Source organism: Pinus tabuliformis, chromosome 7 (genome assembly GCF_031772625.1).
Source record: "Pinus tabuliformis cultivar Carrire ecotype Pingquan chromosome 7, CPIR1, whole genome shotgun sequence".
Taxonomy (NCBI): Eukaryota; Viridiplantae; Streptophyta; class Pinopsida; order Pinales; family Pinaceae; genus Pinus; species Pinus tabuliformis.
In genome coordinates this window covers 1,655,718,879-1,655,790,967 of record NC_142293.1, presented here as the reverse complement: position 1 = coordinate 1,655,790,967, position 72,089 = coordinate 1,655,718,879, and the positions used below count along the sequence as shown (strand labels likewise).

General features: G+C 36.8%; 4 protein-coding genes across 4 annotated transcripts; 3 read left to right on the top strand and 1 right to left on the bottom strand.

Moving 5' to 3' along the window:
* Window positions 1-10,676: 10,676 nt before the first annotated feature.
* Window positions 10,677-13,677, top strand: LOC149254812 (thiol protease aleurain-like). Its single transcript, XM_089457122.1, has 8 exons — window positions 10,677-11,062; window positions 11,196-11,317; window positions 11,517-11,629; window positions 12,206-12,279; window positions 12,402-12,666; window positions 12,798-12,929; window positions 13,113-13,251; window positions 13,373-13,677. The coding sequence occupies exons 1-8, from the start codon at window positions 10,866-10,868 to the stop codon at window positions 13,423-13,425; spliced, it is 1,095 nt and encodes a 364-aa protein (XP_089313248.1). The 5' UTR covers window positions 10,677-10,865; the 3' UTR covers window positions 13,426-13,677.
* A 15,964-nt stretch (window positions 13,678-29,641) lies between these two features.
* Window positions 29,642-30,070, top strand: LOC149254811 (putative disease resistance protein At5g43730). The gene has a single exon (XM_089454841.1). It carries the CDS (start codon window positions 29,642-29,644, stop codon window positions 30,068-30,070), a length of 429 nt encoding a protein of 142 aa, XP_089310967.1.
* Window positions 30,071-32,067: 1,997 nt separating this feature from the next.
* LOC149254810 (putative disease resistance protein At1g61300) lies at window positions 32,068-33,405 on the top strand. The gene has a single exon (XM_089454840.1). It carries the CDS (start codon window positions 32,068-32,070, stop codon window positions 33,403-33,405), a length of 1,338 nt encoding a protein of 445 aa, XP_089310966.1.
* Window positions 33,406-44,948: 11,543 nt separating this feature from the next.
* On the bottom strand, window positions 44,949-45,680 carry LOC149254809 (ABSCISIC ACID-INSENSITIVE 5-like protein 3). Its single transcript, XM_089457121.1, has one exon. The coding sequence runs from the start codon at window positions 45,678-45,680 to the stop codon at window positions 44,964-44,966; it is 717 nt and encodes a 238-aa protein (XP_089313247.1). The 3' UTR covers window positions 44,949-44,963.
* Window positions 45,681-72,089: the final 26,409 nt, after the last annotated feature.

The following is a 72,089-nucleotide window of genomic DNA, read 5'->3' as shown; positions in this document are numbered from 1 at the left end:
TGGACATTATATACCTTCCACATACTAGGTTGTGTAATGCACCCCTCTCTCTCTCTCTCTCTCTCTCTCTCTCTCTCTCTCTCTCTCTCTCTCTCTCTCTCAGTGTGTTACATAACCTAGAGGTGTTATGCATGGAAATTATAGAAATTCCACATATTAGGTTGTGTAATGCACCTTAAGAGAGAGAGAGGGAGAGAGAGAGAAGCATTAAACAACCTAGTATGTGGAAGGTCTATAATGCCCATGCCTAACACTCATGCAACACATCGTATAAATCAACCAAATATAATATTTAAAAATATATGTATTTGAAAAAAACAAACATATATGTGTGTGTGTGTGTGTGTGTGTGTGTGTGTGTGTGTGTGTGTGTGTGTGTGTGTAGATAGATAGATATATAGATATATAGATATATCCCATAGGGTTAGTTGACTCAGTGGAACATTACACTCTTGTCCTTTATTGTTATCACTCTCACTTGACACATTATGCTTGTGTTTATGAATCCCTTTAGCTATCTTGAGATGATCTTGGATTTTTTATACATTACTACTTCTCTAATTCCAAATTCCCAAGCCAACTTTAGGAGGGTAATAATTGCTAGTAATTTTTCTTTTTTATTTGTAGTCCATTTGAGTTCCAATCTAAAAGTGATTTCTTCCTTTTCGGGAAGGAGGATCCATCACTTTCTATTATTTCTACTTGGATTAGCTTGAGAATATCCATCAAGGCTCCCCCAAGCATGAGATGGGTCATAGTCTGTGTGCAAAGGGATTCTTAGAGGCTTTGGTAGTTTGAGAGCCAAGAGTTTCTCCTTCTTTGCTTTTAGCATGTAGAACATTTTGCAGGGACTTGCAATCATGTCCTAGAATATGCATTCATTTCAATCGAACTAATTTGAGCACACTACCTCCATCATCAATCTTGGTTTGCATTGGACGAGCTAATAAATCCATTGGTGGAGTGTCTAATTAATGTTTTCCTCTACCCATGGTTGAGGTTGTAGATTGAGCCTAGAAGAGAAAACCCATACTTCTTTAGAGAAATGGAACTACACTAAAAGATGAGAGATGGTTTCTTCATGTTTTTCACATAGTGGACATTTGCTTGGGCCTTGAAAACCTTTCCTTTTCAAAGTATCCCAAGTAGGGACTACTCCTTTAATAGGCATCTATTGAAACAAACATAGTTTAGGAGGGGCTATAACTTTTGATAGTTTGTTTCACCACCATTGGTAGGTGTCATTGTGACATGGAGGATGTTGTACTTTGTATCCAATATTCAAACTATAGTTACCCATTGATAGATTCTCTCCCAAAATAGAGTGTCATCTTCCCTTCTTAAATATATACTTCCTCTAATGTGTTGTCTTGTGGTGTTTGTCCACTATCATTGTTCAATTACCCATTTATCCAAGGTCATAGACAATATGCAAGATCTATGGGTTAGATCCCAAGGTAGTTGGAGTTTGATTGAGTGTTTTGAGCTATTGATTTTTGAGTGCATCCAGTAATTGAGGTAGAATATGATATCCCAAACTTTATTCTCCCCATCTATCTAATCCCATGTTCACCCTTGTGCCATCTCCTATTCGGTAGCAAAGGTGATCAAAAATTAGATGCACAACATGTGTGATAATATTTGTTGTCATAAAGAAAGTGCCTTGCTCAACAACAAGGGGTTCTCCCTGATGTTAGCTCTCAATTAGAATTCACACTATTTGGAGTAGGGAACCCATCTAGAATTTAATCGAACAACTATTACTTTTGTCTATGGAATTGGATGTGAAATGAAAAATGAAATATGGTAATATCTTATATGTAAAATGCGACCTTATCTAAACTACAATAGCTAGGAGCAAATTTTAACAAGTAGAAACAAGATATTTATGTATTACTATGAATATTAATATATAACTATTTAAGAAATGTATAAATACATAAATATGAAGAGACAAAAAAATAAATAAGTTGGTTAGAACATTACTATTCACAATCTCATATCTACCAACTCAAAGCAGACATATCAAATGAGAAAAGAAAATAAGAACCAAACAATTCATTGTAAAAGAGTCAACAATACAATAGTACAATATTGCAATGGTATGAGTGACGACTTAAACACTAGAAAAAGTTCCTAGTGTTTATAGTACAATACCAATGCTCCTCTTCAAAATCAACCTCAAGGACTTCTTCTCATTGTAATTCTCAAAAGGTTTACAATTTACAATAAGCCAAAAGCCCTCTTCTACAGTAAATTCATGGGCTTACTCTAGTATATAATTGCTTCTTGTGTCTCGTCATCCTTTAAGCAATTATAAGTTTTAAACTTCCTTTTTTATTATTTCCTAAATACTATATCAAAATTACACTTTATATGGCCCACAAGCCATATAGCAAACAATGACAGGGTGTTTGTTAAGGAACTCTGTGGTGTAAAGGTCACTAGTTCGAAACTCTGTGGGAAAAAATCCAACCATGTTAAGGGTGCGATATTTTGGTGATTTTGATAGCTTACATGCCCCTGGGTCACGACTACTCAAGCCATAGCTTAGGCCTTCCAGTCATATCATGACTCAAATAATCTAACAAAAAGAATAAAGAATTACACTTGATATGGTCATAATCGATCGTGTATGTTATTTTGAATAAATGCAGTCCATACTTCACATTGAGATGAAATTTGTAGTATATGTTTAAAGATTAATTTCCAAAACAAAAATTCATAAGCTATCGATTCCTTAGGCATGCCCCCCTATCTCTCTTTTCAAGGTACTTAAGAAAGAATTAATTAAATTTATTTCCTTGGAAGTACCAAGAACACCTTCATTTAAGATTTATTTAATGATCTTAGGTGTCATTCCAATTATGCCTCCTTTGTTCTTTATGCTATCTTCCAATTTTCTCAAAATGTTTGCCATGGGTCTATGTACACTTATTTCTCCTAGTGGTGGAAAATGTCATCTCTCAACATTTGTTTGTGTAGCAAGATACAAGTGTTTGCAATTACTCATTGGGATCATGTTGTCCTTTTCTAATGTTGTGCTTTCTATTTGGAAATTCGACATGGATGCATCTTTTAAATAGTTTTCCTTCTTTATCATCCTTCTTAAGTCATCTAGAGAATATTTTTCCTCGGCATGCCATTTCTTCAACTCATCCACGATGAAATGCACTCCATAAAACATTACCTTCTTTTCTTTGAGATTCCATAAGTATGTAAGGAATTGAGTGGCCATATCTCAAATTTTTTTAATATTATTGTACGCTTTGTTTTGTATAATGCTAGTTTCCTACTATAGTTCAAAGGTATAAGCCTTAAAATCTGCTAAGTTGGCCATGTCACACTTGTGATGTGTTACAACTTTCTCCAATGTTTCTATCTTTAGCTTGTGTTTTCCTATTTCCTTGACCATTTTCCTAATGTTGAACTTTAAAGTTTGAGAGAATGTGACACTTGCATATGTGGTAGCAACTAGATTAGTTCTAATGTCACAAATGCAAGTTTGAGAACTCCTAGTAGCTTTAGTTCCTTATGATATTGTTGACTACTCTCCCCTTTATTTTATTAAAAAAATAATGAATCAAGAAAGCAAATTTATCTAACATGGAAGGGGTAAATTTCCCAATCCAAGTTCTCCCAGAGGGAAATGCCCTCCCATAATGACATATCTTGGTGTGTGTATATCAAGTCTCTAAAATCCCAACATCCATAGGTCCTAAATTCTTGGCCTACTCCGCTCTTTGCTTCCCCCATTCCTCCTTTTTCTTCTTTCTGAAGCCTTAGTGCTTCAATTTCTCTTTCAATCATTTCTTTATTTGATTTAGTTACTGTTGCTACTTCTCTTACTTCTACCTCCTTTACTTATCCTTCCTATCTCTCCCTTTCAACTTGTTCTATCTTTGCTCATTCACTCTCTACCTATTATTTTCTCTTATCTTTATTTTTCCAGTTGCTACTCCCCATCCTAAAATGCCACTTCATCTAAATATGAGGTTTGTCTATAGGATTATTCTTCTTACCAAACCTCATTTTAGTAAGTCCATCTATGTTTTTAGGCATGAAAATGTTGGGGGGTCATGTCCATTGAACATTTCCTCTCTAAAATAGAAGGTGATTAGGATTTCAACCATCGTAGCCATTTTTTTTACCTATCTATTCAATAAATTACTATGTAGAATGGGAATGGGGGCCATAAAGCTTTTTTTATCATAGTGAGAGATGCTCCAACTCCATGTATAAAGGTTTGATAAACCGCTTTGTGTGAGGCTAGTGTGTTAGGTATTAACTTGGGGAGTAGATTCAAAGCTTTGGTAGCTCTGAAATCTTTGGTGTATGTAACTATTACTACTCTATTGAGTAAGTTTTTGAAGATCCTATAAAAATTATTGTAGTTGGCACATACATGGTAGAGGCCCAATATCACCTCGTCTTACATCCCCACTCTTTAAGCCTTAACTCCTAACAAAAGGCTATGGGAGGCTTCTTGTGTGATACTCCAACTAACCCACTGCAAGACCAATTTCTTATAATGGGCTCTAATGGTTGAAGGGAAGAGTTTTATATTGTTGTTTTTAACGTAAAAGTCTACAATATCAATTTAATTAAACCAACATACAAGTACACGAAAACTTGGTGAAATTTAGAAAATAATTTGTCCAAATCGATGTACTTGAAATATAATAACCAAAAAATTAAGTTATTCCATAATTTGATGCACGGTTAGAAGAGTTGTTGAATATTATGCTTGTTATCCCGTTTAACAAGGTTATAAATATGAAAGTAACTTTCTAACAACAGGTAAAGATACTCAAAATTGTGTTAGATATGGAGCAAACTAGTAAAATAAAATAAAAATAAAGAGAAAAAATTGTTTTATATTTTTAAAATAGATGGGGGTTAATGAATATTTTACCTTGCCTTCTTACCTAATTAGTTTGTAAAGTTGCGATCACAACCTTTCGTTTATCAATCGTTCTCTTTTGGTGATGCTTATTTTTTCCTCTCAAGGAGAAAAGTCAGATTTTGCACTGCATACACTGCAAAAGAGATGGATCACATGATGCATCCACATGCAAGTTGCCTTGGGATAGAATTGAGCATGAAAGAAACCAACCCAAAGGTAAAACTAATGACAAAGAGAAAGGTATAGCACTTGAATCCGCTCACTATGTTGTGGCACACTATAATATTGGAGTAAATGAAGACTTATTTAATGCTTCACTTGCTTCTTGGAAAAATGATTGGTTGCTTGATTCAGGAGCAACTTGCCACATGACTTTTAGAAGAGACTTTTTTGAAGAATTTACTGACAATGTTGATGGAGAGGTATACTTTGCAGACAAATCAAAACTCAAGCCATTAGGGCTTGGTACAATCAGGCTTAAATTGCCTGGTCTTCCAGACTTTCTTCTGCATCATGTTTTATATCTCCCATAGCTAAGGAGAAACTTGTTGTCCTTGGTCCACATCCACCAGCAAGGACACTCCATTCATATGTTTGATGGCAAGCTTGAGGTGAGAAAAGCATCAGAACACTCACTTGTCATGACAGGGATAGAAGAAGAAAGGTTTCTCAAGCTGTAGGGTACCTCTGCTCGTGCACAAAATTTCTCATACAATTCTCATTATGAAGAAGGTACATTTTCATCTAGTTTATTATGGCAAGCTAGATTTGGACACTTGAACTATGACAACCTCCGTTTGTTGAAGAAAAATGGTGTTACTGTTTTGCCTACAATTCCTAGGAAACTTAAGCAATGTGATGCTTGCATTCTAGGAAAGCATAGCAAACAGTCTTTTGATGATTCACATTCCAGAGCACATAGAAAACTTGAACTCATTCATTCAGATTTATGTGGTCCAATGCATGTTCCTTCTGCAAATGGAAATAAATATATGGTGATATTTATTGATGACTACACCAGAATGTGTTGTGTTTATTTATTGAAGAACAAATCTGATGCTTTTCAAACATTCAAGAACTTTCATACATGGATTGAAAATGATGCACAATCTCATATTGGCTCTATTCGCACTGATAATGGAAAAGAATACACTTCAAATGAATTTGAAAACTATCTTTGCCAACATGGGATCAAACATCAAACAACTATGCCTTATAATCCCCAACAGAACGGAGTAGCTAAAAGAATGAATAGAACAATCTTAAATATGGTGCGCTCCATGATGTTTTTCAAAAATGTAAAAATGATGTTTTGGGTTGATGCAATTCTATGTGTTGTATATGTAAATAATAGATGTCCATCTAATGCTATTAGAAACAAGACTCCTTATGAAATGTGGTATGGGCACATTCCTTTGGTAAAGCATCTCAGGGTCTTTGGTTCCACATGTTATGCCTTGATACCAAAGGTACATAGAAACAAACTTGTTGCAAGAAGTCGTAAGTGTATCTTCTTGGGGTATTCAAACACCTCCAAAGCATACCGTCTCAATGATGAAGTCAATAAAAATTTTGTTGTATCTAGAGATGTAATCTTTCTTGAATCATCCAAAACTGACAATGTTGTTGAGTGGTAACTTGATTGCTTGGATAGATTCACAAATGCAAAATCATTTCAAGAATTTGATAATCAGATTCCACATCTTAAAGGGGGGATTCCTATACTAGATCAACTTGTGGAATATTCTTCTGAAGCACTCTCTCCCGCGCATGAAACTCCAACAACGGATGATACTTTGAGTGATGTGATTGACATAATTGGGAGACTCAATCTTGATTCAGTCCCAACTCAATCAATGGAGCAGCCTGGACCATCTCAGAAAGGTCCCCAAAAGTGGTTGACAAAGACACTTGAAAGTGTTCATCCTGATGAGGTTGGAAAGACAGGAACTAGAAATTCAACTTGGAAAAATGGAGGTGATATAAATGACTCTGATTCACCTGTTGATATGGATGTTTCTTATGATTTTGAATTGAATTTGTCTATAGATTTTGAACCAAATCCCTTCAAAGAGCTGCTTCTCATGATGAATGGAAAGAAGCATTGCAAAAGGATTATGATGCCTTGATAAAGAATGGCACTTGGAAGCTGGTTGATCCTCCATTGGGAACCAAACCAATTGGCTGCAAGTGGGTCTACAAGAACAAGTATAGAGCTTTTTTAATTAATGGAAAAACTTGTGAGCAATTTTTGAAACCGACGTTTCGGACTAGCTAGGTGAGTCCATCATCAGGGTAATGAGATCTGCCATCAAAGCGAAGAGCACAAAGCGAAGCTTGTGGCAAAATGTTTTGCACAAAAAGCAAGGGGTCGATTATGAGGAGACTTTTTCCCTCATAGCAAAATGGGTTACCATCCAGACACTCTTTGTCCTAGTAGCTCAGAACAGTTGGAAAGTCCATCAAATGGATGTAAAAACTGCTTTTTTGAATGAAGATCTAAAAGAGAATGTTTTTATGTCCCAGCCTGAAGGATTTGATATAAAATGACATGAACATAAAGTATGCAAACTTGTGAAATCCTTGTATGGCCTCAAATAAGCACCGCGAGCCTGGTATGAAAAGCTAATTGAGCATCTTCTGAAACTCAATTTCAAACATTATGATCTTGATGATGCAACTTTGTTTGTCAAGAAGGTTGGCAAAACAATTGTATATCTTGTGGTATATGTAGATGATCTTTTGATGACAGGGAACAATGAGAGCTACATTGCATCCATAAAGAAGGAATTGAAGAAAGATTTTGAAATGACTGATCTGGGCTATGTTCATTACTATCTTGGTATTGAAGTAACTCAACATCTGAAGTCCATATTCCTTTCTCAAAAGAAGTACATTGGAGATCTGTTGAATAGGTTTGGCATGACTGAATGCAATCCTCTGACTACTCCAATGGAACAAAACTTAAAGCTCACATCCATTGAAGAAAAAGAATTTAAGGATGCAACAAAGTATAGACAACTTGTAGGAAATCTCAACTACCTAACTACTACCAGACCAAACATTTTGTTTGTTGTTGGAATCCTCTCTAAGTTCATGCAAAAGCATTGTGAGGAACATTGGTCTGCTGCAAAAAGAGTTCTAAAGTACTTGAAGGGAACTCAACACTTTGGAATCAAGTATACACAGGTGGGCGACTTCAACTTGATTGGATACTCTGATTCAGACTTCGATGGAGACAAAGAAACTGGGTATCTACTTCAAGTTATGCTATGAGTCTTGGATCGGGAGTTGTCTCCTAGAGATCACACAATCAATCAGTTCCAACGGATTCCACAACAGAGGCATAATATGTGGCAGCAGATGAGGCAACAAAAGAATTTGTGTGGCTTAGGAAAATTCTGGAAGATTTGCAAGTAAAACAAGTACAATTGACTCCACTCATGATTGACAATACTTCGGAAATAAAGTTGGCCAAGAACTCAAAGTTCCATGATCGAACGAAGCACATCAATACAAATATCATCTCATTCGACATCATGTTGAGGCCAAAGCAATCCATCTTCGCCATTGTTCCACTAATGAGCAGATTGCAGACATCTTCACCAAAGTGCTTGGAAGAGAAAAGCTTGAAAAATTCAGAACAATGCTTGGACTCACCAACATCCCTTCAGATTAAGGGGGGAATGTTGACACCTAATCATAGGGATTGGGTGAACAACTGTAATTAGTGTAAATAAATAATAGAGAAAATGGAGAGTCATCGGGAGATGAAATGAACAGTCACTCCCTCTTGTATATAATCATGAATAACCTGAATGAATAATATGATTACATTTGAGGAGTTACCCCCTGGTCTGACAGAGGCCAACATCATACCTTTCTTTTTATGTCCCTAGATCATATAATTTGTAGGAAATTTTTCTGATGGTTTCCTTAACACCTTTTAGGACTCAAGAAAGCATTATCTAATACAATGGAATTGCTTCCAAAAGTGCTTTTACCAAACCCAGATATCCTCCCCTAGACAACAATCTATTGCACCACATGTTTATTCTCTTCTCCACTTCACTATCAATCACTATGATTCACATTTTTTTTATGTTGGTTTTGATTCAAACATAAACCTATCTGTCTTAGATCCTATTCTAGATCACACACTGTAAAGAGAAATAGTTGGGAGGTATGGTTCTTTTCTTACTCAAATATTCCTCATGAGGTCATTAGAGGTTTTTCCCTGTTAATTACCATTAAAATAAAGTTGACCTTATTGTCACAATTTTACCTTTTAAAAAGGGTCATTGAATCATATTACACACTTGGGAACCTTCATTTAATGTGATAAATGTATCAACAACATGCATATCGAAAGTTTTCAAATTTACATTTATTAAGCTTTTTGAAAATTTTCATTGATGCAAGTTTTGGAGCTTTATGATGTATCATATGGTAGAATTCTTTCAATTCAATGATGTGTCTAAAGCCATAACATGTAATATAAATTCTTTTCTTTACAATGTATTGCAAATTAGAAACTTTACAAAGTTACAACATGTAGCATTTGCAAAAACTATAAAAACTGTGAAAAGTTATAAAGATAAAAATTTCTAAATTCTAAAATATTGAAACTTCACAAAATCACATGTTAAATCATTTTCATCACATGTAACCAATTTTTTCACAATACCCAACATCACACAGAAATGAGATTTCTAAAAAAAACATTTTCTTGAAACTATATTACATATCACAATGTAACCAAATTTAACCAAATTTTCAAACTATGATAAGACATTTTTAGATTGAAAATTTGATGAGATTTTGAAAAAGTTTTTCCTTATAAAAAAAACTTTTTTTTTGAAACTATATTACATATCACAATGTAACCAGATTTTCAAACTATAAGTTTTTTTTTGAAACTATATTACATATCACAATGTAACCAGATTTTCAAACTATAATAAAACAAATTTGTTCAATGAAAATAAGACAAATTTGCTCAATGAAAGTTAGATTAAAAACTTGATGAGATTTTGAAAAAGCTAGATTTATTCCGAATAAAGACTCTTATTTAATATTTTAAAATTCAAAGGCAAAAGAGTCTTTAATGACAACGGGAAAAAAGTATTGAAGGAATGGAAAAATCATCGTGTGCTCAACACCTCGCAGAAATTGGAACCTCACCAGGGAGGTTCGTTTGGATTCTAAAACTTATAAAGGCATTGTTTTCACAATTTCTGGTTTAAAATGAACTTCAAGCCTGTTTTTGATGTAAATTAAGTGATAATTATGATGGGCAAATTGTTTATCAATTTGTAAGTTAAATATAGTGAACAAAATTTCCTTTCCTATCAAATATTATGTGATAAAATGATTAAAACGAGAAAAATTTCTCACCTGTAATTCTTCTGTGATAAAATGATCTAAACAGACATTAGAGTTGCAGAAACCATCCAATGGTTTCCCCATCAAATTTGACATATACTCCAGATTTGAAATAACCTACCATTTTTCTCCCAAATGTTTTGTTTTTGTATTTAAAAGAGATTATCGAATCCATGAAAGGTAGGTGTCGTAACTACCGCAGCAAAGTTACGTTTCCGCACACACTAATCGTATAATACAAGCAATATTGAACCAATCCTTTACGAAATCGCTTACTTTTGCTTGTTCCCAAAGCTTCCGTGCATCCTGCGATGCCTGACATGAAAAGACTTCTGTTGGCATCGGCATACCTTTACATCCCGCCATTATATAAACAGAACGTATGGATTCCCCAATTAAACATAGCCACATCGTTCATTCTTCCCCACAGTTCTTGCATTTGTTCTGTTCAGAGATCCCAATAATACAGAACCCAGAGGTTCGATACTTCCCAACCAAACGTACCCACATCATTCATTCTTCGCCATAGTTCTTGCATTTGTTCTGTTCAGAGATTCCAAGAAACTCGCTCGCAATGGCTCGAATCCTCGCCATTGTTCTGAGCTCTTTGTTGGCATTGGCATTGGCCCTTACTGTATCAGCAGCAGGGTTCTGCGCAGAAACAGAGTATCTTAATATGGTCACTGATAAAGTTCAGGACCTGGAGCCCCATATCTTTAAGCTCTTTGGAACCCATCCCAGGTCTCTAGAGTTTGCGGAGTTCGCGCGCAGGTCTCTGCTGTTATTGATTTAAATGCTCTTCATGGCTAAACTGGATCTCTCTTGTGTTTTAGTGATAATCATGCATGTGGGTATTTAAGCGGGAAATTGGAAATTATAATGTTTTTCTTTCAATCCTGTGCAGGCATGACAAGAAGTACGATACAGTCCACCAGCTTGTGCACAGATACAATACTTTTGTGAACAACGTGGAATTGATTGAGTCAAGAAACAGCAAGAAGCTTCCTTACACTTTGGGAACAAATAGTAAATCAAATTACCTCCCCTCCCTCCCTCTATTTTTGAATTGTTTTTGGCTGAATTTCAAAATCTTGATGATGGTCTGAAAATTGGTGGCAATTAATCAGATATGTGCTTTGTTTGTTGGGTCCGGCCAGGATTATCCTGCCCATACTAAACTAAAATGAAGATGGAACTGATAAGTATGTTGAACAATGTTGTGCAGAGTTTGCTGACATGACATGGGAGGAATTCCAGGGAAAACATTTGGGTGCTTCACAAGATTGCTCGGCTACCAAGAGCAAACACAAGTTAACGTATGCACAGGCTCCAGAGAAGGTAATACAGTAATCCTCTTAATGATATAAATGTTGAATAAACTCATTGCAGGGATTGGAAGTCTTCAAACCCTCTTTAATATCTGTTTTGCTGACTTTGTTTGGATATGCAAAGAAGCCTGCAATTTTCTTTTAGTAAGGGCTTCTGTATCTGATATCGTCTACAGTGTAGTAGAACGATCTATTGCTGTCCATGGGCTGTGTCTATCAGGCAACCTAGTCCAGTCCTCTCAAAAATAATTTCAGCTTAGGGCAAACTATGGGTATAATATATAGGAAATTTGTACATGGATGAACATAAATATTTTGTCAAAATTGTGCTAGAATTTCCATTATTTTCCAGAAAAATTCACCTCCATGGACTACTCTCAAAATATTTGCACCTTATATAATGCTTTTGTGCTGAGATATGCCTTGCAACCATGACTCAGATCAATCTCCCATCTTCCTAGGAATTGTACTGTGCAGAATCCTAAAATTCTTTATGGGCGTTTTTGAATGGAATTATAATGTGCAAAATCCTAAATTCTTTATGGGCTTGTTTGAATGTTTTTGTTTTATTGATATATGTTAACAGAAAGACTGGAGAGAAGAAGGCATAGTGAGCCCTGTTAAAAATCAAGGCCATTGTGGATCCTGCTGGACATTCAGGTAAATACTCAAATTCCATTTTAATTTTCTTAGACTTAATGATTGAGAAACAGCCAAATTTGATAATAAGCATTGGTAAATGGTTGACCAAAATATGTTGATAATTCGATTGTATACTGCAGCACTACTGGAGCACTAGAGGCTGCCTATACTCAGGCTACAGGAAAGACTGTTATCTTATCTGAACAGCAGTTGATTGACTGTGCTGGAGGATTTAACAACTTTGGCTGCAATGGTGGTCTGCCATCTCAAGCATTTGAGTACATTAAGTACAATGGAGGGCTTGACACTGAGGAAGCTTATCCTTACACAGCTCAAGATGGTGTTTGTAAATATGATGCAAACAAGATTGGTGTAAAGGTTACTGACAGTGTCAACATAAGTTTGGTAATTCCTGTTTCCCTCATCATTGCTCATAATGTAGTTTTGCTTTACATTTTCCTGGAAATTGCCTATTTTGTTGATATATGTAACTATTCAGAAATAGATGAATTTTATGCTGGACTAATGATGTACAGGGGGCAGAAGATGAACTCAAGGCTGCAGTGGGTCTGGTTCGCCCAGTCAGTATCGCATTCGAAGTTATTCAGGACTTTCGATTTTACAAGGATGGGGTTTTCACTAGTGAAACTTGTGGTCAAGGTCCAACGGTATGGGAGATCCATCACTGGTTATAACTATTAGCATAGAATTTAAATATTTATACATTGAAAAAATTTTATAAACCTACAAATTTTGGATTTGCTTTTGGTTAAAAACTTTCTTTTGAGCCTCACAAGGTTTTCATGAAATTTTTGTGAATGTACTAATGTGGGTATGAATTTAATTTGCAGGATGTCAACCACGCTGTTTTGGCCGTTGGGTATGGTGTTAGTGAGGAGGGTACTCCATATTGGATCATCAAGAATTCTTGGGGAGATAGCTGGGGTGAAGGAGGATACTTCAAGATGGAGTTGGGGAAAAATATGTGTGGTAAGTTATTTTATATATATTTTTTATATAACATATTTTTTTAATAAACAAAAAATTGCATGTTAGAGAATTTGCACATTGAAAAGAAATATGATGCAAATTTTGAATTGTACCTTTGCAGGTATTGCAACTTGTGCTTCTTACCCTATAGTTGAGGGGAGCACTGAAGAGTAAATATTTATGGCCAAAGTTTGAGAGTATTATCTATGGAAGAAAATATCTACATTTAAAGCTATGAAGATAGCTTTAAAAATGTGGAATAGATGCAATAATTTTATATAGAAGTTAAAGTGTTTATGGCTATTACTGCATTTGTAAATTTTATATCAAAATTGTTTAATTATTGAGAATTATTTAATTAAATTGAATATTGTACTCATTTATAATTTATTTTATTAAATAATTATGATTTATTTTTTATTTTTATTTGTATGGATTATTTGATTTTTTCCATCTTTAGTCTCATTTATTAAATTTTTTTAAAATTATTGTAATATAATTTTTTAATTTATTTAGATATTAATCATGTCTAATATTATATTATGTGTTGTTTCTATGGGGCTTTATTTATTATACTACTTTGAAATATATTGTAATTATTCTTTTTAAAATAAAGAGAGTTTTACTGCAACTACTGTTCAAATATCACTGAATTTTGTATAATAGTTTTGATTATTATGATTCATAACAAATGATTTTGAATGTTAATGTGTAATGACTTTTTTTCCATATGATTTTGAATATCAATGTGTAATGATGTTGTTCCAAATGAAACTCATTATTTGAAACAATAATCCTTCGTCAATGAATTTTGTATAATAGTTTTGATTATTATGTCTCGTAACAAATGATTTTGAATATCAATGTGTAATGACCTTGTTCCAAATGCAACTCATTATTTGCCACAACAATCTTTAGCCATCACTATTAAATAAATGAAGTTTAAAAATAATGTTGATTTTTTTGGGAAATGATTCCTCTTCGTTCTATGGAAAACAATTTAAAATAAATAAATAAATAAAAATAAATATATTTAGAACTTGTTACCATCCTCTTATTCTTATACTTTTCTATTTAATTATTAATGCGCTGTTTATAATATTTTATGATATGAACTTAAATGCCTAAAGTTACATGTTCTGTTGGTTATGCTCAATCATCAATATGTGATGTGTGTGTTTATAATACTTTATAAAGTTACCCCAAACCTCCCAAAGTTGGGAACAAGTATATGACTCAAATGTATGGTGCAAATTTAATTGATTATCCCTAATGATCATATGCTATATGAAGAAAGACTCGAAAAGTAAATCTGAATATAGCATATGCTTTTTCAATTTGATAAATTTATAGTTGTTGAATAAAAGTATGTTATTTTATTATACAATTTGACGAGCTTAATGGTTAAGAGCATGTATTTTCTATTAAAAGGATCATAGGTTCAAAATAAAAATAAAAATAAAAATAAAATGAAATATGTAATCGAAGTAGGTTACTTGCCTCGCAAACAAAAAAGTCTTATACGCCAACTTTAAAATTAGATAATAATAATTTTTATTATCTCATTAATAATTTTTTTTCATAATTAATTATTAATAATAATTGATATCAATAATGTAAATAACAAATATTATATTAATAAATTTTTAATATGAAAATTCCCAAATTATATTGAGAAAAATTAACCGAAATTTAATTAAAGTATATAACATTATCCCATTAAATCCTATCCACTCAGCTTGGAATAATGAACCTTTTCATGATCATTGCTTTTCTTGCCTCGGTTAACTAAATTAAAATAATTTTATGGAATTTTAAGTAGTAAGGAATATAACCATGTTTATAATTTTGTGGAATTTTTAGTAAAAAAATATAATCATGTTTATAATTTTATGGAATTTTTAGTAAAGAACATAACAATGTCTAGATAAAAAAAAATATAAATTATTATTTTTTATAGGTATTTTAAATAAATAGAATGCTAAAATTTAATGCGTTATTTATAATTTTCAATATAATTTTTTTCATAAAAATTCATAAATATATAGACAAAATTATGTATATGTGTAAATATAGGTATATGATATAAGGGGTGAGTTTGATTAGTTGTCATTAATGTTATTTTGTGTTTGGTTAGTTTTGTGTTAGTAAGTGTTTAATTTGAATTTCCTTGCATGTAATTGCACTAATTTATTTTTGATGAGTTTATTTGAGATTCTATCCACAAATGTGGGGAAGCACCTATGGTTCCTGAATGCACTAAACTATGTCAATGAGTTTATTAGAAATGTTATTCATGAATGCAGAGTAAGATCCATTGGGTTTGTTACAAAATAATAATACTAAAGTGAAACTAAAGAAAAATATGACACGTAAAACTAAAGAAAATAATATGTTTCCCATGAGGAATTGGAATTCCTATCTTAAATTTTTTAATGAGTCTCATATTGTTTCCTTGTGGAAAACATTCCAAACATGTCTATAGGGGATGAAGTTTTACGTGTGGAGGATATTAAGTTTGGGGTTAAGAAACTCACAAAGAGAAATCTAAGGACATTGAAGGTTACCAAGCTAAAATCTAAAAAAATGGATGGTTAAGCCTCATACTCCATGCAAAAAGGCTCTTCTATGGCTTTAGTAGTCAAGTACGGCTCTCATAAACCTTGAACTCAAAGTCTCATTATACCTATTTTTAAAAATAGGGATAAAGGCAATCCCCTCCAAATGTAGAACTATTATGATTAGCCCCATTTTAGCCAAGTTGTATGGAAGTAATTTGGAAAAGAAGAACAACATATGCCTAGAAAGTCATTAAAAGGAGTTAACGATCAAGTTGGGTTCAAAGGCTATCATTCAACTATAGACCATTTTGTTACACTTAGGATCATTGTGGAACATTGTACCAATAATAAAACCAAATGATTTTGTTGTTTTGCTAATTTTAGATTTTTTTTTTTTTTTTTTGAAAATGTACTAAGACTGACCTTGGAATAAACTAAAATATCTAAAGGTTCCTTTCAAGTTGAGAGTAGTGGCAATAAGGTTGTATGAGAAAGTTATTACCATGTATAGGAACATTTTTTTGTTGCAAGAAATTAATTGTAATATAGGAGTCAAGAAAGATTGCCCCTAACACCGACCCTTTTTGGTATATACATTGACAAGCTAGAATATTCTTTGGAAGATGCAAGTTGTGTTTCTTTGACTCTCGTCGGTGTAGTCATCACCCTTCTTTTTCTTTATGTTGATGGTGTTGTTCTTATGGCACGAAGTCCCTATAGTCTTGGTAAGAATCTACGATCCTTGAGGAATTCTAATCTGGTATAGGTATGATTGTGAACACTAACAAAACAATTTTTATGATAGTTAAATCCCAAAAGATCACCTATGACGGTTTCATATATCAATAACTTGGAGGAAATAAGTTCATACAAAAATCCGGGAAATTATATTCATCACAAAGTTCCACTGAAATTATATCATTGAGAAAGTATAAATAATGGGTGGAAAGCTTATTATGGTCTTGAAACCAAATGAAAATCAATTGACCTTTGGTTATGGGATTAAAAAAAATTGTATTGGAGATTCATCACTTGGGTTATCCTATATGGATGTGAATTTGAGAGATATGGTATTTTTAGAGAATCTTGAAAATAGAATAGATTCAAAAGAATTTTATAGCAAATAATATCAAGATTACAAGAAATATACCTTATCCTATTCTACTTATAGAAGCAATCATTTCCCCCATTGAAAGCACGGTTATGATTAGGTACTCAATGTACAAGAACAACATAAACAATATGGATGACAAGAAGCTCCCCAATATTGACTCAAAAGCAAATCAAAATCATCAACAACTCAAGTAGGGATGGCATAAAGATGCCAAGTCTTGGCTAAATCATTGGGGAATGCAAGAAGAATTAAGCTTGTATAATACCGATAATATTAAAAGTATTATTGCATCTAAATTTAAGGAGAATTTGTGGCGTGATAAAGAATTAGAGAAAAAAAATTATTATACTACAAAAAGGTAACCAATACTATTCTAGAAGATCAAAAGTATCCCTCAATTTTGACTAGCATAAAGAAGAAAACCAACTTTGCTAAAATAAGAACAAAATCTCAAGAGATGCACTGTGAGATTGAGCGTTGAGAATTCCAGAACACCATGTGGTGAAAGAATATGTCATCTTTATGATACTAAGAGGGTTGAAGATGAAAATAACTCTTTGAAAGTGTGTTGTGTATACCCAAATTAGATCACAATTTCAAAATATTTGCCACAATATTAACCTCTCTAAACTTCTAAGTCATGACAACTTTAGTTATCTTGAAGCACTTCTCTTAATTCTTTTGAAAAAAAAACAAAATTCTAAGAAATTTGACTAAGCTCTTCCCTTTCTAAGGGTCCCATAGACCAATAACGGTCTGAGTAGACATTAAACATATCGTCGTCATCATTATCATCATGTATTATGATGAAATGTATAATTTGAGATGACCCACCAACCATTTCCCCTTATTTTAAGGATATACCTTGAATAAATTGGTCGATTGTAGTTTTGACAACATAACTCAGTGGAACATCAAACAAGGCTTGTAATATCTACATAAACTAGCAATTGCCCCAAAAGGTGCAAAGATAGGCCAATAGGTTTTTTAAATTGGAAAAATGGTATGAGGAATGTGTTTGTAGATATGTATGCCATATGTATTGGCAAATTTAAATTTTATATAAATATTGTAAAAGATGATATATTAGTTTTATGGATCTTTATTTTATATATATATATATATATATATAGATATATATGTAGCTCAAACTAAAAACACTAATTTGATATACCTCTAACAAAATACTAAAAATAGAGAATAATGACTATTGAAAACCACCATTTAAATTCAATTAAAATGATTGGATTATAAAATCTATAGTCTAAATTATATTATTATTTAATACTATTTTTTTTCTCTAAAAATTAATTAAAATCCATTTACAGTGTATTAAGAATGATAAGTGGTGTTATTTTAATTTCATATATAATCCAAATTAAAATGCAGAATAATGAAATTTTGTAATGAAGATTAAGCCTTTGATGAACAAAAGCCATAAGAAGACTTTTCAAAAGACAATTCTGTGTACATTTCCTCTAATGAAAACACAAATATTATCTTAAATCCTAGAGAAGATCCAAGAAGACCAATAAGACCCTTGGTTTCATTGTAGCTCCATCTACTACCATTAGCATCGTAGGAACCCAGAGTTTTATTGTTCTCTATTGTAAATTCAAGGTAGAGCTAGGAACCCAGAGTTTTATTGTTCTCTATTGTAGATTCAAGGTAGAGCTAGGTTGCAGGATGGTAGGTTATTTGATGCAAAAGGTCTAATGAGTGCATGACTCAACTCCCACAAGACACACCTCCCACATCAAATAAAATAGCTAGAAGTGGTTGAGACTACAAATGACTATCATCAGAGGCTTGGAAAAGGAAGAATCGAGAAGGTTGTTGGAATTCAGAGGCAAAGCAATATTAATTAAACACACAGTAGAATAAATCAAGCACATAAACACGGTTTTTAACGTGGTTCACCCAACCAATCTGGGCTACGTCCACCAAACATAGGCATCAGGAATTTATTATTCAAATTGGAGATTACATAGTGAAATCCTCACAAAACTCTGACCCTCTCAGCAAACCATCCGAATGGTTGCCTGTTATATAGCATAGAAAATCTAACAGCCTCATTAACTCCCTCACATCAAATATAGGAGGCATTAACTCCCTCCCAACAACCTGGAGTTAATCTAGGACCTGAATTCTATTGTTGTCATCAGCTGAGATTTTTCCTATTTTGCTACAAACAGAAAATCTCAACAATCTCCACCTTGACAACAATTCGCCTGATGCCCTGTTATTATTATTTTATCTTTTCTGCAAGCCAAGAGAAGCCAAACACTAGCGTAGCTTCTCTAACAAAACTGGTTTCGTGAACATGTCTGCACAGTTCTCCTTTGTATGCACCTTTTCCAGAGAAACTCCCCTTTCAGTGATAACCTGTCTTACAAAATGGTACTTAATTGGAATATGCTTTGATTTACTATGATAGGCAGGATTCTTAGCCAAATGTATTGCACTTTGACTGTCACAAAGTAACCTGATGTTGTCCTGTAACCTACCAAACTCACCAAGCAAACCTTTCAACCAAACCGCCTCTTTGCAAGCATGAGAAGCAGCAATGTATTCTGCTTCAGTAGTGGACAAAGCAACAATGTTCTGTAGCTTTGACATCCAGCTGATAGCTCCACCTGCAAGAGTAAAGACGTACCCTGAAGTTGACCTTCTCTTATCCAAATCACCTGCAAAATCGGAATCAACATATCCGCAAACAAATTCACTACTCTTATTGTAAGAAATACAATAACTACTTGTGCCTCTCAAGTACCGAAGCACCCATTTTACTGCTGACCAGTGCTCTTTACCCGGATTTGCCATGTACCTGTTGACAACCCCAACTGCATGAGAAATATCTGGTCGCGTACACACCATCGCATACATCAAACATCCTACTACATTGGCATACGGAATTCGAGACATATAATCCTTTTCTTCATCTGTATTAGGACATAAACTCGAAGAAAGCTTAAAATGGGAAGCTAAAGGGATTGAAACAGGCTTCACATTATTCATACCAAACCTCAAAAGTATTTTCTCAACATACTTCTGTTGTGATAGCCACAGCTTACCATTGCCCCTGTCTCTGAAAATCTCCATGCCCAAAATCTGTCTTGCCGCTCCTAGATCTTTTATATCAAACGTCCTTGCCATCTGAGTCTTCAACCTGTTGATTTCTTCAATGCTTTTGCTTGCTAAAAGCATATCATCAACATATAATACTAAGATAATGAACATGCCATTATTTAACTGCTTAAAATAAACACAATGATCATATTCATTTCTTACATATTTCTGACTCAACATGAAAGAATCAAACTTCTTATACCACTGCCGAGGCGATTGCTTCAGGCCATATAATGACTTCTTGAGCCTGCAGACAAATTTCTCATTGCGACGCTGAACAAACCCTTCCGGTTGTTCCATATAAATTTCCTCATCTAAATCACCATGTAGAAATGCAGTCTTAACATCTAATTGCTGCAACTCTAAATCAAGCAAAGCCACTAATGCTAACACAAGTCTAATTGAAACAATTTTAACCACTGGTGAAAATATCCCATGAAATTCTATGCCAGCTTTATGAGAAAACCCTTTTGCAACCAGCCTCGCTTTGTACCTGTCTTCCGTATCATTCACACCCCGTTTCACCTTGAACACCCACTTGCATCCCACAGTTTTCCTGCCTTTAGGAAGTTCAACCAGATCCCACGTGCCATTCTTACCTAAGGCCATCATTTCTTCCTTCATGGCTGCTTTCCATTTGTCACTATTTGAACCTTCTATAGCTTCCTGATAACACAAAGGTTCATCATCATTAGCGATCAAAGCAACTGAAGTAACATGATCATCATACCTTCTTGGAGGACGTTTGATCCTTGTAGACCTCCTTAAGAATGTTTCTGGTGCTTCCACAATTGGCTGTCTATCATCTGTAGGAACTTCTTCATGATCGCCATCTGAGACCTGTTCATGACCTCCATCTGAACCCTGTTCAAAATCTGATTCTGAAACCTGTTCATGACTAGAATCTGAACTGTGGTCGTTATGACTATCATTAGAAATGCTGTCAAACTGAATATGCTGGAAATCAGATACATCATCCTGTTTCAATCTACTATTTACATCTAACTGTACAAGAGAGGATTCATCAAACTTTACATCTCTGTTGATGATGATTTTGCGGGTAATAGGATCCCACAATCTAAATCCCTTTGTTCCATCACCATACCCAACAAAGATATACCTTTTAGACTTTGGATCTAATTTAGTTCGCTGATGTTTAGGCACTAGAGCATATGCATCACAACCAAACACTCTGAGTTTAGAATAGTCACAAGGGTGTCCTTTCCATACCTCTTGCGAAACCTTGCAGCCTATCGCCGTTGATGGAGATCGGTTTATCACATAACAAGCTGTTGCCACTGCTTCTGTCCACAACTCCTTTTGCAACCCGGCGTTACTCAGCATACACCTTGCTCTCTCTAGAAGAGTCTTGTTCATGCGTTCAGCAACTCCATTCTGCTGAGGAGTATAAACCGTGGTCTTATGTCTTTCGATCCCTGCATCCTTGCAATAGCTGTCAAACTCCTTGGAAGTAAACTCACCACCATTGTCAGTTCTTAAACACTTTATTGTTCTACCAGTGTTGTTTTCTACCAATGCTCTAAACTGCTTGAAAACTGTAAAAACATCAGACTTCCTTTTCAACATGTAGACCCACACTTTTCTAGAAAAGTCATCAATAAACGATACAAAATATGACGAGCCACCATATGACGCTGTAGGGGTTGGACCCCAAACATCTGAATGGATATAATCAAGTATGCCTTTACTAGTATGTTTGCCTGTTTTAAACTTTTGTTTACTTTGTTTATCAAACAAGCAATGTTTACAGAAATCCAATTTTCCAGATCTTAGATTAGGAAGTAACTTTCGGTCAGCCAAAATTTTCAATCCTCTTTCACTCATATGCCCCAATCTTTGATGCCATAAGTGAATGGAACTACTGTCATGTTCAGACATAGACACATGATCTGACCCAGTTCTACCTTCTAACTGAAATAGATTTCCTACTTTCTTAGCTTTCATAACTAGTAAGATGCCTTTGTAAATTTTCATTACTCCACCTTGAATTACAGTTTTATATCCATTTGAATCAAGTGCTCCTAATGAAATCAAATTTTTCCTTAAATCTGGTACATGCCTCACATCAGTTAATATTTTTGTTTTCCCATCAAACATTTGCAGTTGTATGCTCCCAATTCCCACAATATCACATGTTACATCATTACCCATGTACACAACACCATCATCAATTGATTTATATGTTTTAAACCAATCTTTATGAATACACATGTGATTCGATGCCCCAGAATCTAACAACCAATGTTGATCATGTTTAGAAACATTAACAGACAATACCTCATCACTCATACCTGAACCAGATACTGAACCTGTATCTGTGGTGTTGGCTTCCTTCTTTTCTGTCGAAGAGCCTTCTTTAGCAGCCTGCTTTCGCTTCCAACAATCCTTTTTCAGATGTCCAGCCTTGCCACAATGCCAGCACTTCATCTTTGGCTTCTTTCCTTTGGACTTTGAGCGAGAGTCGCTATGCCTTCCCCCGGAGTGTCTCTCTCGTGAGCGACCTCTGGCCATCATTACCTCTGATGTAGAGGTGTCTGCATTCGACCTCTTCCTTGTCTCCTCAGCCAACAAAGCTCCAACAACATCGTCAAACTCAAGAATTTCTGATGTACTAAAGCTTATGGAAGTAACAAAGTGATCCCAGGATTCAGGCAAAGAACATAATAGAGTTATTGCCTTATCCTCTGAATCAAATTTCACATCTAGACTGTCTAATTGCACCAATAAGGTATTAAAAACATTCAGGTGATCAGCGATTGAGGTACCTTCTTTCATCCGCAAACCGTAAAGCTGCCGTTTCAGGAGAATCCAATTTGTCAAAGATTTCGTCACATAGAGCTTCTCAAGCTTCGACCACAAACCTGCGGTGGTTTTCTCTGACACAATGTTGAACAGAACATCGTCCGCCAGACATAACCGAATTGCTCTCAGAGCTCTATCGTCCATCTCATCCCATTCATCCTCCGTCATGGAAGGAGGTCTTTTGTTTTTCCCCAACAGTGCTTTCGCCACACCTTGTTGAACCAGCAGATCGTGCATCTTTACCTTCCAGATCTCAAAATTATTCTTGCCATTAAATTTCTCAATTTCAAACCTGGCACTTTGAGTTTTCGCCATTTGTATCAAAAAACACAATAATTTCCAAAACTAACCAGCAACTAAAAAACAACTGCCTATGCTTTTAAATAATACAAAAAACAATATTAAAGCCCCCCTTACACTTTTAAAGCCTTGTAATTTTTGAAAAAACCATGTTACATAACCCTTATAACTCCTCTTTTTGTTTAATGGCATAAAAAATAATTACGTACTCCACCAGATGCGTTCACCATATGTGAGACATGTACCACCATATAAAATAATTGTTCATATAAAAAGCTTGAGCATATCTGTTACGACATACAAATTACGCATGAAACGTGGACGTGGGATACCGAATCTGACATTCGTTCATTCGAAGGATAGTTGATTGAGTAGAGATATAAGGGAACAGAACAGAGCGATAAGTTTACATATCGTAACAGAGCAGAAGGGCCATCGAACTGGGTTATAACTAAACTTCGAAAAATCTTGTTTCCACGCAGTTTGTAAATACATAAATCCACGCTGTTTTTTCACATATATCCGTGTTGTTGGTATAATATATATTAATGCAGGTTTTCTTAATGTGAATCTGCACCGTTTGATAACAATTTCACGCCGGTTTTAAACTATATATATAACCACGCATTCAAATATATATCAACGCTGTTTTTCAATATATGAATGCAGGTGTTATACCATATATCCACGTAGGTTCAAGATGTACCTCTGTCAACGCAGTTTACCAACGTACCAGGCAGCGCCCGCAGACGATTCGCGCAGCAGTAAACTCCACGCAATCTCCAGCACGCACCAACGCTCCACCTCCAGCACGCATTTTAACTTGCCTCCAACTGCTCTGATACCAATTGTTGGAATTCAGAGGCACATCAATATTAATTAAACACACAACATAATAAATCAAGCACATAAACACAGTTTTTAACGTGGTTCACCCAACCAATTTGGGCTACGTCCCCAACAACCTGGTGTTAATCTAGGACCTGAATTCTATTGTTGTCATCAGCTGATATTTTTCCTATTTTGCTACAAACAGAAAATCTCAACAAAGGTGATTATGAATCAAGAAGGGGACAAACTTTTGGTTTCACACTGAGTATTTCGTAGGTACAAGAACTTCCAAAAGAAACAACGAAGATGATTTTAATTAAGAAGAGGTTAAATCATTTGTTTTACTTTCAATTCTATATGACCATAACATGTTTGTAAAAGGAAAAATAGAGAGGAAGTTTGGAAAAAGGAAACAAAGAGAGGTGATTTGGAATTGGTAAGAACCTACACTATTGATTTCACGTTCATTCTTACCCAACAATCTTACTTGGGAAGAAGGCAAGAAGAACATATAAAGGAGGATAAATTTAATCATTTTATATAATATATTAATTTAAATAAAAAATTATTTAAATATGAAGATTCATCAATGATAAAATTGAAATTTCTCTTGACAACATTACAGGTGGGAATCCAAAAGAGTTAAACAATTTCTGACTCTGCTCCTCTTTATATAATTCTCATAAGCCTGACCTTGATCTATCGGAATAGATTTTATAATTCTCATGAGCTCGACTTTAAACTATAAATAAAAATAAATTCAAACATAAAGAATCATCAAAGATAAAATTGAAATATAAAGATTCATCATAGATGAAATTGAAATTTCCCTTCCACAACATTACAGGTGAAAATGCAAAAGAATTAAACAATTTTTTACTCCACTCTTCTTTCTATATAGTTCTCATGAGACCGACTTTAATATATGGGAATAGATTATATAATTATTATGAGCTTGGATTTAAACTATAAATTAAAAAAAAATTCAAACATGAAGATTCATCAAAGATTAAATTGAAATTTCTCTTCACAACATGACAGGTGGGAATCCAAAAGAATCCAACATTTTCAGATTCCGCTTCTACAATTTCTAACCCTATATAATCCTCGTGAGGCCGACCTTAATCTACTAGAATAGATTTTATAATTCTCATGAACCCAAGAATCTGATACTCTACGAGGTATTGTTTGGTGAAGAGCAATCGCTTAAAGTTGTAGCGAGTTCATTGCCTTTAAATCCTATGCAGAGAGAAGATCCAAGAAGACCAATAAGACCCTTGGTCTTGTTGTAGCTCCAACTACTACCATTAGCACTACATGAACCTATAGTTATATTGTTTCCTGTTGTAGATTTAAGACAGAGCTCAGTTGCAGGATGGTAGGTTATTTGATACAAAGGGTCCGATGAGAAGTAAGGATCTAGAATACACAATATAAATTACAAGAGTGAGAATTTTATGTTGTAAAGAAATGAATTTAATTAGATGGCAAATTTTGGTAATATTTTGTAATTTATGGATTTTTCACCTAGGGTGTCTGAGATTTCAAAATATATTAAAATCTGCACTCAAAATAAAGATGAAAGATGATAGCTACATTTCAAAATATTCCTAAAAATCGAGTTTTTCACAGTTTTATCTTTGTAATGCAAATGCAATTAACATGAACAAATATATTAACCATGGGAAGCACATTATTCTAGGAAAGCCAATCAATGTCCTTATATTACCTTAAATTGGTTGTTGTATCGTCTTAAGCTGAGCAATAAAGGCTAGGTTCCTAAGCCCATTCTAGTTCTCGTTCAACACACTGTAAGTCTCAAGCCATAACTCCACCTATAGTGCTACATGTTACAATGCAAAGTATTTCTAAAGCCATGGTTACACAAATCATACAAATAATTTCCCTCTCATTGTTTCGCTTAAAACATGGCATCCTTCTAATTTGCGAATACAATTTCAAATCAAAGCCATCCATGACCACAGAAATATAAATGCCTAATAAAATCACTACATTCCTAGGTTTAGAGGGTGACATAGAGTGAATCTAATACCATTTTTGAGCGCCTCTGTCTGGTGCAACACATAGGGTCCAATTAATAGAGCAAATTAAGGTCACAAAAATCTCTAATATGAGGAAGAGTGTCAGTCTTTGAAGATCACCTGTGAAGAACAACATTGGGCATACATTGGTGTTATTGGCATTAGATTTGACATGGGCCTTGGTTAGAAATTGATGGGGATGAATCCGATCACGTGGAAGATAATTCAATAGTGTTCTTTTCGCGAGCACGAAGCTAGGGAAGTCGTCCGCTTTGAACCAGAAAGTTAGTACAATTTAAATGAATACGACTATCAACCTTGGAAGCAAGCTTATATTCTTCGATTGCATCACATTCTCTGCTCCCATTCTTGTAGTTTCCAGGGCAGATGAAGCGTAGGTACTCATGCCTTTCCTAATTATGGTCCCTCTGAACTCTTTAGGGTCGGGCTTGAAAAGTGCGATCAACTGATTTGTCCACTTATCATCATTGGTTGAACGCAATGGAATGCAGATGCAAGTATACACTTCATGGATGGATTTAAGATCAAGTATTTCACAGATTGCAGCAGGAGATTCTACCTACGTGCCACCCTCTCTCAATCTCTCTCTTCCATGTTTGTTAATCTCCTCCACATGCAACAGGCCCTCGTTGCAGCCATGGAAGCCATGGGAGTAGGTATGGGGAATGAGACAGTTTTTTCATTGTTCTAGGTATTCAACGAGAAAGAATTATTTCCATTTCTTCCACTGTCTCGAACACAATGCAACGACAATGATTCCCTTCGCAGGGATCTACACATAATTCTTCTATAGATTATAAAGGGTGGCATTAGAGAAAGGTGGAGTTCACCTTAGAAAAAAGGGAGTTGTACTTCCTGAAACTCTACATCGTATAACTAGGTGTCTGCTTTGACAACATTAGGGCATGACATGTTCATGGTTCTTCGCTCTGAGTGGTTTGTCCTTCCACCCCTATAACTATGTTCTTCAATTTCTCATTTACTTGGCCCACCAGATCAAAAGCAGGACGAGACATTATCCAAATCTTCCCTCCTAAAATAACTCTCACAAAAGCTGCTAAGTTTCCAATGCATGTGATTTCGATGTCTGGGAAATTAGCAAAAATTGTAAAAGCTTCATCCAACTGTCCAAACGCACCCAAAGGGCCCAATCGAATTCTCCCTCAATAGAAAAGGCGAGGAAACAATTGATATATCTATTATCATTTTCATTTTTTACTCTTTGATCAATCCCAAACTCATTGATAAACAAAGCCGCTGCCGAAGTCCCATTAACTTAATCCACCAAGAAGTTGACGTGGTTTTCCACCAAAGCCGTGATGCGGCCGCAGAACTCATTGGGTAGGCCCCCCTTCCACTTGACTCCAAAAGAATACCAATGCAGTTCATAGACTATCTTGTTAGTGAAGGGTAACATGGACACTAGATTCGACCTGAAGAAACTCAGATCGATGTCATAGCTACAAGGACGTTGGGATTGGCGATTTTGGATGTTCGTTGTCGTCGACAAGTCTTTGTCGTGCAATTGTATACCATAAACTCCATGAAGAATTGGTTGGGGCGGTTGGCTTTCGCACCCCAGCCACGTTCGATCCGTATGGGAGCTGCAATGCGTAGCAACATTTGTTTCGAGAATGACGCGTATTTGTTTCGATGTGACGTATTCTGGTCGCTTCGGCGATATTTGATGTATTATGATTCTTCAGCGGGGATTCTCTCCCCCACTGAAAAATCATGTTCATTGCCATAAACTCCATGAAGAATTCAAACAGACTCCCCTGGAACTCTCCTGGAACTCTGACGTAAAAATGGTGTACACAAATGTCAAATGAAGAGTAGAAAAGTGATGTAAAAATATGTGCACAGATGTCAAACAGACATGAGAAGTGTATACAAAATCTAGAGATGCACTGATTCAAAAAAAAAAAATTATCAATATAACAATTAACCCCAAAGACTTCATCACATAATCTCTTATTTGTAATTCATAACTCTTAATTAATCATATTAATTAACTATGATATACACACTTACATATATAAATAAAAAACTTTAATCTTAATTTAAAGTATCTAAATAAAAAATAAAAAATATTTTTTTATTTATTATTTTATTATATAAATTTATAATAATATGTTTTATTAATAATAATAATAATAATTCAAATTTAATAAACTAGCATTTGCACCACATGTTGCAAAGAAAACGCCGTAAGGCAATGATGAGAAACAATAGCATAGAAGAAAGAAGTCAAAAGTTTATGCAATTTTGTTTCTTTATTGATGTTTTTTTTATCATATGTTATGTTTCAGGGAGATTCCAAAGGGGATATCTTCAAAGTGAAGGATTTATGAAATTTTTTGAATTTTTTTTGCCCGGATTCCGACCACTTTTGGCGGTCCAGGCAATTCCTCCGCCTCGATAAACGACTCTGGAAATATCACGGGCAGCTCTGCTAGCTCGTGCTCATTCGGAAACAACCTTTGATTCTGGCAGTCACTTAAAGCGCCTTTTGACTATTTCACTTACTCTACAAATCTAGTCAACAGCTTTAAAACTTTTGACTATTTAATTGACTTTCGAAATTTAATCAACCCTGGCATGTTGGATCTACATAAACTCAAGGGTTTGAGGCAATTGGAGATCATTGAATGTCCTAGAGTAAGTTTGTTTCCAACAGAATTTGGTCACAAAGGAGCATTTCCTCTTCTGGAAACATTTTCTCTTTCTTGGCTACCTACATTAAAGGAGTTGCCTGTAATAGAGAAAGGTGCAATGGCTTCACTTAAAATATTTAATATAATGGCACGTACAACATTAAATATATTACCAGAGAGTTATATGGATCTGAAGACACTTCAGAAAGTAAGAATTTTTGGTTGTCCAATAAGAAATATAGGAACTAGAGAGAACACTAATGTAGAAGTGATGGCAATGTCTATGGTAGACATGGAAGAAATTACAAAGAGATATTCCCAATTGTGAGATAAAAGGGAAAGTTGGTTGTATGGTGAATTTTGGTGCAATGAGCTCTTCTTCTTCAAGTACTTCCCATGGCCCTGTTGTTCCAACAGGCTCTGCAAAGATGAAATTGATCGAAGAGCCCCTTATAGTGGGACAGGATAAATGATTTTCGATTCTCGAAAAGCTGGTGTTGTTGACAAGGGTGGATCCGGAAAAACTCTTCTTTTGAAGACGCTTTTCAATAGCCAAAAGGTATGCAGTAATTCTAAGGATGGTTTATTACTTTGGCTCACTGTTTCCCAAAGTCCCTCTTTTACAAGTCTTAGAAATGCACTCCGTACCCAAATAGCCACACAAAAAATGTAAATTTGGGCGAAAATATGAACGAAGAAGAGGTAAAGCGATGGTTGAATCAGACAGTGCACCAGAGCACCGGGTTTATTCTGTTCTTAGATGATGTATGGGGATGAAATGCTGCAGAATTGTTAGAGGAATTAGGTGTACTGTGCCCTGTAAGGAACCACTCCACCTCCAAAGTCATTGTCAGTTCCAGGGTTCGCGCTGCACTCTTAAAAATAGGTGTCGCAAATAAATACACAATAACAATGGAGGACTTGTCGGAAGATGAGAGTTGGAAGTTGTTTGCTTGTCACACTTTTCCATATAATAATGGAAATCTGCTAGCAAACATAGAAGAGGGAAAAGCCAAGCTTGTGTGTAAAAGGTGCAGAGGGCTTCCCCTCGCTATCAAAGTGGTTGGCAGGGCAATGGCCGGGAGTACTCATCCACAACAGTGGGAATGGGCTGTCCAAAGGCTGCCAAACGTGGACAGTGTGTACAATTGTGTTAGGTTGAGTTATGATGCACTCGGCTATGAGGATGCTGACCTGCAATTGTGCTATTTATATGGAAATCTGCCAGCAAACATAGAAGAGGGAAAAGCCAAGCTTGTGTGTAAAAGGTGCAGAGGGCTTCCCCTCGCTATCAAAGTGGTTGGCAGGGCAATGGCCGGGAGTACTCATCCACAACAGTGAGAATGGCTGTCCAAAGGCTCCCAAACGTGGACAGTGTGTACAATTGTGTTAGGTTGAGTTATGATGCACTCGGCTATGAGGATGCTGACCTGCAATTGTGCTTTTTATGTGTAGCTACAAACATCTTGGAAGACGCAGTCGTTCATGTCCAGTTGGCGATTCAGGTATGGATAGGGGAAGGCTTACTTGCCAAGAAGACGTTGGAACATGAGCATCGACCCGCTTATGATCCATTCGAGCTGGGAAGATATTATCTCAACATTTTACCAGATCGTTGTTTGATCGAGCCAATGATGAGAGACTTTGATGGGCAAGTACTCTGTTTCAGGGTGCATGACTCCCTGCGTGATATGGCAATCCGAATCGCAGAGGAGGAAGAAAATTTCTACTGCCGTGTGGGTAATGGTTTGACAGCTGTGAATGAAAATGAGTGTTTGGGCCGCATTCGGCTTTTGTTGAGCGAGAACAGATTGACTTCTTTCCCGTAATCACATCGTCTACACAAATATGCTCATTGCTTCTCAGTGGAAATCCATATTTAACAAAGATCCCAACAAGGGTGATCAGGAGTATGATCTCCCTTAAGGCGTTCTCTTTAAGTGGGACGTCATTGAAATCATTGCCAAAGAGTATTGGGTGTTTGGAGCAGCTAATATATTTGGGTTTAAGACACATGCCCATCAATACGTTACCTGCATCTTTTACCAGTCTTGTAAATCTGGAGAACCTTGATCTTTCCTATTCTGCCATCCAAGAATTACCGTCCGCCATCCATATGCTGTGATCTTTAAGGAAATTAATCTTGGAGGGATGTAGAGATCTGCAATTTCTACCTCCCTGTATCTCAGGGCTTACCTCTTTGGAGCATTTGGAAACTTATGGTTGCAAGGCTTTTTTGGAAGAAAGATAAGGATACCAGATGGAAAAAAAACAGCTTCTATCAACAATTGGCAAGTTTAACACAACTTAAAACATTACAACTACAAAATAATGAGGAAATTATTAGTGATGGCACACTGGGAAAGATGACTCAAATGAACTCCCTCACATTGTCACTCATAAAGCTGGAAATTCTACCCAACGATATAAGAAACATGTCAAAATTGAGAAGACTAGTATTATTAGAATACTTTCACTTGGTTAAAATGGATTATAATTTTTATGACTTTCAATATTTGGGCTATCTTAAATTTGCTGGTTGTCATTTCTTGGAAGAACTTCCACATCTACATAAACTCAAGGGCTTGAGGCAATTGGAGATCATTGAATGTCCTAGAATAAGTTTGTTTCCAACAAAATTTGGTCGCAAAGGAGCATTTCCTCTTCTGGAAACATTTTCTCTTGCTTGGCTACCTACATTAAAGGAGTTGCCTGTAATAGAGAAATGTGCAATGGCTTCACTTAAAATATTTACTATAATGGCATGTACAACATTAAATATATTACCAGAGAGTTATATGGATCTGAAGACACTTCAGAAAGTAAGAATTTTTGGTTGTCCAATAAGAAATATAGGAACTAGAGAGAACACTAATGTAGAAGTGATGGCAATGTCTATGGTAGACATGGCAGAAATTACAAAGAGATATTCCCAATTGTGGGATAAAAGGGAAAGTTGGTTGTATGGTGAATTTTGGTGCAATGAGCTCTTCTTCTTCAAGTACTTCCCATGGCCCTGTTGTTCCAACAGGCTTTGCAAAGATGAAATTCTTCTTCAAGTACTTCCCATGGCCCTGTTGTTCCAACAGGCTCTGCAAAGATGAAATTGATCGAAGAGCCCCTTATAGTGGGACAGGATAAAGCATTTTCGATTCTCGAAAAGTTCCGGAAAAACTCTTCTTTTGAAGACGCTCTTCAATAGCCAAAAGGTACGCAGTAATTCTAAGGATGGTTTATTACTTTGGCTCACTCTTTCCCAAAGTCCCTCTTTTAAAAGTCTTAGAAATGCACTCCGTACCCAAATAGCCACACAAAAAAAGGTAAATTTGGGCGAAAATATGAACGAAGAAGAGGTAAAGAAATGGTTGAATCAGACAGTGCACCAGAGCACCGGTCTTATTCTGTTCTTAGATGATGTATGGGGATGGAATGCTGCAGAATTGTTAGAGGAATTAGGTGTACTGTGCCCTGTAAGGAACCACCCCACCTCCAAAGTCATTGTCAGTTCCAGGGATCGCGTTGCACTCTTAAAAACAGGTGTCGCAAATAAATACACAATAACAATGGAGGATTTGTCGGAAGATGAGAGTTGGATGTTGTTTGCTTGTCACACTTTTTCATATAATAATGGAAATCTGCCAGCAAACATAGAAGAGGGAAAAGCCAAGCTTGTGTGTAAAAGGTGCAGAGGGCTTCCCCTCGCTATCAAAGTGGTTGGCAGGGCAATGGCCGGAAGTACTCATCCACAACAGTGGGAATGGGTTGTCCAAAGGCTGCCAAACGTGGACATTGTATACAATTGTGTTAGGTTGAGTTATGATGCACTCGGCTATGAGAATGTTGACCTGCAATTGTGCTTTTTATATGGAAATCTGCCAGCAAACATAGAAGAGGGAAAAGCCAAGCTTGTGTGTAAAAGGTGCAGAGGGCTTCCCCTCGCTATCAAAGTGGTTGGCAGGGCAATGGCCAGGAGTACTCATCCACAACAGTGGGAATGGGCTGTCCAAAGGCTGCCAAACGTGGACAGTGTGTACAATTGTGTTAGGTTGAGTTATGATGCACTCGGCTATGAGGATGCTAACCTGCAATTGTGCTTTTTATGTGTAGCTGCAAACATCTTGGAAGACGCAGTCGTTCATGTCCAGTTGGCGATTCAGGTATGGATAGGGGAAGGCTTACTTGCCAAGAAGACGTTGGAACATGAGCATCGACCCGCTTATGATCCATTCAAGCTGGGAAGGTATTATCTCAACATTTTAGCAGATCGTTGTTTGATCAAGCCAATGATGAGAGACTTTGATGGGCAAGTACTCTGTTTCAGGGTGCATGACTCCCTGCGTGATATGGCAATCCGAATCGCAGAGGAGGAAGAAAATTTCTACTGCCGTGTGGGTAAGGGTTTGACAGCTATGAATGAAAATGAGTGTTTGGGCCGCATTCGGCTTAATCACATCGTCTACACAAATATGCTCATTGCTTCTCAGTGGAAATCCATATTTAACAAAGATCCCAACAAGGGTGTCAGGAGTATGATATCCCTTAAGGCGTTCTCTTTAAGTGGAACGTCATTGAAATCATTGCCAAAGAGTTTTGGGTGTTTGGAGCAGCTAATATATTTGGGTTTAAGACACATACCAATCAATAGGTTTTACCTGCATCTTTTACCAGTCTTGTAAATCTGGAGATCCTTGATCTTTCCTATTCTGCCATCCAAGAATTACCGTCCGCCATCCATATGCTGAGATCTTTAAGGAAATTAAGCTTGGAGGGATGTAGAGATCTGCAATTTCTACCTCCCAGTATCTCAGGGCTTACCTCTTTGGAGCATTTGGAAACTTACGGTTGCAAGGTTCTTTGGAAGAAAGATAAGGATACCAGATGGAAAAAAAACAGCTTCTATCAACAATTTGGCAAGTTTAACACAACTTAAAACATTACAACTACAAAATAATGGGGAAATTATTAGTGAGGGCACACTGGGAAAGATGACTCAAATGAACTCCCTCACATTGAAGCTGGAAATTCTACCCAACGATATAAGAAACATGTCAAAATTGAGAAGACTGGTATTATTAGAATACTTTCACTTGGTTAAAATGGATTATAATTTTTATGACTTTCAATATTTGGGCTATCTTAAATTTGTTGGTTGTCATTTCTTGGAAGAACTTCCACATCTACATAAACTCAAGGGTTTGAGGCAATTGGAGATCATTGAATGTCCTAGAGTAAGTAAGTTTCCAACAGAATTTGGTCACAAAGGAGCATTTCCTCTTCTGGAAACATTTTCTCTTGCTTGGCTACCTACATTAAAGGAGTTGCCTGTAATAGAGAAAGGTGCAATGGCTTCACTTAAAATATTTACTATAATGGCATGTACAACATTAAATATATTATCAGAGAGTTATATGGATCTGAAGACACTTCAGAAAGTAAGAATTTTTGGTTGTCCAATAAGAAATATAGGAACTAGAGAGAACACTAATGTAGAAGTGATGGCAATGTCTATGGTAGACATGGAAGAAATTACAAAGAGGTATTTCCAACTGTGGGATAAAAGGGAAAGTTGGTTGTATGGTGAATTTTGGTGCAATGAGCTCTTCTTATTCAGAAAGCTTAATACCATTATATGATTTATGATTTATTTTTTGGCCATTATCTTTATTTATTATCAAATTTTAGACAAAAATGTTTGACATTATAGAAATGAGCTTGATAAATAGTTCATAATTCTTTAGATTTTTATGACAATTTCAATTTTATTTTATTTTTTAATCTCGAACTTTAAAAAAAACAATTTCAATTTCTTAATCTCTAACTTAAAAAAAAACAAGAAGACGGAAATGCACTTGTACATGGCTATGAAAAAGGATGAGAAATAACGGAGAAAAAGAGTGAATCTAGGGAAAGAAAAAAAACAGAGGGGTCCATCTCAACAGCTTTTAAAATGACACTCCCTTGCAAGAAATAAATGTTTATTTGCAATGTCATAATGTATTAATCTTGTTATAGAAAAATATTCAATTGAATGACCAACCTCAAGGCCTTGGCCCAGTGAAATGGTATTCACGTCTCCATAGAGTAGAGCAGCTTCACATAGTTTTATCTCTTTGTGCAACTCTTTCAGATGCCCCCACTTCGGTTGCCTTATATTGCCTGTAAGGATTACATAGTACCACGATTATATAGAGGTATATAATTTATTTGTTTTTAGTTTGGAGAATGATTTTTATAGATTATTTTTAGCTAAGATACAAGGCTGTGTGGGGCACATCTACAGTAAAAGTCACTCAGAATTTACACTCAGCATCATCTAACTTAATAGGAGACCAATCACTTTACTACTTGGGCTAGACCACAATCTGGTAGGCACATAGTACAACAAATTAAGCAAATATGGAACAGAGTACCAAAATTTCCAAATATGGACTCACAATGGTTCCTAGCTTTTCTCATTGTGAAAGGATAATTGAACCAGACTAAATTTTTAGTGCTATACAATCATGGTGCATATAATCCCCTTCCTTACCCCCGCCCCAAAAAAACAACACTCACACAGTTTCAGTGCAGACATCCAAGCCTTTTTAAGTGAAAGCTTATGCAAGAATCTCTCATCAAATTTACAATACTTTGGATGACTATTTGAATTTGAAATCTGCTATACTTCAGATTGTAGCAGAGGCTTCTCATAGAAAACTATACCGTCCACGCCCAATTGGATGCATCAACGAAAAACACATTCACTAATGTCCTCATAGATGAAATCACACATTCCTGTGGACGTTGCTGAGAAAGGAAACACATACATCAGAATTCTTTGTAGAATATACTGTTGCCTGCATATTCAACATAAGTTTGATGCCTACAGTCAGTGATTAGTTTCCATCTCAACAACTTTTAAAATGACACTCCCTTGCAAAAAATAAACGTTTATTTGCAATGTAATAATATAATAAATATTTAGATTTCAGTCACTTTCCTGAATATAATTGATTGGCAACTTGTGATAAGGAATCACCAACTTACTAATAACTACATGTGAATTATGTCATTGGAACTTACTTTTGAATGTAGGGAGATGCTAGTCATTACTTGAAGAAGAAGTAGTGTCCATGTGATGAAAAATATGTTCAGGACGCATGATGCTTTTGGAGCATACCAAATGTACATCAGTATGATTCCAGCCAGGGAAGTAGCATAGGCCATCGTTGACATTGTAATCACTAGGATCCGACTCTGTGAAATTAAATTTTCTTTGTTCATCAGTTTTATGCCATATACGAAAACTGGGCGATAAAATAAATGTCATGATAAGGAGAAAATGGATCTCAATTAAAGAACAAAAAACTCTTAGATTAATAGCTTTTAAACAGAGGAGGTGGAAATTTGAATATGTTTTTGGATGCATTATAATCGATGTTTCCATGAGTTATAAAATTCAGATTTAGTACATTGGCATGTCAATTCAATATATAGAGTTGTGTTTAGCTGTGGAACAGATAAGGCAAGTTCTGTATTTTTAAGTTGGGATTTCAAGTAACAAAGTAAACGCCCATCTTCTGCATTACTCAAATTTTCTTCACTTTCTTCACTTACTAAGGATGCTTCTCGTATTCGTCGATATGGTCATGAGGCAAATATGTGTGTATATTTGTAGATAGACAGGGATTTATTTTTCTAATCCTACTTAAATGTTCTTGATTCTGTTATCTCCTGATTTTTGACAAGATCCAAGAAAGCAAACTCTAAACCAAATCTACATATTGGAACTAAATGATAAATGGCCATATGAATCTCAATTTAGGTATTAATAGCCATATGTCTTATCTGCATCTCGATTATTTCTATGTTTTTGAATTTCCTTATAGGTTATTTTACCCATTAACATAATTAATACCAGTTCGTCATCCAGTAATTTTCCTTTTCTTTCCACTCTGTAAAAGGAATTTTTTGTCCAATCTAGGGATGGCTTTAGTTGGATGAAACTGATGGTAAAAAAATCTCCCAAACAAATTTTGGATTCAAACTTCAATTTTTTAACATATCCATCTTCCTTGAAGTTAAAAGAAAAAAAACCGCGAACATGAGGGGAAAGAGTTGTACCATCGTTCAACATTTTTCTCCAATACCCAATATAATAATTCCCCAGGTGATGAAATTGATCACACTGAAAAGTTGTATGATGAGAAATATCCTACGAAAAAAAAGAGAAATTTTGGCCCTGGTTAGTATTCCTTAACATGCAATTAATTTTAGCCTATAAGATAGAAAACATAATATCCATTTAGTGATTGATCAAACTATATCACCCAAATGTAACCAATGTAATCCTGAATTTACCATGGACAAATAGCATAGCATATACATATTCTCTTTTGGAAGACAAAGGTTATCTACTCGTAGTATTTAGGTTAAAATTGCAAAAGACATTTTGATGACGTAGGTGATTGCTGTACGGGGGATTTGCTAGATATCATTGAACTAGTGAAAACATTGCGTGAAAATATCACCAACCCCCACCCTTGGATTTGTCATCAACAGTTTTCTACAAATCAGCAAATGTAAAATTGATTCTCCAGAAGTTAATTTATCCAAGCAGATTGTTTGTGTACTTAAAAGGCACATTGTATCCAAAAAAAAAACGTGAAATGTAAAATTGATTCTCCAGAAGTTAATTTATCCAAGCAGATTGTTTGCGTACTTAAAAGGCACATTGTATCCAAAAAACGTGAAAGAAGAGAAGCATACCCGACACCAAATCTAGCAACTTCACCTGCATCAATAGTTACAAAGACGTTAGTTTATGATACGCATTTTATGAAGTCCATGTTTGGGCAATTTTGATGTCTAATTGCAATTTGCCACAAAGTCATGAAACCTGTCTAATTTAAGCAGAAACAGAGTAAAAATTGGTAATTTGAACCAGATTTGGTATTGAAATAGATTGCTGAGAATCATTTTAAGTAAACTCACCATAGAATTGAATAAAAGCAGATGGAATAAAAAAGGGGATCACCATCAGAGCAATCCACATAAGGCTCTTCAAGGGCCACCATCCTGAATGCCACGAGTCACGACATTCATGCAACTTCATAGTTCCAACGGTTGTAAGAAACATAGCGAAATAAAATATCTGAGGTGATGTTAAGGTAAACAGTTCAGACTCCAGAGGCCTATCGCTATGGTCCAATACTGTTGGGGAAAATAACGTGCTTGACATCGCACGAAGTGCCCGAGACGCATGTGCCACTTATAGTCAAATGGCATCGATACGCGGATATGATTTTATGTAAGTTATGTTGCCGTGGTCATGCATTTGAAAATTGCCAAGGCCACTTGCATGTTAAAGCCCCCAGAAATAATCTGGTTTGTAACCAATGGGTGGTTAGTTCTGCGTGAAAATTCAGACCTTGATACTGATCCGGATTTACCTTCTGTGAAAGACATAATGCCACTTCAAACTTAAAAAGCTCATGACAAGAAATTAGAATCCGGTATCCAACGTGTTTAAAAGCCAAACAACTTGTAAGGCATAAATTTTGAAATTGGATACAAAGCAGCCCAGGCTTACTCGAAGCACACCTTCTGTACCCAACCAGTCATGACCTCCTTGACAGCCTTTCTGTAGGAATTTACAGGGTAAGTTCCTCAGAAAGAACACCAAAAGGACACTGCTCACAACCAGATCACATATCAATACACCAGTATTTTTGACGTGGTTAAAACCCTCAAAGAGGGAAACAGTCCACGGCCTGCGCCAACGTGGCTACTACAAGCAATTTATTAATCAAAGAATGAAAATTTACATAAGCTTCTCTCATGCACGGATTACCCGAACAATGACCCTCCATGCGCTTTAAATAGAACTCATGGACCAATCGGGTGTCAAGCCACAGATCAAGTGTCGGTAATACCAAGGAGAGAATGAACCGTCAGATCACTACATATCGTGACCGTTGGATTGTAAGTTACAAAATGTACAACGGTAAAGAAACATACTTTACCTAACTCTAAACTAGACCAAGTTGTACTTAACTATTTCCTATGTGTCGGAATATCGTAACATCCCCCCTTAAGAACAACTTGGGATAGGATTGAAGGATTTACAGATATGACACAATAGGAGAAGGAAGGAGGCACTAGAGCCTATCCCCCCTTAGTGACAACTTCCTGAACTCCAAGCATATATCGAGGTTTGGTGAACTTCACCTCTGTGAGAGCCTTTGTGAAGATGTCTGCAACCTGATCATCTGTTGAACAATATTGCACTTCAAGAACATGGTCATGAATGAGCTTTTTGATGAAGTGCATGTGTAGTTCAATGTGTTTGCTGCGCTGATGCTGGACTGGATCTTTGCATAGTTGAATAGCACTTTGATTATCACACCAAAGTGTGGTTGGATGCTGCTGCTCAAAGCCAAACTCTGATAGGATCTAACGAAGCCACAAGGCTTCCTTACTAGCTTCCACGACACCACGATACTCTGCTTCTGCTGACGAAAGAGAAATGGCAGCCTGTTTCTTACAAGCCCATGTAATAGGTCCTGAACCAAGAGTGAAGACATAACCGGCAGTAGACTTCCGATCATCAGGGTCACCAGCCCAATCAGAATCAGTGAAACCAACTAATAGAGGAGTTGCTTTGGCACTGTAATGAATCCCAAACTGTACTGTACCTTGAACATAACGAAGTATTCTTTTAGCTGCTTTCCAATGGCTTTCACGGGGGTTTTGCATAAAACGAGCAACAAGGCCAACAACAAAGGAAAGGTCAGGACGAGTATGGGTTAAATACAAGAGTTTTCCTACAAGTTGATGATATAAGGTAGCATCAACTTCAGGAGAAGTACAAGAGACTGAAAGTTTGACTCCAGACTGAAAGGGAGAAGGGGTTGGCTTACAGTCTTCCATGTGAAAATGACGAAGAATATCACAAGCATACTTGGACTGGGAAAGGAAAATACCCTCCTTGGATTGCAAGACTTGAAGACCGAGAAAATAATGTAAGTGTCCTAAGTTTGTCATTTCAAATTTCTTTATAAGGTTTATCAGGTTGAGATCACTACCAGTAAGAATAAGATCATCAACATAAAGAACAAGGATGATAAGAGAGTTGCCCACTTTCTTGGTGTAGACAGTATTGTCAGAATAACACCTAGAAAAGCCAGATTCTAAAAGAAAGTTATCCATTTTGGCATACCAAGCCCGAGGAGCTTGCTTGAGACCATAAAGGGATTTCTTAAGTCGACAAACAAGGTTGGAGTCTGTTTGTATGAAGCCAATGGGTTGTTCCATATAGATTTCTTCCTGCAAGTCCCCATGCAAGAAGGCAGATTTAACATCCATCTGATGGACTTCCCATTTTAAAGAGGCAGCAAGGGAAAGAACAAGGCGGATAGAGTTCATTTTGGCAACAGGGGAGAAGGTTTCAGTGTAGTCAATGCCTTCAACTTGTGAAAAACCCTTAGCAACAAGACGAGCTTTATGTTTATCAACTTTCCCATCTGGTCCATACTTGGTTTTGTAAACCCATTTACATCTAACAAGTTTGCGTCCCTTTGGTAGAGGAACAAGATCCCATGTATCATTTGCCAACAATGAATGATATTCTTCATTCATAGCTGCTTCCCAATGTGGATGGCCTGAAGCTTCTGCAAAAGTGTCAGGATCATGATTTACTGGAGCTTGAGCCAGTAAAGAAGAGGCTCTTTCAAACTGAGAACGTGTACGTCGCTGATCTGTAGGATCACCGGCAAGATCACCTGCTGCATCCCGAGTAGCACGGACCCATCTTGGAAGTTGAGGATCCTGAGAAGGTGGGGGAGGATTATCATCCTCACTTTCATCATCTGAAGAAGAAATGTTTTCAAAAGTAGAAGAGATAGGAAGAGGTGGCACATCCGCCGGACTAGGCTCGCAGGCCGATTTATTTTCATCAAATTTTACATCTCTTCTAATGATAACATTTTTGGACTTAAATGGAATAAGTCTATAACCTTTTACATCTTCAGAATATCCAACAAAAGTACATTTCTCACTCTTAGGTTCTAAAGCTTTATGCTTTTCATTTGGAATATGGGCCCATGCTTCACTTCCAAAAACACGAAAGTGACTTACATCTGGTTTAATGGAACTCCAAGCTTCCTCTGGAGTGATATTCTCTAGAACCTTAGTAGGAGTGCGATTGATTATATAATTTGCACAATTAATTGCTTCGGCCCAAAAACTAAGACTGAGTCCTTTAGATTGCAGCATAATTTTAGCCATTTCCTTTAAGGTGCGATTTTTCCTTTCAGCTACACCATTTTGTTGTGGAGTGTATGGAACAGTATGTTGCATTTGAATTCCATTTTCAGTGCAAAAGTTGATGAATGTGTTTTTAACATATTCTCCACCATTATCAGTTCTTAGCTTAAGAATTTGATGTCCAGATTGTTTTTCAACAAAGGCTTTGAAGGCCAAAAATGTGTTAAATACTTCGCTCTTGAGTTTTAAGAAGTATACCCAAGTGCGTCTGGAGAAATCATCAATGAAAGTTAAGAAATACTTGCAGCCAGAGAATGAAGCAACAGGAAGTGGACCACATAAATCACTGCGCACAAGCTGTAAAGGGGCTGAGGCGTGCCAAGAGGCACGTTTGTCAAAACTGTCCCGATGATGTTTTCCGAGTACACATCCGGAACAAACACCATCTCTGCAAGATACCATAGGAAGCCCTGTCACCATATTTTCTTTACATAGATGCTGAAGGGAGCGATAGTTTAAGTGACCAAATCGCTCATGCCAAAGTTTGCTCACTTCATCATTATGAGCAACAAATACTGAGGGAAGATTTGATGACCCAAAGTTGTGAAACTTATACAAACTTGTGGAATCATCAGCAATACCAGTAGCTAGAATCTGTTTAGGATCTCTTAGATCCTTGATTACAACATCATGAGGTGAAAATTCAACAATTTTACCTTCACCTGAATGAGTTATCTGATATACAGATAGAAGGTTGCAGGATAAGGTTGGAACACATAATACATCATTAAACTGACCATTGTCTAGATGAACAGTTCCAGTCCTGACAACATTAAGAGATCTATCATCACCAACATATATATTTTTGGTGTTACAATCATTTAAAGAAGAAAACATGGCTTGGTTTTTGGCCATGTGATAAGAGGCTCCAGAATCAATGAGCCACTCATGAGAAGGAGAGGAAGAAGATACATTTAATGCATAACCAGACTGAGATGATTGACAACGACATGCAGAAAGTGCCATTCCGGAAGTTGAAGTTGAAGTATGCTCCACATGGATGTTATGTTTCTTCATTGCGGCTTCCAAGGCTTCCATCTTCTTAAAGCATTTAGATTCTAAGTGGCCATCTCGATTACAAAAGTTACAATGTCTATCAGTCTTCTTCCATTTGTTTTTATTGGTCTTATCATTTTTCTGAAATGATCTTTCATTTTGAGGCTGAGTTGGTTTAGGACCATTCTTTTGAGGATATGACTTCTTAGGATTCTTTGAATTTGGTTGCTGCTAGGCGGCTAACGCTTTCGTGGAAGAGTTTCCAAGATTAAGAAGACCAAGGTGTAAGAGTTTTTCTTGTTCTCTTATTAAAGAATCACAAAAAGAGTCAAAGGAAGGGGCCTTGTAGTCTTTTCCTTGACAAATGAAAGCTTCCCTTGAAGAATGGAAGGTGGAAACAAATACAGAGTAGGTTGGTCCCAACTTAGTAAGGATGGAATAAATAAGGTTACTATCTTCTTTCTTAACCTTAACACCTTCCAAAAGATATCTAAGGGTCTTGAATTTGGACAAGAAATCTTCAATGCAAGAAAAATTATTAGGATCCAATGTAAGCAACTCATTTTCAAGTTGATGGGCTCTAATTTCATTTTTAATCCCAAAAACTTTAGTGAGTTTTTCCAATGCTTCATGAGGAGTCTCAAGTTCTGCAATATGGAATCTAAGATCAGGAGAAATAGACATCTCTATCAAACCACGTGCTTGATCTTGTCTATTTTCCCATTTTTCAGCCTTGTCTTCATCTTTTGGTTTCTTCTCTTGGTTTGTGGCTATTCTGTAGAGACCTTTACTTCTAAGTAAATCTTCCATGTAGGCTATCCATTGGAAGTAGTTAGTGCTGTCAAGAATGACTTGGCATGGACTTTCCATTTTTTTTTTTTTAAACTGAAGCTGAAGATGCTGAAATTAAGTGTTCCAATCGATAGATCTCGAAAAATTAGGCTGTTTTAAAAAAAACGGCTCTGAAAAAGGCTTCCGGATGAAGAAGTTATGGCTTTTTGAAAAATAAAATTTGTTGAAGTTGCCGGCAAAGTGCGCGAATGTGCGGGAATGAAAAAATCCGCCCCCACAAAATGGAGACTTGAACCCAAGACCTCTACTCTCTTAAAATAGCTTTGAACCAATTGATCTATACACAAAATTTGAGAGAGAGAGAGAGAGAGAGAGGAAGGGGGGCCTTGGTTTGCGTGCTTGCCTTGAGAAAGCTCTTTTTTCCCTACAAAACACAAAACCCAACACGAATATGCAAAGAAAAACGAACCTTGCGGCTCGAAGTTAGCTTTAGCCAAAAAACTAGATATATTTAAAAAAATGAACCTTGCGGTTCAAAGTTAGCTTTAGCCGAAAAACTAAATATTTTTCTCAATGTTTCTGATTTTCCGAGATCACACTAAGGTGCAGGGAAAAGAGCATACGCATGAGAAAAATCCTTCCTTTCTGTTTCTGATTTGCCCAGATCGCATAGAGTCGTAGGGCAAAGAGCATACGCAGAAATGAAAGGTATAGATCCGGTTAAAAAAGGCTAAATAAACCGAAATCGAAATAAGCAGAGAGAAAATAACAGTAAACTGCAAATAAACACTGTATACCTCCCGATCTGAAAAATGACACAGCTAGGGCTACCGGAAACCTTTTCGCGTGAAACGAAAGGGGTTCCTCACTGGAACAGATGCTCCGAACGCAACAGAGCAGTCCTCTCGGCCCGAAAGCAGTCAGAAATAGCAGATCTAGGAAACGACAGTCTGATGCAGTTCTACCGGCTTCAGATTTGGATCACCAACGGACGCGGCCCTCAAATAGCTCTGATACCATGTAGGAATTTACAGGGTAAGTTCCTCAGAAAGAACACCAAAAGGACACCGCTCACAACCAGATCACAGATCAATACACCAGTATTTTTGACGTGGTTAAAACCCTCAAAGAGGGAAACAGTCCACGGCCTGTGCCAACGTGGCTACTACAGGCAATTTATTAATCAAAGAATGAAAATTTACATAAGCTTCTCTCATGCACGGATTACCCGAACAATGACCCTCCATGCGCTTTAAATAGAACTCATGGACCAATCGGGTGTCAAGCCACGGATCAAGTGTCGGTAATACCGAGGAGAGAATGAACCGTCGGATCACTACATATCGTGACCGTCGAATTGTAAGTTACAAAATGTACAACGGTAAAGAAACATACTTTACCTAACTCTATACCTAACTCTAAACTAGACCAAGTTGTACTTAACTATTTCTTATGTGTCGGAATATCCTAACACTTTCAAATCTGTAAAAACGAAGATCTCAAATTCATATATATATATATAACGAAGAAAATGGCATACAATGTAAATTAGGTTCATTTTCCAAAGCCAAATGTAATTACATGTACATCAAAAGAATAATAATCTAAATGGATGCAGATAAGTTAAAGAGCTATTTGAAAAATTCACGATTTTATGCGTAATTAATACTACCTGCCATCATAACACATCCCACTAGGTTGAGGGAGTGAACATCGCTTTTTCTAAATGCAATGACAGAATATTCTATATAACATTGTCACTCTCTCCATCGATCACTATCTTGTCTTGCACACTTCCAAAAAGTCTTGTTTTCTCATACACATTTCCCGCACACCAGAACAAAATGCTTTCCGTCATGCGTTTTAATGGAAAGCGAATAATGGAGAGTCCTGACATGTTGGTGCGTAGTAGAGCGTAGGGGAACCTAATAAGGCATATTACTGTTCACCTTTGATGTAAAGTAGAGGAGTATGAATGGAGTTTAATTCAGGTTCTAAGAAACGCTTGTTCGATGCCACCATTGTAGCTCCTGAGATCTATGGTTGGAACAAAAATGAAGTTACAGCTAACCCCAAAATAACGTAGTAATAGAAGCCCAACACAGACGCAGGAGCTTTCTTGGTAGTCCTGGACTAATTGCTACTGATAATATTTTACTGTCAAATACCCTAACCTAAGTGGATAAGAAGCGAATCTGAGACAAATAATCAAAATGTTATCTAGGTTCAGAAAGATCGAATCCCATACCTGCCTCCTTGCTCTTGAACGAGCAGCAGATTCTCGATTTTTGATCATACGCTTCTGGCGCCGCTCCACGGTGTGATCTGTTATAGACTCACAACCTCGTTTCTTCCAGACAGGGTGTTCAGAGCCCGACGATGCGGCTACGACAGGGATATCAATATTACTGTTCGCCTGAGCCGATAATTCCCCAAATTGTTGGTGTTGGTGTTGAAATTGCAGCCATTCCGGTTGCTGCAGGTTTTGACCTGCAAGAACAGAATCCATTGCAAATATGGTCAAGCTGCCATTGTTGCCCCGGTTCAGGCCATCCTCCTCCTCTTCTTCCTCTTCATCTTCCCGCTGTCCAAGGCCCGTCTGTGCAAGAAAATTCTCCACCGCCGCGGCCTGAGTAGTCTGAAAATTAGGCCTGTGAATGTCTCTCCAGACTTGATCAAGACTTCCCCCGGCTGCAACGCTCACCTGGCGCTGCATGGCACAAGGTGGGGAGCTGAGAAGGCCGTCCTCCATGTTACTATTTCCTGCACTGCCATCGCTGTGAAGCTTCTCTACCCGCCTTTCCAGGGGTTGCAAGAACCTGAATTCAGAAGGAGTGAGCACTGCCTGGGACCCCATATGGCTGATTCACGAGGTACCGGTTTCGGTTTCATTACCGCCCAGGGGAGGTCATGGCATGTGTAAGCGACGTGGAAATAAGGAATGGTGGCCACGGGCTCTGCAGGATACAGAGCAGAAGGAGCGTCCATGTAACTGTATCGATCTTCGCCGGAGTTAGTAACCACGTGGAGGTATGTATAGTTGCTGGTTAATCTGACGGTAGAAGATGCTTCTATCGTCTAACATAGATAATCGATGGTCCATAATCGTCCACGGTAGCAGCTGGGGGTGTTGATTCCAGAGGGAACGCCTTACGGCGTAAATATTTTATTTTATTTTATCTTACATTGCAAGATCTTCTATATTTTACTCATGTGGAATTCAAACATAAACTCTACATGACTTAGTTTTTAAATATACTCAAGATTTCCAAAATAAAATAAAAGTTAAGGTCATGATGGATGTAATACCTATAATTATCAAGTCCCTAAATACTCATGATATGCCATAATACTATTGAGTTGTCCTCACAATATAAATACTCCCTATAAAAATATGGTGTTTTTTCCCTTTGTCAAAAACATATGTAAGAATATATTGTTTAACGAAACGCATCTCACATATGAAAACACAACCTATTTATCAAAGTGGATTTAAATTTGTTACAACTCAATTCACGCCACAAAAATGTCTCCGCTATAAGTTAACCTCCTCATCATTGTGAACTAGTATTGCTAATTTTATGTATATTAATGTTGAGTTATTAGGGGATGTCGATATTGCTTCATGCATGAAGAACATTGATGCTCTCATTCTCGTCTAATTTATTTTTTATTGTATTTTTTCATTTTAGTGTTTTGTTTTACTACTTTACTTTAGAAGATAAAGTGATGCTTTTTTAACAAGTTCCATGTTTTTGTCCAACTTTATTTATAGTTACTTGTTTCTTAATTTTTATTAAATTTGTAATTTCTAAACATTTATTGGTTTTATTTATATTTTATAAAGATGATATTCTCAATTTCATTATAATCTTTTATTTAGTTCATTAAGCATTATATTTTATACATTTTACTACTTTGTTATGGATATTTTATTGGATAATTTATCACAATAGATTTAAAAAAGATTTACTTAAATCTGAAAATCTATAATATGAGGTTTAATTTTCCTTAGACTTTCTGGGTTTATCAACTTACTATGCATACAAGATATAAATGTGAAAAATAGAGAACAAATAGAAAAATTGCTCACAAAACCGAAATAACACAGGATATGACCTAGGAACTCTTTTAAGAGAAAATCTAGCTAGAAAGTGAGGTTGCTCTACTCTCTCTTTTTGTAAATAGAAAGGGTGTGAATACAAAGCAGTGAAACATGTGGCTTATGGGCTACTACAAAACACAAATCATCTCTATTCTTCCCTCTCTATCCACTCTTACCTACTCTACTCTACTACTCTACTCTACTATGCAACAAAATGCACTGGAGTGATGTTGCACCCCTTTCCCTCCTATTGGCCTTATTATAACACAACTTGATAGCCAAGTAGGGGTTAAACTTGACACACTCAACCCTCTTTATGAGTTGCAACTTGATTCTTCTAGAGTCTTCTTCATCATACATACATGGCTAGCCACTTTGCCACGAATAACGGAGCTAACATGTCATCCTCTTGAATCATGGTGGACAAAATAGGAAGATCAACTTATAGGTGGCATAACTTTTTCATAAATACTCTATTTGTAACACCCTCCTCCTACATCTACCTAAGTAACCGGCCAACCAGGGTAAACGTGTGATGAGAAGTTACTACGATATGATTTGACCTCCTAAGTCATGTTAAGGAAGTGAAACTGATAGAGACATGCCATACAGACCATTAATATCAACAACACGACCCCTAGGAACCAACCCAACCTTTCTGGTAACCAACCCCTGGGTTCCATTGAGATTTTAGACCACTTACCCCCCAAATGCTCCCATGATATTGGCATGACAGTGTCTAGGAGGCTCTAGATGCTCTCATGACATGACATGCCAACATCCAGGGACTATTTTTCTCAGTGTTGTTCCAACGTCCTCGGGATTTGAGCCACTTTTTCAGGCCCATAGCCTAGGTCACTGCCCAGAATTCAATGCAACCTTCAAAACATAAAGATAACACAGAAATGATGATACAATTGCAATTACTTGAGCAAGCCCTTCATTGGACTCATACTAGCCATGAGAGACATTTCGTCAAACATATCACAAATATGTAATTTATAGGTGTAAATAACATATCTAAGCATAGGGGTCTCATACTCATCTAAGAATCACTAGGAAGCATTGATGCCTCAACACATTAGCTACCATTTCATCCATTAGGTCATAGATACATTTTTCATTCATTTACAATTGAAAACATGATGAGATCCATACATAGCCACTGTCATAATACATATTCATAACCAACATAATAGGGACATAAATACCAAGGAAACAATAGCCATCTAATCCACATATAAACTAGTACAATACTCATAAAATAACAAGGGAAAATAACCTCTTATTAATGATGCAAAGGCCAACCAGTTGTGGGATTTCCACCAACCACCCGACCGTAGACATGGCTGTGCCAAAACTCTCTTCAGTTAGTCACCCTTGTGCCATATTCCAAGAATGAATGTGGTATCTCATAAAAAACATCAATCCAAAACCATCCAAGGCTTCCAAAGCCCAACCACCTCAACCCATCAAATAGTGGTTCCACCTCACGATCGTACATCACAAAGCCATCATCAGATTGGTCTGTACTCAAGCCTTCCAGGGCTCTAAATTGTTTGTTCCAACCAAGGCTTCTAGGATTAGTAACTCAACCCACAACTTATTCCGGGCTTCCAAAGCATTTTTCCAACCAAGGCTTCCAGGACTAGTAACTCAACCCACTTAGGGCTTCCAAATCTTTTGTCCAACCAAGGCTTATAGGACTAGTAACTCAACCCAAGCTGTTACAGGGCTTCCAGAGCATTTTTCCTACCAGGGCTTCCAGGAACTAGTAACTCAACACAGGCTAAGGAAACATGAGAACCAATTAGAAAACAAGGAAATAAACCCTCAATACCATGGCTATCGAGGAAATGGCAAGGCGAGGCAAATCCACTTTTGATCTAGCAAATCCCCCATGCCAGTGACAGATCATGACCAATAAACCACATGCATATTCCATGCATGCCAAAACTAGTGAGGAAAACATACATGAAACTCGATACCTGCAAGAAGAACCCACTATAGTTGTTGATCCCAATGTCCTCTTGCACTTTCCCACTCTTCCTTTGCCTTCTTGCACCAAAGCTCCAAGTATGCCACACTCTCCAAGAGTGCTCCAAGAAAGCTCTAAGTATCCAAGAGTATGAGAGAGAGAGAATGAAAGATAGCTCCACCAAAAATGCACTGACCAAGCTTACCCACTGATCCTTAGAAGCCTTTTTATCAATGAGACATCTATTTTCTCCTAATTTCCATTATTTTCACAAATAAAATGCCAATAAATGCCTCATGCCTTTCCAAATCCTTTGCCATTGGCTTTTCCAATTTCCTTATCCATAATAAACAAAATGAACACCCACACTAGGATGTATTGCCCAATATTCATCTTGTAATAAGTGTGCCATCAACCGTGGTATTATATATTTTTACATGAATTTTTAACCAGGGTTGTTACAGAACCCTCCCCCTTGGGGGAATACCGTCCTCGGTGTTCAATGACACATATAACCAATAATACTATTGAAAACAAAACATATTGCCCATGGAGCTTTATAACACAGCTCATTGTAGTATTTACAATGACCATCTGCTAAAACATGACAGACATATCGTTTATTGGAGCTTTAGAACATAGCTCATTACAGTATTTACAATAATCACATATACACATACAGATTTTCTTCACCGAGAAAATAACCATACTGTCTGTGGAGATTCATAAACTAGCTCGATACAATATTTATAATAATATACACATATACATAAGTACATATTTTCTCAGCCAAAAAATAAAAGGATATGATGTCTGTATCAATCAACAAAGGAATCCAGAGGCTCACACCTCCACCCTCAAAAGTATTACCCAGATTCACCTCCTTCCCAGGAAGTCCAGAATCCATTGTCAAATTCAAATTTGTATCCAATGTCCAACGCTACAATCCTGCACCACTTGTCCTCTCAATGAACAATTACCAGCTCATTGATCCACACTCCCAATGTGAATTTGATTCCATTTGTGTTACCGGGAAAACTAGTGTCTATTCAGAACTGCTAGTCCCACTAAGACGGGTAGCTATCTTAGAAACAAACAAACTAAAGTTACTTGTATTTTCCTTTACAAGAGATAGATGAGAAAGAAGCAGAGAGTACCAACCTCAGTCTTTCACTTGGCTCCTTGCTTGTTTCCTTTCCCCTTTGACAGAATCTCGCCACTGCTTCCTTACTTGTCTCGCTTCAAAGAGCACCTGTAGAATCACAACAACATAATACCATCAAAGCATAGAGATCTATCACTGTAAACAATATAGGATCAGATATATATTGACCATACAAATGCATATATCAACACAATATTTAGAGATACACAAGAATATGGAGGAAAACTCAAATAGATTTATTGATAAAAGTAGTAGAAGAGAGGATTACAACCACTTGGTTTGACCCAGCGCCATCCTCCCAGCTTGAAAGCCCTCTTCACCTCATACAAAGCAAGATCACCCAACAATGTCTTCAAAGAGAAACCAACAACACTCCTTTGCAAATTACCAAATTCTGACCTTTGGATCTCTGGGATGAGGGATCCATTTATAGATATTTGCAGGGGGGTGAGTCAGCTTCTGGGATTTTGATTAGTGTCATCTCTCTGATAGTTCTTGGTTCGACTTGGAGATTTCATGATCTCTTACTCATCCTTAGGCGAATTCAGGGAGGCAAGTGTCAAATGAGCAGCTTCTAGAAGATTCTCAAGGTTTCCACCTAGCAAACTGCTTGTGCCATTTTTCTGCTCTCGCTCATCGCACCCTACAAAAGGGCTTTCCAGTATGCATCGCACCTTTTGCATGTGGTAGGTGAGATGCATCGCATCCTTAGCACTGGGCAGTTTGTATGGTCCTGCTTTGACCAGTTCTGAGTGGTCTTTCATGGAGAACTTATGGGAGATGATGTAATCAGCTGACCTTACTCCTTTAGGGTATGAAACAACACTTTTAGGGACTTAGAAGCCCTTGGTTTATGGACATATGTGATTGGGGTTGTAGTGCCCAAATATGTCTATAACAATCTGGTAATGCTAATGACCAAAACAAATGTATCCTCATCCTTCCCTTCTCTGCTACACAGTCCCTTGGGAAATCCAGTCACCCCCTTCTGGGTAGTCACACACCTTCTAAGTTCCACTAGCACCCCCATCCCGGGAAGTCCATCCCTTGGCAAGGTTTCCTCGCATCATAAGGTCCAAAAACCAAGGCATATCCCTACCTTAAAACCATCATATCGATCATAGCATGCTCATGGCAATCAATGGACACTATTGGGTACCAATGTCCCACAATGGCCCTATTAGCTCTGCTATGAACTTATGCATCTGGAGAACCAAATTACTACTGTGGCAGTGTTGTTTCATGCTAGTGGCAGTTTATTTGATCTTTCCTCCTTCCCTATTATTTTCCCTACTTTCCCTTAACCCCGTTATCTCCCCATTCCTTCGTTTTTACTCAAAACTCTGCCTAAACCCTTTATTTTACCCACCCCGTGCATTTTGCATTTTAGCATCATTAAAACCTGATAACCCTTTATAAACCTTATTAACCTATGCTTTTGTTTTACCCCGTGCACGTGATAAAATCATAACCCTAAGCTTTAATAGAGCCTAGGCCCACAGCTTTCACCTGTCATATCACATCTGCTAATGTACAAATTAAATCCCGCCTTCCGATTGTACCCACCTTGTCATCTGGCACTTTTCGCTTTCCTCTCCCCGTGAACTTGCATGCCCGTTAGGCAGCGGGGAAGGTGGTTTCCTGCTGGACCTCTCTGCCACGCGACATGATATAACTTGATCGCATGCCCTCATATGGAACCCGCCATCGCCCAATAAGCGGTGCGGGAAAACTGCCTACCCACCATACCGCTGCCTCCCCGCCCGTTAACTCCCTCGCCTCTTCCGCTCTCGTCAGGCGTCGGATCTGACCGACAGCGATCCGACGACCATCATTCATCCATCCTCGTTTCTCCCGATAGCCTTCATAATTAAATCTCCACTGTTGATTTTTATCATCCGACGACTAATATTGTCCTAGTGGTGTCTTTGCCTCCCGCTAGCAGATCTCGATCGTCCGCGTAATCCATCCAACAGCCAGCGTTTATCTCGGTTCCTGTTCGTTTTCAAGGTATTTTTAAAGTGTTCTCGGCCTATCTTGTGCACACAAAGGAGGGAGGAAGCCACAATCCAGTGACCTACGTATTAAAACCCTCATCTACTGCATTCAACACAATGTACCTCCGAAGGACAAAAAGGACCACCTTGAGCAGATAAATGACTGTGGCAGTTATTGAAAGTCATGCAGATAATACTTCACCTATTCAAGGAGTACACCAAAGTACCAGAGAATGTCAAATTTGGTAATTAAAACAGTCTGAATGTATCAGAGGCCCATAATAGTTTGTAAATGTGGTTGGTGGTCAGTCATGACCCCTCCATGCTTAGGGCAGCAGAGAAATTTTGTGAAAAACTCTATATATACTGAAAAACAAGATGTAATCGAGTTGATGAGTGTTATTCTGTTGTAAGCTTCAAATTCTGGAGACTGTAACTACTGTGAAACCTGCAGCTTCTGGTCTTCATTTCCAACTAATACAAGCTTCTTTGGTTGTCAATTGCTCATTTTTCACTTCTTCTTTGTTCCAGGCTGTGCCTGTTTTGCATTATTTCATGTGCTGTTAATTTTTAGCATTAGAGGGGATGTCATCCCACCTCTATGTTAGGATCTAGCATGCATCATTGAATTTGTTTATAGGTTTCTGTTGTTTTAATGCCAAAGAGCTGTCATCCTGTGTGTGTATTAGAAAACAGATTTACAGACCTTTAAACTGGTTGCAGCTGGCCATCACAGGGTCCTATGCATCTACTAGTGTGATCAATGTTCTCCATCATCACATTTCCCTTTAAACTGTGAGTAATTGGTGGTCTAAATCCTTGTAGTTTGGGGGTGTTCACCCATGTCTGGGGTTAAGCATAGTAGGAGTGGTTATCTAGCTTGAATATGCAACATTTCTTTCATTCATCCACCAATTTTCCAACATTTTTGTTGAGTTTGTAATGTTCCCGAGCATCACTAATATACAACCTAGGTGAGTTTCTTGGGGTGATAACATTAAGTGGCGTCGTTTCCGGGGAGAGGAGAATTGAGGCTCAGCTTCCTTGGGAGAACGACACAGCTTCAAGCTTTGATGACAGACAAGGCTTGAACACAGTTTCTGGTTGTAATCATCTGTCTGGCGACTCCACTGGAGGAATACCATCCTTTGGCGACTCCAGATTAGTTCAGCCCCTTGGGTAGTTAGTTCCCCTTTGAATCTCAGTCCAAAGAAACCATCCCATTCAGTCCAAAAAATCCCTTTATCTCTACCATCCATCACATTACTCCTTACCATTCAATCTGCTAGTATTCTTCCAAATATTCCAATTATGGCAGGACAACAAGCACCTACGAGGATAGAAAGAATTGTAGCTGCCATATATGGACCGTTGGTATTGCATGTGCCTTTAAATCCTATGCCTGTGGGAGAATATCAAAATTATATTCCTAAATTCATTGGAACATAGGGAGTGACAACAGAAGAACACCTTGAAGCTTTTTACAATTATGCTGATAATTTAGATATAAGTGAAAATGATGTGTGGATGATAGTTTTTGTCTAGAGCCTTGATGGAGAGGCTAGGAAGTGGTTTAGAGAATTACCCCAGAGATCTATAACAAATATAGAAGCATTAGATGATGTATTTTTGAGGCAATGGAGAGATAAAAAAGACTTGTTGTATTATCATACCGAGTTTGGTAATCTGAAGAGGGAGAATGGTGAATCAATACCTGATTTTAATAAAATATTCAATCGTATGTACAGTAAGATACCAGCTAAGGTAAAGCCTACTCCTACCTCTGCCAAACTCACTTATGCCAATGCTTTTGACTCTGATTTCTGCCTGTTATTGAGAGAAAGGAGATGTGCTACACTGGCAGACATGCAGGATGCAGCCTTAGAAGTAGAATCTAATATCATGGCTGCAGAGAAACTAAAAGGTCAAGCTGACAGAAGGAGGTAGAGAGGTCAAGCTTCTACTTCTTCTGCATCATCTTCAGAGCCTAAATTAGACAAAATGACTAAGATGATAGAGTCATTGGCTGCTGAAATTTCTAAGCTAAAAGTTGAGCAGAACTCAAGGAAAACAAGGCAGCAGAACACATTTGCTCCAAGAAACCCCAATCCATTTAGAAGAGCAAATGAGCAGTTACAGATTATGCAAAGGGGTGAAGATTCAAAAGAAGATCATAAAGTAAAAGCTCCTTTCCAAAATGTAGTCATGGAGGAGGAACAATTTGAAGAGAATGAGGATGAAATTCACTGCATGGAAGATAAAGGCAGCGCTGCATTTTTGACATTGGCTAAATATGAACAAGCATTGCTGCTGCAACAAGACAATCAAGAGTGGGACAGAGGAGCTGTTCTACAAACTGGGGAACAGCAACAGAGATATAACCTGAGGTTGAATGCAAAAAATGTCAAAGAAAATTCTGCCCAAAGAGTTGTTGTCCAAATAGAACCACAGAATAGCAGGCAAAGAAGACCAGCAGCTGATCCAGTCATCCTCAAAGCTCTAGTTCAAGAGGTAAAAAGTTTTGATAAGTCATCTTCTTCTTTCAACTTAGAGTCAGAAGTTCAGAAATTGAAAATTTGAGTTGGCGAAGAGTGAAGTATTTAGGAAGCCTATCCTTGAAGCCCTTGAGCTAGAAACCAAACCAACCTCCACTGACTCTGTTAATTTGCAAGATGACAAGCCTACAATTGTGCTCAGCCCTATGATTGAACCTGCTGATAATAATTCTCCATATTTTTATGTCTCATTGACCATTCATGATAAAATCCTCCACAACTGCCTGCTAGACACAGGGGCCAACAACAATTTGATGCCTAAAGCTATTATGGAAGAGTTAGGACTTGACATTACTAGACCCTATCATGACTTGTTCTCTTTTGATTCAAGGAAGGTGAAATGTCTTGGATTGATTAAAGATCTGGCCATTACCTTAACTCAGCTGCCCATGAAGAGTATGATGATGGATATTGTGGTAGCAGATGTCCCTCCTAAGTTTGGCATGCTGTTGTCTAGAGGGTGGATTAAGAGACTAGGTGGTACATTACAGAATGATTTATCGTATGCCATTGTCCCAGTGTTTGGAGGAGAAAGCAGGAGATTGTACATAGAAGCGCAGCTGGCATATATCATCAGTGATGAGAAGAATCCTACAAATCATCCTATATATGCAGTGGACACTGATTTTGGAGCATGCATTCTCCAAATACAAGAATATCATAAAGCCGAAATGTAGCTCAGGAAACCAATTTTTCAGGCCGAGAAAGAGCAAGGAAGTCATATTTGGGAGTTGTTCTTTGATGGGGTGTGTTCCAGGGAGACTGCAGGAGCAGGGGTGGTGCTAGTATCTCCACAGCAAAAAAGGATTCAACTGTCTTTTAAGCTGGCTTTTCAAGTGACAAACAACTAGCAGAATATGAAGCACTGTTGTTGGGCCTTAATGCAGCAAAAGAAAGAGGAATCAAGAATCTAAAGGTGTTTGGAGATGCTGATTTAATTATACAGCAAGTAAATAAAAAATTTCAGACAAAGCACCCAAGTCTGAAAGCATACAGAGATGAGGTATGGAGAATCAGATATTCTTTTGATTTTTTCTATATTTCATACATTCATAGAGGTCAAAATCAGCTTGTTGATTCACTTGTGGTTTCTGCCAGTCTATTTATACCTCCTTTGCCTCCCAAATTAGTTTATGAAGTGCAAATGAAGTACAAACCATCCTTGCATGACAATGTCCACCATTGGAAAGTTTTTGAAGATGATAATGAGATAAATAAATGAGATAAATAGGTTCCTTCAAGTCATTGATGAGTTCTTTGAAATGCAAATTGACCAAGAGAATGTTGCTTTGATAGAAAATTTCCAGTCCCAGCTTAGAAATAAAATTGGTAAAAACAACATTGTTCAGCTTCCTAGTAACCATATTCCTAAGGGTCTAATTCCTCTTGAAAGACTGTTTGACCAAAATGATGTGCCTTACAAGGCTGCCCAAAAAGAAGACCAATCTGCAGTCTATAAGCATGATATATGAAGTCCAGGTCAGCCTAAATATGTAAATCTGTCCACTCATTTATCTACTGATCAAAGTGCTGAATACTGTAATTTAATGAGGCAGTTTGCTGATGTGTTTGACTGGGAATATAGTGATCTGAAAACGTATGATAAGAATATAATTCAGCACAAAATCCCTCTGGAGAAAGACACTGTTCCTTTCAAACAAAAGCTGAGACCAATAAACCCTATGCTTCTTCCACTGATTGAAAAAGAAACTAAAAAATTGCTGACTGCCAAGATCATTGTTCCTCTCAGATATTCAAAGTGGGTGGCCAATCTAGTGGTGGTGAGGAAGAAGAGTGGAGAAATCAGACTATGTGTTGATTTCAAAAATCTAAACAAATGATCCAAGAAAGACAACTATCTTCTGCCAAAGATGGAGCATTTGTGGCAAAAGGTCTCAAGAGCTAAAGTGATGTCATTTTTGGGTGGATTTTCAGGCTTCAATCAGATTGTTGTGCACCCAGATGATCAAGAAAAGACTGCTTTCACCACTCCTTGGGGCACTTTTATGTATGCCAAAATGCCTTTTGGATTGATGAATGCTGGAGCAACCTTTCAGAGAGCTATGGATATAGAATTTGTGGGAGAGAAGGAAAAATTTGTGCTTATCTACCTTGATGATATAACAGTGTACTCCAGCAGCCATCAAAATCATTTGCAGCATTTAGAAAAAGTGTTTTTGAAGTGCAGGAGGTTTGGAATATTAGTCAATCCCAAGAAATCTCAATTTTCTTTGAATGAAGGTAAGCTGTTAGGACATATTATGTCTGCTACAGGTGTTCAGATTGACCCAGAAAGAGTCAAAGAAATACAGTCTTTGTCTGTCCCAAGATCAAAGAAGGATATCCAGTCCTTTCTAGGTAAAATAAATTTTGTAAGGAAGTTTATTCCAAATTTTGCAGAATTGGTTAAGCATGTGACCTCCATGTTGAAGAAAGTAGCAGAGGTAAGATGGAATGATACAACAAGGAAATCATTTGAGTCAATTAAGAAAGCTATTATGGAGGCTCCCGCATTAATCAGTCTTGACTATAGCAGGGAGTTCCATATATTTTCTTTTGCCTCTGAAGACACCATCGTAGTTGTTCTATTGCAAGAAAATGAAGAAGGTTCAGAGCATCCAGTAGCATTTTTCAGCAAGAATTTAAGGGATGCTGAACTGAGGTATAATATTATAGAAAAATAGGCATATGCTCTTATTAAATCCTTAAAGGCTTTCAGAGTTTATATCTTGCATTCAAAAATAATTGCATATGTGCCTTCCGCTGCAATTAAAGATGTCTTAACGCAACCTGATGTTGATGGAAGGAGGGAAAAATGGATAGCTAAAATGATTGAATTTAATATAGAGCTGAAGCCCACAAAGCTGGTCAGAGGTCAGGGGCTTGCCAAGCTATTGACTGAGGAAAATTGCAGATCATTAGACATTGATTTCTTATTTGCAAATGCAGAAAATGGTCAGACAAATGAAGAAGAGGAAACAACTAAACCAGACTGAAAGCAGTTAGTGGCCGAGAATCTAGTTTCATGTAATTGGTATGCTGAAATAATTAATTTCTTGTTGAAGCTAGAAATCCCTTCAGAATTTACTCAAATTCAGGCCAGAACTTTAAGATTTAGAGCAGCAAAATTTTGCATTATGGAAAATCTGCTCTACTGGAGGGATCCATCTGGAATATTTCTAAGGTGTCTGGACAAAGAACAGTCAAAAGAAGTGATGCAGCAGTTTCATAACAACATGTGTGGAGGGCATCATTATTGGAAGACTACAGCCCATAAAATTCTCAGAGCTGGGTATTATTGGCCCACTTTATTTTCTGATGTATTTTCTTTTGTTAAATCTTGTGACATGTGCCAAAGATTTGAAGGAAGACAGCAGTTGAAATCCCTGCCCTTAAAACCAATTTAGGAAAAAGGACCTTTTCAGCAGTGAGGTTTGGATTTCATTGGTGAAATCAATCCACATTCCAGTGGCCAACATATGTGGATATTAGTAGCCACTGATTATTTCACTAAGTGGATTGAAGAAATCCCTACCAAGAAGGCTGATCATAATGTGGTCATAAAATTTTTGACAGAGAATATCTTCAGCAGATTTGGTTGTCCACATAAACTAATCACAGATAATGCAACAACTTTCAGGGCAAAAGAGCTGGTGGAAATGTGTGATTCAATGGGCATTAAACTTGTTCATTCCACCTCTTATTATCCACAAGGAAATGGTCTAGCAAAATCCTCTAATAAAAGTCTGATCAGGATAATTAAAAAACTGTTAGAGGACAATAAAAAGAATTGGGATTCCAAGCTCAAATATGCACTGTGGGCTGACAGGGTGACCATTAAAAAATCCACAGGCAATTCTCCTTTCAAGCTGGTATATGGCACTGAGGCTGTATTTCCAATTCAGCTAACTCTCCCTGTGGCAAAATTCCTTCAAGAAGAGCAGGATGAGGAAGAAGATATGGCAAAGAGAATCATTGATTTAGCAGAGTTACATCAGATTAGAGAACAACTGATTGAAAAAGCTGCAGCACATCAGAGAAGGATCAAGGAAGCCTTTGACAAGAAGGCAAAAACAAATAATTTTCAAATTGGTGACTTGGTTTTGAAGTGGGATGCATTGAAGGAAAAGAAAGGCAATCATGGGAAATTTGATGCTTTCTAGACAGGGCCTTTCATTATTTCACAGGTTCAAGGGAATAACACCTTCATACTTAAAAGTATGGGAGGAGAACTAGTTTTTGATGGCCCAGTTAATGGGTGGTTTTTGAAAGTTTATGTTGTTTAAGGTCTTTGGCCTTAAAATTTGTAAATATTGTGTTCTTATCAGTTTTCTGCAGGCAAAGTAGACTCCATGCCCAATGGAACACTAAAAAGTTTTTCTAATTGGTTTTCATCAGAAAGGCATTGATCTGTAGGTTCTTGAGACCTCACAGGGAGGATCTCATCCCTAGAAGGAGCCAGTGTTAGCTTTGCTATGAACTTATGCATCTGGAGAACCAAATTACTACTATGGCAGTGTTGTTTCATGCTAGTGGCAGTTTATTTGATCTTTCCTCCTTCCCTATCATTTTCCCTACTTGCCCTTAACCCTGTTATCTCCCCATTCCTTCGTTTTTACTCAAAACCCTGCCTAAACCCTTTATTTTACCCACCTCGTGCATTTTGTGTTTTAACATCATTAAAACTTGATAACCCTTTATAAACCTTATTAACCTATGCTTTTGTTTTACCCCGCGCACATGATAAAATCATAACCCTAAGCTTTAATAAAGGTCGGGCCCACAACTTTCACCTGTCATATCACATCTGTTAACATACGATTAAATCCCGCCTTTCGATCGTACCTGCCTTGTCATCTAATGCTTTTCGCTTTCCTCTCCCCGTGAACTTGCATGCTCGTTAGGCAGCGAGGAAGGTGGTTTCCTGCTAGACCTGTCTGCCATGCGGCACAATATAACTTGATCTCATACCCTCATATGGAACCCGCCATCGCTCGATAAGCAGTGCGGGGAAACCGCCCGCTCGCCATACCACCGCCTCCTCGCCCATTAACTCCCTGACCTCTTCCGCTCCCGTCAGCCGTCAAATCTGCCTGATAGTGATCCGACGACCATCGTTCATCCATCTTCGTTTCTCCCGATAGCCTTCATGATTAAATCTCCACCGTTGATTTTTATCATCCGATGGTTGATATTGTCCCAATGGTGTCTCTGCCTCCCGCTAGTAGATCTCGATCGTCCACGTAATCCATCCAACGACCAGCGTTTATCTCGGCTCTTGTTCATCTTCAAGGTATTTTTAAAGTGTTCTCGGCCTGTCGTGTGCACGCAAAGGAGGGAGGAAGCCATAATCTGACGACCTGCATATTAAAACCCTCAGCTACTGCATTCAACACAATGTACCTATGAAGGACAAAAAGGACCACCTTGAATAGATAAATGATTGTGGCAGTGATTGAAAGTCATGCAGATAATACTTCACCTGTTCAAGGAGTACACCAAAGTACCAGAGAATGTCAAATTTGTTAATTAAAACAGTCAAAATGTATCAGAGGCCCATAATAGTTTGTAAATGTGGTTGGTGGTCAGTCATGACCCCTCCACGCTTAGGGTAGCAGAGAAATTTTGTGAAAAACTCTATATATATACTGAAAAACAAGATGTAATCGGATTGATGAGTGTTATTCTGTTGTAAGCTTCAACTTCTGGATATTGTAACTACTGTGAAACCTGCAGCTTCTGGTCTTCATTTCCAACTAATACAAGCTTCTTTTGTTGTCAATTGCTCATTTTTCACTTCTTCTTTGTTCCAAGTTGTGCCTGTTTTGCATTATTTCATGTGCTGTTAATTTTTAGCATTAGAGGGGATGTCATCCCACCTTTGCGTTAGGATCTAGCATGCATCATTGAATTTTTTTGCAGGTTTCTGTTGTTTTAATGCCAGAGAGCTGTCATCCTGTCTGTGTATTAGAAAACAGATTTACAGACCTTTAAACTGGTTGCAGCTGGCCATCACCGGGTCCTGTGCATCTGCTGGTGTGATCAATGTTCTCCATCATCACATTTCCCTTTAAACTGTGAGTAATTGGTGGTCTAAAGTCTTGTAGTTTGGGGGTGTTCACCCATGTTTGGGGTTAAGCATAGTAGGAGTGGTTATCTCGCTTGAATATGCAACATTTCTTTCATTCATCCACCAATTTTCCAACATTTTTGTTAAGTTTGTAATGTTCCCGAGCATCACTGGTATACAACCTAGGTGAGTTTCTTAGGGTGATAACAGGCCCTACTCCTGAAGTGATTTACCAGCATACTGTTGCATGTTCCAATTCATTTCACTACTGCTGCTAATTATTGTAGTCAGATTCAACCACCTAACTGGGCATTTTCGTGCTTCCTATACCAAACACATAACTTCCATTAGATTTAAAATAAATTGAAATAAATTCACATCATACCTCATTGGTAGCTCGTCAATAAGGTACACTTGCAATCTTATTTACTTCATGTCACAACAAGTCAAACTAACTATTTGATAAAATCATCATGAATACACATATCACATCTGGTTAGCTCAAACTCAACCATCATAAATTAATATCATGAATCACAAGAAATCATCATAAACCATAATCATAAATCACATGCATAATAAAAATGAAATAAAATACTAATGCTTATCCTTTAATCGATGCTTAGCTTCTACCTTTGTCCTTATTTCGTACGCACTTTGGATCGGTTTCCACACCCGAAAAACACCCATTACCTTCTCCTCAACCATATGCACATACGCTTAGTGTGCATCACACACATACAACCACACTCGATATACAACACCATGTAATACGTGCACCTACACCTAACATACCACACATACATCTACACCCAGTGTACAACACAACACAATACATACTCCTTCATCCGGTGTACACCACAACACAATACATACACCTACACCCAGTGTACAACACAACACAATACATACACCTACACCCAGTGTACAACACAACACAAATACGTACACAGAGTATAACACAATACATATACGTACAAAGAGTACAACACAACGAACACACATGTCATGATACCACGACTACACAATGCACACATATAATACTGCATGCCCACAATACAACATGTATGACATGCACATGATACCACATGTACACCAGTACCATAGGTACAACATGTACACAGTACCACTTGTACAAAGCACCATCTGCACAACTTGTGAACAAAATCACATGTACATGACACCACTTGCACAACATGTACACAATGCCATATGTACACCGCACCACCTATACCATGTGTACACAATACCACATGTACACTACACCACATTCACGGCATGTACACGACACCACATGTACACAACACCTTGTGTAGGACATGTACACGGCACCACCTGCATAAAACACCACATGTACAACATCTACACGGCACCACATGCTCATAGCACCACTTTTACAATCATGCACACAACACCATATGTACATAGCACCACCTATACCCAGCACTGCATATGAAATATTCACACAACACTATTTGTACCACCCTGTACATAACACTGCATAAACAACATGTGCACACACTATATATATACACAACGACGCGTGCACACAACATAACAGATGTAACATGAACAACATATGCACAACAATAATACCACACATCTAGAACCACATTGTCTCTACCAAGAAACCTTGCTTCTAGTGTCTTATCCATGTTTGTCCTAGAATGTTGCAGACCACACTGCTTTCATTTCACTGATGTATCCCTCAGGATAGCCTTCCCGGAACATAGACATAATATAATCACATAATATAAAATCATAACCACATGAAACTGACCTCATAGATTTTTCATTACTACTCTCCCCACTTGATTCCCATAAGACCAATAACCTCGTCGAGCCATTCAATTTTGTAAGCAATCACTCCTCCACAAGAATGATTCCTAACGAGCATGTCAGACAATGACATACATACATATATATACATATAAATATTATCATTAATAATTGTGATCCATGATGACCCTGTCATACATGACATACATACATGTATACACATATAAACATCAACATAATCATGATCACAACATAATTACTAGATATCATAAGGTCAAGGTTAAGAGAACTCCCTTCATATGTGCAACACATGCGCAACATCAAAATAAACAGTTCCCAACATAGCCAAGGCATATAACACCTAAAATCCATTCACCTTACCTTTTTTTATTACCTTTCCCATGACTGTCCTGTCATCGTCCATTTACACCAATAAACCCAACTAGTCCAACTAGCTATCATACTCTTTCCTTACATTGCCCTTATATATGCACTGAGCTTCATCTGAGTCTTACATAGTCTATTGGATTTCATTCAGCTCTCCTCGAGCTCCACTAACTTTCCTCTTTCCCAACCAATTCCCAAGACTCAAAACTTAAAATGCAAGCACAAGAAACAAACAAGAAGAACACCATGGAAACCAATAACAACATGACTCCGCAAACAAAGTGGTATGGCTATACACTAGACATAAGAAAAACCGCAATCAAGCACAATAGATCACCAAAATACCAAAAGCGCAATACTGACAATAGATGCCATGACTCAATGCCCATGGTTCCTAGAGCCTCCAAGCGAAAGTTCAACCTGAGCCTTCTTTGAGATTTCATGGTAGCCTCTTTTCCATGCAATCCCTTGCATCATACTACCATCGACACATAATTGTCAGTGCATAAATAAAAATAGCAATACATTGGTTACCTTATCTTTTTGTGCCAAGCATGTTTCTTGCAACTGAACACATCCACACCATCTCTCAAGGGACTCCAATTCCCTGTAACTAGAAAATAGCTAATGTACCTGTCAAATACAAGTTCATGAATCTAGCACATATCCACATAATATCAGACAATATCAAGGTTAAGAAGACTTCTTGTATGCAAAGCACTCATTCAGCTGGAATTAGGGTTTCCAAACATAGCCAAAGGAATTCTTGCCCAATTTCTTTCTTTTAACTTTTTACTTTGTTGTAATAGAGTCTTACTATGCAATGTCACATCATCCAATGGATAGTTATATAAACAAATCAATTGTTACCTTGTCATGCTAATACCAAGCATGTTTCCTACAACTGCTCACACATGTCAACCACATGTTCCAAGGATCAAGACATCATGTATATTAATTTGAAATCAACATTTACCAAGACTAGCAATCATGTCATAATTCATAGTCAACTCATAGTCATTAGACATAATACTACAGCTGTCAACTATTACACTCAAGTACATATCAGCTATCTCAACACCTATGTGTTAGTACAACCATCTTAAAACAAGATAATTTCGGCAAGAAATATTATAGATACATACCCATATCATTCAAGTAATCAAACATTCCGACAACAGATAGATGACATAATAGACACCCAACACTCAAACACTAAATAAATGACATAGTCAAACATTCAAGCACAAAGTAGATGACATAATCAAGCTCATGCCTTAATGTATCACAATGAATCGATATTAGCATGATATAAATTCACAACATATCGCATCAAAATAAATAAGGTCATGATATCCATAATATTCACTAGCTAACATGTTCACATCATAAGCTAATAAACATTTGTCGTTCATGCCTAACAATCACATATGTACGATCAGTCTAGATTAGTACAACGCAATGTCACAAATAAGTTGACTCATACCTGAATGCCATAACCCTAACCATCTGCATAGGCCAATCCAATTTAGCATGAAACATATTGTTGTAGCATTTTTTGGTTTTGGTAAGTTTGAATAAATTAGTCCAAAAAATGAAAATATTTTTCAAAAAAACGTTAAGCTAGGATATGGACAAAACTAATACTGAATAAAAATGTTAGGAAATATTTTGATAAATATGTCCATATCAAAGAAAATGTTAGAATAGATGCCCTAAAAAATGAAGGCAAAAATAAAATTTTAGGTTTGAGAGAAAAGAAAAAAGCAATAAAATCATGAAAGTGTGTAAGTCCAAGTGCCACTACTTTTTACTTTATTATACAAAATAATGGTTGTGTGCAGCTCGTCATAAATGTCGCAACCCATGATAGTCAAATAGTTTAATCTTGACTAGTTCATGCTTTAAATTTCATGTTTATAGTTAGAGAATAAAGATCTAGCCAAACTGTTTAATCTTGGCAAATCAGTAGTTAGGTAGAGAATAATAAGGAGCTCATCAGTTTAATCTGAGCCCTTGGATGTTATAAGGTTAGAATTAGATAGTTTGATTTTCAAAAGAAAAAGGAAAGAAAAGGGTCTGCTAGCCTAAATGCACCCAATTAAGTGAAGAAAAAATGTTAGGATAAGTAAAGGGTAGGTAGAAGAAAGGTTGCAGAAGTACAAAGTTGATTGAAGCATAAGCACATTTATCATGCTTAATCCAATGTTTCAGTGTGCAGGAGTAGTTATGAAAGTGAAAAGATGTTCACAAGTTGATTTGGTTAACTTCCCCTCATTTCATTTCATCCCCCACTATATACTTACTAATTTCCTCATTATCCCATCATTTCCTAAGAAAATACCCTTTTCCCTTCATTTTCACCCTTGCCCTTTGGTTTCACACATTTTCCTAGCAAATTACCCTCTAAAGGTCATTTCCCTACCAAAAACCACTTTTCCCTAGTGTGAAACCCTTTCCCCCTTGAAAAAATCACTTTCCCCCTATTAATTTCCCTATTTTTCCTAAAAAAACCCATAAATACCCCTTATTCTAACTTTTATTCCCTCCTCCGCTTTATTTAATGAAACTCCAGCCTTCATGTTTTTCTCGACAAAAAACCTAAAAAACCCATAAATACCTTTTAGCCTAAGTTTTGTCTGCCCCCAATTTATTTTAACAAATCTTCGTGATATTCACATTTTCCGGATATATAAAATCGTTTAATCCACCCCCTTGGTGTGGTTAACAAACCCTGCCATATTTAACCCTGGTCCCACTCCATAAACCCGTCCATTATATTTTTAACCCGCCTTATTAATTATTTCATTATAGTTAAGTGTAATTAATCCTCCCGGGCCTCGCTAATCTCTGCCTAATTCACCTTCGTGCAACTTCACCACGTGATAGCCGTTAGATCTTTCACCCCCAAATCTAACGGTGCGAATCCATATCGCGTGCTCCTGATGTCTGACCTTTACAAGCCCGAGAGCACGCGAGATTCGTGGTTTTGCTCGGGCCCCTTGCAGTTACGTGGCAGCTTTACGTTAACTCGCGTGCTCTCCAAAAAATACCGCCCTTCACTCAAAAGCAGTGCAATGGCCTCTGAAACTACCTCCCCGCATAGGTTGAAACCATCCACTGTTCATTTATCGATTTCCGTGCCAATTCTAGCCGTTACCCTTTAAAACGTCGAAGACCCTCATTTTTGCTCTTTTCACCCGTTTACACAGTGAAACCTACCTAACCCTTCCTGCGCCACCCTAAACCTCTACAACCCAATTCAACCTCCGATTACCTTCAAATCACTGCTAGGACTCCGTCCACACACTTTCTTGTTCCCTGAAGCCATTATCACCTCCCTACCAACCTATGTTTTTATTAACTATTGGTTCATTTTTACAGATGATCATATAATACCTAGACAAACAGTTGTTATACTAGTTAAAAAGTTGTTTCTTCTAGATTCTCAAGAAATGCATTCAAAGGGCTTCATTTAGCAGGAGTTTTGTGTACAAACAGAAAATCAAGTTTAAACCAGAAACAGAGCAGAAGGAAACAATTTACACAGTAATTGTTAAAATGGAGATAAATTAGCCACAACATATTCACCTTTTTACATGAAGTCAAACAAATCTTTTAGTAAAATTCACTTTTACTGAAGACATAAATGCAGGATAAGAGTAAAAGATACCAGATGATGTGCTTTACTGTGACTGGTAAACGTAAAAGCAAGTGACAGAGCATTCATGGAAAAAGACTAAACAAAGGATATTGATAGGTCAGCAAAGTCAGAATGTACCAAATGAAAGGTCATAAGTAAATATGACATCCAGCGTGAAAATCAAACAAAATTCAGCTTTTGAAGGAACAGTAAGCCAACTTCAACAATTTTCAGTGATAGTCACTAACAGCACAACATCAAAATAGTGCCAGATCAACTAACAGTCTTTATTTTTGATTCTATAATAATATATTTTTGTAAAAACAGTTTAGGATATTTTCTTAGTTCTATTGTTGTATAAATAACTCTCTTCACGATTTATTATGGGTTGCATCCTTGATGAAGCATATGAAAACATTTTGATGTACTTGACTTTTCTGGATCCTTAATACAAAGCAAAGGATTTTGAATTATGTTTTACACAGCTTGTGTTTCGTGTAAGTTTTTCCAGTATTACTCATTATGTTTTTCTTCATATTCTTATGTCTTACAAAGATAACTAGGTAGGAATAATTAGGTTTCAATCTATTCTTATAAGCTCCTGAAGTGATAATCTATAAAGAGAATGAATTAATGGACTGTCTATTTAATTAATTCCTTCTGAATCAATAAATCATCAACATTTTTTGTAAGCTTAAGCATATTCTCTTGAACCTTCTGAACATTGTTTAAAGGTTTTCATACTTATGATTATTTAATTTTCAATTTTAAAACTGTGATAATCATATTACTTCTCTGTTTCTGCTCACCACCATACAAGCTATATCACTGTGTGAAATTTTATAGCAGCCCTCTGCTTTGATATTAATATTATTCACAAGGTTAGGCATTGCAATGTTACATCTGTTTCATTCATTGGTCCTCCAAATTAAAACAAAACCCCCAAAACAATTATCTTAGATGCTCTCACATGATAGTTGACCATTATCATCTCAGAGATACAACATCAATTTGGCGTCGTTGCCAGGGAATTCGAATTTCATTAAGTTTTCCCGGGGCAACGATATCTATTCCTTTAAGGTGATTAAAGGTCTAGAAAGGTTAAAATCCTTCACGTGGCGACGCCACTAGCCCATACTGGCACCTTTTAACCAGACCAGATCTCATTCAGAATCTAACTTAGTTAATCCTTTGTCAGATCCTGAAAAAATTATGAGAAAATCCAGTTCTAAAAGAAGACATCAACCGTCTTCTTCTTCCTCTTCAGCTTTGCAGTCTGAAGATTTAGTATCATTTGATCCTTATAGTAATATTCCATCCGATCCTGATTGGACACAAATACCTCCTAGGGTTTCTGAACTATTATCTAGGGGAGTTGATTTAGATTCAGTTTTCCTCATTCATTCTTTTGAAATGCATCAAGAACCCCCTCTACTACCAGGATCACCTAAAACTAAGAATGACTTGATTGCTCATTTACCTGAATACAAACCCACAGATTTCATATCCCCTACCACTTATTCATTTCCTTCCACTTCTGAATGACCTGAAGCTTCTACTCCTAAAAAGCCTGAAGAGACCCTCTCTATATATTCAAATCCACTCTTTGAAACAAAAGAGGGTATTAATTCATAGGTCCCAAAGTTAGTTCTTAAGACTCCTTTAAATTTATTCAGGAGATCCCCTCCTTCTTCACCTCCACATAGTCACACACCCCCTCAATCACCTTCTTCTACCTCTTCTTCATCTTCTTCTTCTTCATCCACACAAACACCTCATACACCACCTTATACTATGGAATTCCAACCTATTGTACATGCTAGATATGCAACTTTAGTCTTACCTGCTAACCTCGATGCATTCCCAGCTGGATACTTGAAATACCTTCCCAGGTATAATGGAGAAACTAGTCCCTCAACTGAGGACCATCTTCAAGATTTTCTAGACTTTGCAGACAACATGAATATCGAACAAGAAAATGTTTACATGAGATTGTTTGTACAGTCACTTGAAGGAAATGTAAGAATCTGGTTTAGGTAGTTACCTGTAAATTCCATTAGAAATTGGGAAGAGCTTACAAACATATTTAAAAATCAATGGGGTGTAAAGAAAGATCCTCTTTACTTTATGACTGAGTTTGATGAACTTAAAAGAAACTTTGTTGAACCTGTATTAGATTTTATCAAAAGATTCAATAAACTTTATCATAAGATGCCCCCTGATTGTAAACCCCCTGTAGCAGCAGCTAAGTCTAGGTTTTCTAAAGCCTTTGACGATGATTTTGTTGTAATGCTAAGAGAGAGAACTTCAAGAACTCTTGAAGATATGCAAACAAATTCTATAGAGGTGGAAGCAAATAGGGCTACTTCGACTTCCTTGAAAGCTAAAGAGGAAAAGGCCCAAAGAAAACTCAAATATATTCAGGAAGCCCTCTAGTTCCTCTAGTTCTTCTAAGACTAACACAAAAGATTATGAAATAGATGAAATAACTTATGTTCTTAGAAATCTATCTAATAGAATTTCCAAGATTGAGACTCAACCTAGGACAGTTCAACAAACAATTACTAGACACCAAAATCAAAATCAAGGTCAGTATAAAAGGAATCCACAATTACAAATTCTTCAGATACCTAGTAATGATCAACGGTTCCCACTCCTTTACTGATAGATGACGAGCAACCTGATGAAAATACTATGACTATTACTGAAGATATCAATAACATGGATAGTTCTTCTAATCAAACAGTTATTATTCCTATCTCACAACAAAATCAGGTTCAAGAAGATCAAGAAGCCTCACAGGTTTCTAAATACCATGCCTTCTCATAATTTTTAATTGCAAAGTTGAACAAGAGATATGATCTTAGGCCTAGAGCCGGCCCTGAAAGACCTCCTAAGGAGACTCCAATAATTAAACCTCGTACCAAAGTTGTTGAAACTCAAACAATTGTTATTTGGCCATTAAATCAACCAACTGATACAGCTCAAAATGATAAAAATGCTTTGACTACATTTAATGTTGAAAAAGAGTTAGAAAGAGTTAAAATCCCAATTCCACTTTTAGAACTTTCCGAAAACCCTAGGTATAAAAATCAAGTCTCCAAATGGATACAAAACACCTCGGTTGATGCTGAAAGTGATATCATTAGTCTGCAAGGTGAAAAACCAACAGTTGTCTTTGGTCATGGCTCAGATATGATAGATGAAATAGTGCCTCTTTTTTATGTAACTCTTAAGACAAATGATTCCATGTTATATAATTGTATGCTTGATTCTAGAGCATCACATAACCTCATGCCAAAAAATATCATGGACCATTTTAAACTTGACATAACTAGAGCCTATCATGACTTGTACACCTTTAATTCTGAAAGGGTTCCCTGCTTAGGACGGATTAAGGATTTAGTAGTCACCCTTGCCCAAATTCCAGTGAAAAGTGTAGTGCTTGATATAGTTGTCACAGATATTCCTCCCAAATTTTGAATGCTCCTTTCTAGGTCTTGATGTGCCAAACTAGGGGGAACTCTTCAAATGGATATGTCTTATGCCACTATTCCAATTTATGGGGGAGAAAAACTAAGGCTATATAGAGAGGTAAGATTTGTGCACACTGTCTGCAAAATAGACCAGCCAAGGAACCATCCCATTTATGCAATTGATCAGGATTTTGGTTGCTTTCAACTCTCTTCAAATCAAATACATGAAACTCAAGTTAAAATAGAAGTTGTAAATGAAAGTCTTGTACCAAATCAAACTGATGTATGGAAATTATTTTTTGATGGTTCTTGTAGAAAAGATGGAGCAGGAGCTAGGGTAGTTTTAATTTCACCAGAAAAACAAAATATCACCCAATCATGCAAACTCGACTTCGAAGTTACAAATAATGTGACTGAACATGAAGCTTTCTTTTTGGGACTACAATTAGCCAAAATCTTAAAGTTTCAAAACTTAAGTGTTTTTACCGATTCAGAACTTATTCTCAAACAAGTGAGAAATATTTTCCAGACTAATCATCCTCGACTTAAGTCTTATCGAAATGAAGTTTGGGATTCAGTTGCAAACTTCTTTGATGCTTTTAATTTGACTTATATTCCAAGAAATCAGAATATTCATGCAGATGCCTTAGCTGTTTCTGCTAGTTCATTTAAAATTCCTAATTAGACAAATGTACTCTATCAAATACAAGTCAAGTATAGACCATCCATCCCAAATAATCTGAAACACAGGAAGATATTTGAAGATGATGAACATTCAAAATCTTTTATGCAGGTTATAGATGAATTTTCAGTTCTACAAATTGATGAAGATAGAACAGAAATAAATGAAAATACAAATGGAAATCATACTTCAGATTTCAATTCAAAAATTACTAATCATGACATTATTCAATTGTCTGACAATTTTATTCCCAAAGTCCTCATTCCTTTAGAAAAATTGTTTGATCAAAATGATGTCCTCCGAAACCCTTAGTGCATTTCTTCACAAGATGACATAGAAGAAATTAATATTGGAACAAATGATGATATTAAAAACATCAAAATCTTTGCATCTCTAGATCTTGATATTAAAGCTTAATATCTTAAGTTACTTCAAAATTATAAGGATGTTTTGCATGGACCTATGTTGATCTAAAAACCTATGATACTTCATTAATGCAGCATAAGATTCCTTTAAAGCCAGAAGCAGTTCCTTATCAACAGAAACTTAGGAGGATCAATCCACCCCTTATACCAACTATAGAAAAGGAAATTAAGAAAATGCTAGATGCCATATCATTCTCCATCTTAGATATTCTAATTGGGTTGCAAATTTAGTTCCTATTAGAAAGAAGAATGGATAAATTAGACTCTGTGTGGACTTTAGAAATGTAAACAAAGCATCATTAAAGGATAACTATCCTTTGGCCAAAATGGATCAGTTACTTCAAATGGTTTCAGGAGCACAAAGACTTTCTATGCTTGACGGTTTTTTAGGCTATAATCAGGTAAATGTTGATTCAGTAGACATAGAGAAGATAACCTTTACTACACCCTGGGGTACATTCATGTTTGCTAGAATTCCATTTGGCTTATACAATGCTGGAGAAACATTTTAGAGAGCTATGGATGTAGCTTTTGTGGGTCAGGTAAATAAATTTGTGGTCATTTATCTTGATGACAACTGTTTTTTTCTAAATCTGATCAAAAACATCTAAAGCACTTGATGAAGGTTTTTGACAGGTGTAGAAAATTCGGAATATCATTGAATCCTAAAAAGTCTCTGTTTGGTATCAAAGAAGGAAAATTGTTGGGCCATATAATTTCAAAAAAAGGAGTGGTGATTGATCCCAAGCATGTGTCTGCCATTAGAAAATTGACCTTACCTAGAAACAAGAAGGAGATTCAAGCTTTTCTAGGCAAGATTAATTTTTTAAGGAGATTCATCCCAAATTATGTTGAGTTTGTAAAAGATATAACTGACATTCTCCGAAAATATCATGAAGTTAAATGGACTGTCTCTTCTAGGAATTCATTTGATCATATCAAGAAAGCTATCTCTGAAGCTCCCACCTTGGCCAACCCTGATAATACTAAACCATTCAGTATCT

Excerpts from the sequence above, each read along its gene's own strand:
- LOC149254812 (XM_089457122.1), top strand. The coding sequence starts at position 10,866 with ATGGCTCGAATCCTCGCCATTGTTCTGAGCTCTTTGTTGGCATTGGCA. Across the intron at positions 11,063-11,195 it reads TTTGCGGAGTTCGCGCGCAG|GCATGACAAGAAGTACGATA; the intron begins GTCTCTGCTGTT and ends AATCCTGTGCAG. Across the intron at positions 12,667-12,797 it reads ACAGTGTCAACATAAGTTTG|GGGGCAGAAGATGAACTCAA; the intron begins GTAATTCCTGTT and ends AATGATGTACAG.
- LOC149254811 (XM_089454841.1), top strand. The coding sequence starts at position 29,642 with ATGGAGGACTTGTCGGAAGATGAGAGTTGGAAGTTGTTTGCTTGTCAC.
- LOC149254810 (XM_089454840.1), top strand. The coding sequence starts at position 32,068 with ATGAACGAAGAAGAGGTAAAGAAATGGTTGAATCAGACAGTGCACCAG.
- LOC149254809 (XM_089457121.1), bottom strand. The coding sequence starts at position 45,680 with ATGGGGTCCCAGGCAGTGCTCACTCCTTCTGAATTCAGGTTCTTGCAA.